This window comes from Cyclospora cayetanensis, unplaced genomic scaffold (assembly GCF_002999335.1).
Source record: "Cyclospora cayetanensis isolate NF1_C8 unplaced genomic scaffold, CcayRef3 CcayRef3_contig_113, whole genome shotgun sequence".
Classification (NCBI taxonomy): Eukaryota; Apicomplexa; class Conoidasida; order Eucoccidiorida; family Eimeriidae; genus Cyclospora; species Cyclospora cayetanensis.
The window spans coordinates 1-66,430 of record NW_020312052.1 but is presented as its reverse complement, the minus strand read 5'-3'; the positions used below and the strand labels follow the sequence as shown (position 1 = coordinate 66,430).

The window sequence follows — 66,430 nt, the reverse complement described above, 5'->3', positions numbered from 1 at the left end:
ACGAGTCACCAAAAGACTTACCGGGGATGCCGTTTGCGAGCCTTGCGCTCCGCTTCTTGAAGTAGCAGGAGCTCTTTACGACGTCTTTCCGCCTCCAAGAGAGACAAAGCCTCTTCAATGTCTTCCTCAGAATATTCAGGAAATAGCCGGCCCACCCACCCCTTGGGGGGGGTTCGTGGTTTTTCCCTAGGCCCCGAAATGGTGACTGCGCCTGCGCAATAACACCACAACATGTGCACATCGCAGTCAACAGCCGCTGTATAGGCAAATAGTTCTACTTTAGACAATGTGTGTGCGACATGTGAGGTGTCCAAAGGTACGAGGCCCCATACCGCTCATCGCGCTCTGCTTCTTCCGCTGACGCTCCAGCAACTTTAGGGCCGTGCGGATCTTCGCATACTTTTCCTCCTCAGACTCTTCATGCGCTTCCTCCTGCAATCCCAAGTGCTTTCTTTTCCACTGCTGGAGTCGGCGCAGCTCTTCTTCGCAGCGAGTAGTCAGCTGGATCCTGCAGTTGAGTGAAGCGGCATTACGCAAAGGATCACACCACGCTGTTGGAAGGCGCTGCTTACCGGCCCCCATAGGCCTGCCCCAAAGCGCGCATGCCGCTGATGTGCTGCCCTACTCGCTAGATCTATACCAGAGACGCTGTACAGCGCTACCCGAGAGGCAAACTTTTACGGGGAGATGCGGAGTTGCGTTAGGGAGTTTAGATGGGCTGTCATTCGACGCACCTGCCCCGGACAGAATCGATATCCAGCACCCGTAAACCCGTTAGTTTGTCGCCTGCGCGACAATCCAATGCCTCTGCGGCCCCTCCAGTGGCAGAGGGGGAGGGATGAGGAGGAGCAGCTGGGGAAGCAGATCTCCTTGAGCTTGAGCGAGTACTTCTGAAGCGCTGGAAGAGCTGCTGAACGTCTTCGGTGCAATGCGCCCTGTTGAGTTCGTTCTGTATCTCACACATAAAAGATGCAAAAGCGTCCATCTCTGCTCTGTTTGACAGCCTAGTCGCGTTTCAGCACTCTAGATCAAGTGCCAGAAGACACTACGCAGAGGCCTTTATCTAAGACATATGTGCCCTCACCGCGTGCAGAAAGGCGTCCTCTTCGGCTCCAATATCCAGAAAAATGCCAAAGTCCATCCGCCGCAGCACAATTCCCTCCACCTCTTGCCCCACCTATACAACACAAGCCCGCCAGAGTACCTTTTTGGACAAAAGCTCTCTTAGAGTGCATGCATGTGCTTCACCTGGCAAACCTCGCCTAAACCCGAACCAAACGCATGCACGAAGAGAGGGCGGCCACACTGGCAGACGATGGAAGGCGAACTTTTTCAGAGCGCCATCATGCGGCTCCCTTACCCAGTAGGACTCGACCAATTTCCGTGGAGGCGTATCCTTGCCCCCAGTGTCTGCGGGGACTGTGGTTAGTCTCATGCGACGGTTTTCTCTGTCGATGGACTTTATCCGCAAAGACAGAAGATCGCCTACTTTGACGACATCTTCTGCATGCTCAATCCAGCCCTCAGTAGCGTCAGATGAGGTCAAAGGCCGCCTGGAAGTCTGGGAACTAGCCGCTGCAGTTTCGGACGCCGCCAACTCATCGGAGACAATGTTGCCTGCGCTCTGAAGATAGGCGGCACCCGCCTTAAGGGCCCCCGGCACGAAGTGCATATCCCTCACGTGCAGCAGCCCCAGGGTGTCCAGACACCCCACGTCAACGCGACAGCCAAAAGGGAAAACGGATATGACCTGAGTCGCAGCGCAGTGCATTCAAGCGGTACCTCGAGGGAGTGCTCTGCTTGGGATACGCCCCCCGCAGCAAAAAGGCCGGCAATTAAGAGTGAGAAAAACGGTTGAGCGGATCGCAGCTCTGCCTACCTTGCCTATCACGGTTGATCCCTCGTGGAAGTTCTGCAGGGGAAGTCGCTTCCTCCGCGGCAGCAGATAAGCTTCCTGCAGCGGCGCACCCGTGGAGAGACACCGAAAGACCAAGGCAAGATAAATACATCATTGGCAAGGCGGATAGAGGCGAAGTTATCCTGTAAAAGCCTTGTTTCTCATGGAGGAAATGCAGGAGGCACCCCTAGGGAACGCCAAAAAAGTGCCCGTGGGGCGCTACGACCACAAGATGCTGCCAGCCAGCTCTCAGGGAATGTAAACAGTGCCCCGCAAGAGAGGAAAATGTTTGCGTGTAACTGAGGCAGATGGAGGCCAAAATGAGATAAGAGGAGGCCACGCACAGATCGTGGATATTCCAGCAGGCAGAGATGGAGACTCTCCTTTTGCAGAGGACGTGGAGAGTGCCGCAGCAGTCTTTTTTTGTGTGTAGCAGCATGCGCCTTGGAGGCAGAAAGTTACGGAAGGGTCACGGGGGGCTGAGGGGAATATGCAGAATCTGGCACCCTATTTTGACAATGCCTTTGAAGGTCTCTTACCCGCCGTTTCTCCGCCTCCTTGCCCTGGACATATTCGTGCAGCTGCCTTGCTAGCCATTTGTTCGAGTCCAAATCGACCAAGTTGAGCTCCTTATCCGAAGGGAGTCCTTTGTTTAGGGGGCCCTCCTCTCCCGCAGCTCCGGATGCGTAGACAGCTGTCTGCGCCCCTACCCTGGCGGTGCTCGGGGTCACACTCGAGAGAGACAGTCCATGCGCGAGTGAGCGATCAGCCACAAAGCACCAACGGACGGCACAGACGAGTGTTGAGCAGAGGCCAAAGCAAATCACGACAGCATGGATGCGTAGGAGGCTCCTGACCCCACAGACGCTTAGAGTCACTCCACCCCGCCAAGGGGCGAAGTATGCCATATTGGTCCATCAGCGGGGAGGAACTACTGCCCTCAAAGGCTACCTCAGAGCGTGTTGTACCTCGGATGGCATGAAAACCCACACAGGACGTAGTGTAAGTACTCGCCAGGCCTCAGCTCGAGCAGAGATTTTGCAGCCGGCTGGTCCTACTTCCCACACAATGCACGCCGCTCGAGTTGGCCTTTCAGACGCGCTACATGCCTCTTCTCTTTTTAAAAAACTTCTCCAGTGACACTTGCTGAGACCCCTCCGCGCGCGAAGGCTTTGAGTGCCTCGTCGCCGGGGAAACTGAGGCCTTGATGCTGACGTGACGCGTTCGGAGGCCCCTAGTAGAAATCCGTGAAAAGAAGTTTCGTGCAGCTCCTTCAGACTGGTGCTACCACTTAGAGCAGTTAGGATTTGACACTTTTTTCGGTAATACGGCCCATAGCTGCTTAGCACAGGAAGCAGCTCACCTCCATTCCTGGGGGGCGGACCCCGGAGCCGTTCGGACAGAGAGAGCGAGAGAGGCTCGCACAGACACAAAGGGGGCAATGTGCAGGAAATCCTCGCTCTTAAACCTGGGAACCCCTCGAACCCAAAGCGCAGTTGTTTCCGATAGCGAAAAAATGCATGGCAAATAGCAAAGTGAGCGCTGGTATTATCGTTTCCGCAATCGACCAGATCAGGCCTCCCGATTCCCTCGGGCATCTCGCCACTATTAACTCTTTCCCTGTAGGGTATGCCAAATCGTTCATTAAATTTCCGCTTCGCACCTCAGGAGTTGCAGCTGCTTTTCTTTAGGGCGCGTGGTGCTAAAGTTTGCACGTTTTGCTACCCACCCCGTTCGCCTTGCGACCTGTAGCGGTCGTCCAGCTGGCACCAAATCTGAAGGCAACGCTACGATTTGAAAAGCCAAGTTTAGTGATTTACCCGGAAATCTGGTGCTGCCTTCTCGGTCCTTTGGAAGCAGGGGATGCCTTTGTTAGTTTTTTGTCTCAGGTAGCTTGAGCCCCTCAGCACAGGCAGCACCATGTGAAGGCAACACCTGTTTACTATGTCCGAGTTAACAAGGCCGTGGGCAGAATTCGGCCTCTTTGCAGACGGTCATATGTAACCGGCAGAAAACAGATGTGAAACCTCCTGATACTACTAAGCACTCCCCACGCTGACACTGTGTGCATCTCTCTTCAAAGTGGCGGGCGAAGAGCTACGCTTTGGCACTTTCTAGAATGCTAGCTAAACATAATAAGAGTTGTGAAAGGAAGGACTTTTGGACTTGCATGTTCGGATGTGTTCTTTGCTGCAGAGTGAAGGTAGCTCACTTTTACATGGATGCCATGTGGAATTAGCTGTGGATGCTCCACGTGCCTAGAGAGTGCAGCAAGCGTATGGCACCCCAGTTGCCCTTATCTTTTCATGCCGGAACCACCTGAGAGGCGACGGCACTATAGCGTGAGAACTCTTGTGGGAAGACCACTTAAGACCCCTAGAATCTAGCAGTTTCCGACCCCGTTTGGATCCTCCGCCTCCCCACGGCTCACTAGCCTGGGCAGCGAAATCTGCGAATAATTTGGCCCGCTGTATAACCTTTTATGGGACGAATATTGAAAGTGTCGTGGCATCTTCTAGTTGTAAGAACATCGATAAACTTAGAAAGAGCACTGACTAGTAAAAGCATCGCAAATGGCTTCAGCCGTTTGGCCACAAAATTCTTCACCTGGTCAGCTTCTTGTGCACTTCTCGAAGCCGACACATTAAATTCAAATCTCCAGCTTCAACAAGCCACCGCCGACACTGAGAAGTCCTACTTGCGTACTGGTATTTGCGAATTGCGCATACATCTGCGTGCATGGACCAGCTGTTCTCTTAGTTCCTCCGCTACAGTGGGTGAATGCTAAGGCCGGGAACCAGATCAAGTCCAGGACCAAAGAGGAGCTGCTCTATGTGAACAGGGCATGTGGATAGCTACAAGCAATATACGAGTGTAGCACTGTTCTAAAACTCGCTCAGCTCAAGGAAGAGACTGAAACCAAACAATTCGAATCCTGCGCCTAATCTTGCCAATTCTGCAGAAGAGCTATGTTGATGTGTTTTGTCTATCCACATGCCTCAAGTTGGTTAGCACTGGTCATCTTCTGGCCAGTATGTAGAAGGGTAATAAAGATGCGACAGAACACACCAACAAACTTCCCATTACTATTGGCAATGATACTGTTAACAGTTTCTTCAAGATTGCGGGAACAGACTGCCCCAGCCGTTACAGGCCTGGAATAAGGGAGCAAATGGGCATATTTGCCAAGTCTGCTGGCAACGTAGATGCTGCCTGACATTCGCCATTCGGCATTCCAGCATTAAATTCCAGTCAGAGTAGTCAAGCTCTTTCAGGATCCGAAAGCCGTTGCAAAAGGCCGGAACTAGGAAAGGTGTGTCGCTCCAGCTGCCGACAAAGGGGGCATCCCAGTGCCCATTCCACTTGCAAGAAACACATCGCACGCCAGCCGAAGGACAATGAGAGCTCCAATGTGGTGTGAATCCTACAACAGCCACAAAGCATATGATTATGTGCTGTGCTCAAACCGGCACTGCGGAACGATTGCAGGATGTAAGAACGGCAAAAGCGCCCCTATTCCAAATCGCAGCAGGTCAGAATCAACTCGGTAGTGCATCAAGTTTCTGCCATGCTGGATCGTAGAAATAACAGCGGATGAACGGGTGTCGAAAGGCCTTGAACGAAGAAATGTGAATGAAAAGGTGAATCATTACAGACACAAAATGTTGCGACGCACAATACTAAACCGCTGGAGCCTCCTGAGGGCACGTCAGCGACTACGTCGGTAATTCCTTTGAATATACTTCACTGTGAGGTTGTTCTCTAGAGGGCCATAGAAGCAGGGAAAAACTCAAGTATTATCAAAATCCTGTAATTCTTTTGTAGAATCGCATGTTCTGTCTGGACATCAAAGAATCGTCTACATAAAAACTACTGTCATTTTTACACGCCCCGTCTCACCTCATGGAGTTGCAGTTCCTTTACTCGACCGCTGCTCGGCCTCAGTAAAACGATGAGAATATACGGCAATAATTCGGTGTTTTAGAGGGCCCGTAGCTTGCTGAGAAAGAATCGCATACACCACATCATCATCATCGATTCTTTTGAAGTAATGACGCTCATAACTGCGCAGCTAAAGTGCTGGAGGAGCTGTGTGGCGTCAGATAAGCATCATTCCTGCGGCGTCAGCCTCCTCTGTCCAGGTCATAGAGTGACCATTCATCAAGTGAACCAGCAAATGCAGCAGTGTTCCAAAAACACTCAGGAATGAAAATTTGGGACTAAGATGCAAGCCTATACAACTTCGGGATATCCTTCTGGGAGCGTGCATGGTAAAGCCAGCCCTCGCTTGCTTCAATTTGCCAGATATGGCTCACTTCATGCAGTCGAAACACTAGATCTAGATAAAAGCCAAACAATTCCGTGCCTTTGCACACCTCTCTTTGTCTCGCAGCAGCGGAAGCGCAGTCTGTAAATGCCGTACGTGCTCTTTTATCTTTAGCTGAATACGAAGATGCTCTCCACGTAGGTAGCCACCCACCTCTCCTTAATAGGCTCAATGAATTTAACTTAATTTGAAGTTGCACTTGAGCGGAGGCACTTAGAAGTTTTAACGGCATAGAGGCATACTCAGGTTTGAGAATATGAGTAGAGGGTGGCGTTTTGTGTTGGTCATCAGGGCGAATGGGAAAATAGCATATGAAAAGTCAAAAGTCGAGTAGACTGCTTGTCCGTGAAGTGTTGCATGCAATTCGCAAATAGTAAAGCACCGCAAGCCTCTGCTCCACAACGAAGCTGTTCAGCGATGTGCAGTTAAAGCACATTCGAAAACCAGCGTTCTTTTTGGCAGCACCATCGAGTTCTTTCGAAAGACGCTGGTTTATTCTTACCCTTCGCCTTCTTCAACAAACCCTCCGCCTGTTGCTCAATCTTATACCAGTGCTCTGAAGCTTTCGATAGCGCAGAACATAAGTTGGTGCTGAGCCAAGGATTGGCCTTAGCAAGTTGCGCTGAATAACCAACAGCTTGTCAAGCTGGTGGCAGCTCGTCATTATTTAACACATCCGCGAACCTCCCCCCCAGCAATCAGCCATACCTAATATCACTCAGATAGATGCCAAATCAAATGTCCTGGTAAAGAGCCCCTTGGAACGCCAGTGAGACGGATGCACACCCGCAATTGTCTTCTGCAGCTGCAGTGTTGAGCCGGTAGCATGACGACTCTGCCTTAGCTTGTTAACGCACCGACCCTCACCTCCTCAGCAAAGATAAGAATTCGTTCTTGAGGAGAGCAAGCGGTGCTTCTTCCGGGTGCAGCCTGGCGCATTAACCCCCACAATGCACAGTTTTGTGCCGCATGTGCTCCTTCTATTGGATCACCATGACATATCCGGGATTAGGCCAGGGAGCACAATTTCCGAATCTACGTTAAGAACCACGCTACTAGGACTCACATACAAATCGAAGTGGCATTCAGCAGCCGTAGCCTTGCCAATCTTTGCATCCTACTAGTCAGCGAACCTGATTCCTATGGATTGTGTTAAATGGTGAACAGGCAGATTCCACTCCTGCACAGTCGCCTTGGATTACAGATCTCCTTCATCGGCAGTGTGAGGTCACGCTAGCATTTCTCAATGTTTGGCGTGAGGGGTATCAGCGCAGAATTGACCCAGTCCCGAAATGCGGCTCTATTCTGTACAGCATGCTTTAATGCGCGCAATGTAAGTGGAGGCATTTCCGTTTTCCCGATTGGCATTCTTTACTCGCCAAGCAACGTCTCTTTACCAGGCTCGGTCCTGTTCTTCGAGTTCTTTGACTTTTGTGTAGGCTGGCAACTCTGGATTATATGACCTGTCTCCCTAATGTTAGCAAGCGCATTACTGAGGAGCTGTCGGGGACTGCTCAGGGGCGCGAGTTCGCTTTCAAGTTTTTCTTGTTCAGTCAGACTGCATGGAACGGCCAGACATCCATATGTTGTAACTTTAGACTTAGCGCTACTCTACGCTGTAGCTTTTGTGAAGCAAATTTTCGTATCTCTCTAAATACCGACCTGATGATAGAATTTCACGACCCAACTCTTTGAATTTTTCCAAAACTTGCTGCTAAGCTGATCTAGGCAAAAACCGATCAGTCGGGGATAATCTTTAACGGGTTGAAGTGCAGTAATTCCTGCAGGCAAGGGGCTTCCTCTACGTACATAGAGCCACCATTAGAGTGCTTTGACCTTTAATAAACGTATTACTGCAGCATTTGTTTGTCGTCACCTGGGAGACAGCAATGTGTTACGTTCACCGGCTGATCAGAACTTTGAGTCGTGGGCAGCCTTCCGCCAGACATGTGCTCTTCTGGTTACCAAAAACCCATCCCCAAACATTTATTGCCTAAACATAATGTCTTTTGATCAGTTGTGGAGCTACTGCATCCACATTAGCTTGCGGGGCGAGCTGTGCCACCCCATCCGGCGTTGTGCCCTCAGCTTCCCTCGCCATACAGGGTTTTACCACACTGTTGCCAAAGAAGACCAGATTGATACACACCAAAGAATCGGCTTTTCCAGAGAAAGCATGCATCATACTGCACCCAGAGCCAGTAGATGAGGCTCCATGTTTCCAGCGAACCGTGCTACGCTGTCAATTAGAAGGCTCCATCTCAGCTCTCTGCAGGGAGATTTGTAACCCCCAAAACTGTACTAACATGATGCAAAATTATTGTGGTTCCCAAAAGAATTGCCGCCTCACCCTGACCCGCCCATGTATGCTACCGGAATAAGGAGCGGGACAGCTAGTGTGAACATGGCTGCACCGTCCAGGCACGCCGAGTAAGTACAGCTAGTAGCATGTAGCATCTATTATGCATGTACACAACGATGCATGTTTTTGTATGTAGACAACAGCGATTTGCAACAAACAACGCATACGGACAAACAATCAGCCAGTTCTTTACTATGTCTCAGTGTAATTCAAGTAGTGCAATGAAACTAGTTGACTGCTAGCTTCGCCCACTGCACCGACCAACATGGAAACACGTTCAGTCTCCCTGACCCCTCAGGTTGAAGTGCTCCGATTCCTCTTGTTTTTTATGAGGTAATGCAACGATGAGCTCTAGAGAAAGAGAGTCAGCAGGAGCGGAGCGATATAGTGGTAGAGCAAGTTAACCAGCACCACACACAGTTTACTACTCCGCAAAAAGCAGGCAAGCACTGTGGCTCGTTGCTCCAGCGATCCGACTAGCTCGCACAGCGGATCCAGCAGACAATACAAGCCAGGAAAGTCGTTTGAAGGAGAAGTTCGCGCTAATGTCGTCACATGGGAGCACCCTGCATTCAAGCTGACTGAGGACCAAATGAAAAAGTAGCTCGCCCAGCTCTCCTTTGAGCCAAAAGTAAGAATTGCAATAGCTACGCACCGTGTTGAGCCAGACGGATCTGCATGCTGGATTGTGCTTTCTGCTTTCTGGCGTACAGAGTGATTAAGATTGCACGATGGGATAACAGGGGGGAGGAAGCCTACACAACTCAATAAAGAGACCTGAGGGCATCCAAAGAACTGACACTAACTACAGAATGCATCTTTAGAAGTACCAGCACTAAACATTGCCTCATGAAATCCCCTGTAGCCCTTTTTAGCGGTATAAAGCGACAACGGCAACCACAGCAACAAACAAGTACCTGCTTTTCCAGAGCCATACAAGGCGAGCACGGAGTTTTTTTGAATGCCAATTTAATCACATAAGGTAGCGAATCTCAACTGCGGCAGCAACGGCCAGGGCCCTCCGTCCCCGGCGATTCCTCAGCACTCACTTGTGCATGCCCTCTGCATGGCTGCCGCGCTTCAGCTGCTGCTGGAATTGTTGCAGATTGCTGACTAGGATATCCCTTTTAGCGCCTTTTGTGCTTTTGTTAATTGTGTCTCGTCCCTGATAGGGGATCTGTAGCCTTGCTGGGGTTCTTGCTGCAGCGGGCTCCAGGTAGTGCCCCCCCGTTCAGGGTGCATTGCGGGCAGCGGCAAAAGCAGCAGCTGCTAAGTTGACAGCCCGTCTAGAGTTTTTTGTCGTTGCTACCAGGCTTGCTCTTCACGCCTTTGCCTGCTGTGTCCGGGGAGGACCTGTCAGGCCCCGTGGCTTTGGTTTCTGGGGTGTATGGGCAGCTGAGGCCCATCAGCTGCATCGGAGGCAGCAGTAGTTGCAGCAACATCATCGGCCTGAGCAGAACATCAGGAGCATCAGGCACAATGGGCCGAAAGAAGAAGAGAGGCTCCAGGGTGAAGCCCTTCTGCTACTACTGCGACCGTGGCTTTGATGACGAGAAGGTGTTGATCCAGCATCAGAAGGCCAAGCATTTCAAGTGCAGCATCTGCTGCAGAAAGTTGGACACAGCTACTGGGCTTGCCGTGCATCTCTTGCAGGTGCGTTTAGCGAGCCGCGTGGAAGTGGCCATTTTTTCTGCCAAAGCCTTTTGGCCTCGGTGCCCTCCTCCTAGGGTCCCCGCAACACTGATGTTGTAACTCTACTGGGGTGATCGCTGAAGAACGTCGTAGACTTTCAGAGCTGTCTGTTCGGGGCGTAGTGTCTTACTCCTGAATTCTGGTTGGCGGATTTTCATGATGGTGGCAGCGCTTCGTGTATGGCGAACCGCGGATGTATCCTGAGCCGCCACTTTCCAGGGGTAGTGCAGTGCCCTCTTGGGCTTTGTTGGCTAGCGACGCAGCGTTTGCGGTGCATAGCTGGTGAATGTCTTCAGGTTCACAAGGAGCAGCTCGCCAACGTCCCTAACGCCCTGTCTGGAAGAGATTCTGTCGATGTCATCGTGCATGGAATGGACGGCATCCCCAACGAGATTATTCAGGAAAAGTTGGCCAAATATCAGCAGCGAGCAGATGGAAAGGCGAACAGGAAGCGGGAGCGTGCAAACTGGGCACAGGTAGGAAAGAATAGCGTAATGTCAGGCCGCCCGTCGGCAGAAAGCATGCCCCGAGATGCTGCCCACCACACCAGCAGCAGCGTGCGTGTCTTTCTTTCTTTCTCTGACTCTGTGTGTGCGTGTGTCTGAGTCACTTCTGGGGTTTGAGGGGGGCCTTCTGTGCATTTTCAATGGATGGAAAGTCTGCGTCTGCTGATGCTGCGCCTTTGCCAGGTTACCATGGCACCGGCGACTCTCGAGCATTTCATTTTGCTAGCGCAACAAGGGCAGCTCCCCCAGTTTGAAGGTGTTCCTCCTACGCCAGTTATTCCAGGGCTCGCTGCTTCTCGTGAGCCGCTGCAGGGGCAGACTTTCAGTGACGCGGAGCCCACGATGACGGAGCTCGAGGCAGCTGGGGGTTCTCTGTAGAGGCAGAAAAGGCCCCATTGGGTTCCGGATGTAGACTTTGATGGGGTGTGACAGAGCAGCTCGACGGTTTTTCTGGGGAAAAGGGGTTGCAAAGTTCGAACTGCGGAGCGCGTGCTGTGTGTGCCTTCATGGTGTGCTCTCACAGTGCCCTCCTTTGGGGTCGCCAATCAAGCAGCGCAGCCTCCGGCGTTGCCTGTTCCGCCAAACTTGCAAGGCCTCCTCAGCCAGGTGAGCGAGTCTCCGTCAACGACTGCATGCAGACAGCGCGAGGCCTCAAAATGCCAAGATAGGGCCTCAAAATGCCAAGATAGGGCCTCAAAATGCCAAGATAGGGCCTCAAAATGCCAAGATAGGGCCTCAAAATGCCAAGATAGGGCCTCAAAATGCCAAGATAGGGCCTCAAAATGTCAAGATAGGGCCTCAAAATGCGCTGGCTGGATTGTCGCTTGTGTTTGACGCAGGCCACGGGTATGCCAGTGCCTGGCATGCCGGCTGCCCCGGGGGGTCAGCAGCAGCAACCTTTTGGGTATTCCATGGGGGGGGGCCCCCCTCCTGGGCCCCAGGGGATGGTGCTGCCGCCTCAGCAGCAGCCAGGGGGGCCCCCTGGGATGGGCCAGGGGACCCTTCCCCCCGGACTCAGCTCGGGCGCTCCCACTGGTGTGAAGCCAGGGCCTCCTATGGCAACTCCCCCCGCATCCACAGGCAGGGCAGGCGGCAACTCGATGGTGCCTCCGGGGCCCCCCCCCGTCTTCAGCACGCCTCCGCTGCCTGGCAACATGCGCCTCATGTACACCGACGACGCTGTGCGTTCATCGTTCCAGGCTCTTCCTCGCGCAGTGCTGGTCCCCGCATCGTAGCGCCTCTGTAGCTCCTCGTCCTTACGCAGGGCACATGTGTGGTGCTGTGTGCGACTTGCAGGTGTCTGTGGAGGAGAAGCGGGCAGCCGAGATGCGCCGGTACTAAGCTCTCTAGGGGAGGAGGGGCAGCAATCGTCATGGGGGCCTCTGGGTGAAGTTGGCGAGGCTTGCCCTCAGAAAGGCGGTTCTTGCAGCTTCAGGGGTTGGGGGTTCATCTGCTGGTTGCTGGGGATGCCTGCCTCAGTGGGGGCCCTCTGCCTTTCTGAAGCCGCTTGTCTTTCAGTGGGCCACGTTTCGAGCTGTCTCGACCCTGCAAGAGAGGGCGGAATCTACGTGCGGAGCCACAGCAGGAGCTGCTTCGGGTGCGGGCGAGGGGAGATTCCTGCGTATCGCTCCGCTGCTACGCCGATCGCTGCCTCAGAAGCAGCAGCACACACCCACCCCCCCAAGCCCAGATTATTGTTGGGGGATGGTTTTACACCGAACGACAGCAATCATGCTCGGCCCCCGAGAGCGCCTCTAGATGGCGTCGTTACGCACACGCCTCTCTCCAGTCCCCGCGCCCCCTGGCTTCCCTGCAGCCTAGACGCACTCCCTCTATGACTGCTGCATAGGACTGTTAGTATCTCCCGTCTGCTCGATGTAGCCTTTTCCCCACTTGTTGCTGCAAGCAAGCACTCTCCTGCTGCAGGGCTGCCAACGTGATGCAGTGCCACACTCCAGGAACGAGCCACCGAAAGGGACTTGTAGCAAATGGGGGAGGGAAACTTTCCCTATCTTCTCGTATCATTAGAACTAGTGCACGTGGGGGAAGCCCTGGGGACAGAGGGGCCCTCCAAATCTGCTCTCTATCTAGGGGCCCCTGCTCTATCTCGGTGTGTAGGTAGGGCCTGTGGGTGGTCTTGCAGCCATCCCCACTGCCTTGGTGTGCTCTCCGCTGGAGGAGCTTTCAGTACCTGACCACTAAAGCCTGTGAACCGTTTTACCCCAGAATATACAGCAGGGGCCCCCGCATGTAGCAGGGGCCCCCGCAGATTTAGACAGCCCGTTGGGCCTACCTACTACGCCTGCTGGCGCCTACGCTACGCAGTTCTTCCAGACGCGGGGTTGCGAGGGGAAAGCAAGGGGCCCTCGATGTTGCTGCTGGCATTTTGGCCTGCTGCTGCTGCTGCTCTCACCGGCTTGGTACTCTGTTCAACTTTTTTGGGGGGAGGTGCAGGCCTTATTGCTATTACGGTGCTGCTAGTCGTGCCGCTTCTGGTGGCTGGCAGAAGGCGGGGCCGACGAGAAGCCACTACTTGGGAATCTCCAAGACCAGTGCCACTGGCCCCTCTGCCCCTTGAGGGATCGCTGCCGTTCCTCAGGCTGCTGCTGCTGCCGACGTTGCTGCTCCTGCTGCTGCCGACGTTGCTGCTCCTGCTGCTGCCGACGTTGCTGCTGCTGCTGCTGCCGACGTTGCTGCTGCTGCTGCTTGGGGAGCCGCGCATTGCCAATTTAGCCGCTGCGGGAGCCTTCTGGCGTGGGGGGAGTGCTGCAGCCTTTGGAGCGCTCCTCTGCTGCGAATCCTGGGCCTGACGGCGCGTCGATATCCCTTGACTTACGCCGCTCGTGCTCCTGTTGTTGCTGCTGCTGCTGGTTGTTGTGGCGCTGCTGTTAATTCTGCAAGGTGGGCGGGGCAGCTTGGAGGTGCTGCCAGCAGTGTGGATGGCGCGAGGGGCCGACTGGAGGCGAAACAGGCGGGCTTTTGCTGTAGGCGCAGCGCTGCTGCTGCTGCTGCTTTGCTTCCGCTTACGGTCCAGGATAGACGTGCTGGCAGCACTGAGGTTACTGCGGCTCCAGACAATCGTCCCCTTAGCGGCGCTCGGCAAGCTTGCACTGCTGCTGCTGCTGCTCGGGAGGGTGCTGGTTGGAGCCCGTCGCTGGCGTTGCGATGACAACCGACTGGCAGCTGTAGCATTCCTCACTAGACTGCCCCTGCTCACAGCCTGCATACTGCTATTACTGCTGAGATCGCTGCTGTTGCTGCTGCTGGTGCTCCCAGTAAGCGATGCGGCTGTTCGAGGGACTGCCGCCCTCTCCGGCCTGGATGCTGCTGCCGCTGCTCCAACGTCGCCTGCGGGAGGTTGCTTCGGTCGTCTCCCACTTGCTGCTTTTTCGGCAGACGCAGGAGCAGCTGGACGCTTGCCCTCCCTGCTTGCTCTCCTTCTTTCTGCTGTTGCGACTGCCGAAGCGGCAGCCGCGCCAGCAGCACAGACTGCCGGAGGGAGGCGCTGGTGATCGGTAAGCCAAGGGCGACGGTAGGGGGCTTCTCGTCTGTCTGCTGCGCGGCTGGTATTATGACCCCTTATTGGGCCCCTAACAAGAGCTGTGCTGCTGCTGCTGCTGCTGCTGCTGCTGCTGCTGCTGCTGGCTCCTGTGACCATCGCAGGCGGCTTGGAAGATCGCGAGGCTGATGGAGGAAGCTCTGGGAGACGCTTCAAGGTGCACAGCTGAGCCTTGGCTTGCGGGCTTCGCAGGCGACTGCTGCTGCTCCCAGCGTAGGTACCTTTGCCAGCGGATGCCGCAAGGAGGTCAGCACTCTGCTCTTGTTGCTTTTCTTGTTGCTGCTCTTTTTGCCCGTCCTCATCGCTCTCCGTGTCTGATGGCTCAGCGAGACTCATACGCCCCAGAATAGGGGTGAGCTCGGAAGGCCTGGGCTGCAAGACACCGTTGTTGCTGCCGCTGCTGCTGTTTTTGCTGACCTCTTTGGCATGAGTTGATCTCGACCGCATGGGTGACGCGATTCTGGAGGCTGCCTTGCTGCTTGCTGCGTTGCAGCTCGCAGCGGCAGCAGCGAGCCGAGGCGAGGTCCTTGAAAATGCGGAAGAGGGCCTCATTCGCCTCGTTGTAGCGGCGCAGGAGGAGAGGAACGCAAAGGGAGATTCTTTCACCTGGTAATGCTGCTGTCTAGGGAGATTTGTTTCCGTTGCGATATCTTGTTGGCGCCGTTGTTCAACAAGCAAGCTCGGAAACAAAGGGGCAGCCGCCTTTGGGGGGGATGCTGTCGCACTTTTTGACTGCTCCTGCGGCTGCCTGCGCAGATGCTCTAAAGTGGCAAAAGGGCTGGCTCTCTGTCGGCATTCCTCCTGCAGCGCGCGTTGCTGTTGCAGCTCGTAATTTCTCAATTGACGCATGCGCCTGTCCTGCTGCGAAGGCGTCGGGGAGCTGCTGCGGCTGCTGTTGTCGCTGCTGCTGCAGCAACTAAAGTTTTGGATGCTCAGACGGCCTAGCAGAGGGGAAAGGCCACTCTCTTCTACCCGCGGCGTGCGAATGCCGTCCTCTTCTGCTGAGTCGTTGGAGTCTTCCACGCTTGGCATCCCTGGTTCTGCCGTGTCTGCTGCTGCTGCTGCTGCTGCTGCTTCATCGCCCCTCACAGCGCGCGTTGCAGCTTCTGCCAGAGATGCAGAATCGGGTGTACCCTCTGCTCGTGTACTAGAGAGAGGGCCAGGCAGCGCTGCTGGTGTGAGAGCTCCTCCTGCTGGTGGTTCTGCGGATAGTGTCGTGCTGCATGCAGAAGGAGCAGCAGCAGCAGCAGCCAACAAGGCGTCACTTTCTCGACTCGCCGAATGCTGCAGAACCTCCTGATGCTGGTGGGGGGGGTCGACTCCACGCTCCGAAGGCCGTCCAGCAACAGCTGCTGCTGTATCGGGAGTGTGCAGCAGCTGCAGAGACGCAGCTGCACCAGGCATGTAAGGGGGCACTGCGGCAGCAGCTGCCTCCATCGCTGCATCTGCGTCCTTCGCTTCTAGCTCTAGCAGCTGCCGTCTTCCCAATGCAGCTGACAGAGTTTCGGCAGAGGCAGAGCTCCTTGCCAGTGGAGGGTGTGATGCCTGCTGCAGTCCTGCAAGCCCGCTGTCGTGGAATGCAGTACGATGGTGTAGCTGCTGCTGCTGCTGTTGCTCTTGCTGCTGCACCTGCTGCTGTTGCTGACGTGTTAGCATTAGGGTGGGAGTGGTCAGCAGCAGGAAGCTCGTGCTGCTGCTGTTGTTGCTGTTGTTGTTGCTGCTGTTGTTGCTGCTGTTGTTGCTGCTGCTGTTGTTATTGGGGCCGCTGTTTCCACGACGTCCAACGCAAGTGCTGCTGCGCCTGAAGAGGGGAGGGTAAACTGTGAAGGCTCTGTGAGAATTGCGACGTTCCCTACTGCTAACACTGTTTGTGCTGCTAAGCCGAGGCTGGCACTGCTGCTGCTGCTGCTGCTGCTGCTGCTGCTGCCGCTGCTGCTGCTCGCGCAGCAGCGCTTCTGACGGGGTCCTCCACAGCGAAAGAAACGCTTCGTGCGACAGCCCTAGTACCCCCCCGGTGTTGCCCAAGCTGTCGCATGGCTGCTGCTGCTGCTGCTGCTGCTGCTGTTGTTGCTGCTGCTGCTGCTGCTGCTCTTCTTCCGCAGTGGGAACGAGGGACTGCCGGACAGTGAGGGAGGCGCGACTTGCAGGTGAAAGCCGGAAGTCTTTTTTTGCTGCGGATGCAGCAGCAGCAGCAGCAGCAGCTGCTGCTGCAGTTGCTACGGCAGCAGCAGCAGTGGCTTTTTCGCCCCACTTCGGAAGGCCTTGCTGCTGCAGGAGAGAGCGGACGGCCTTGCTATTTACAATGCTTATTTGAAGCTGCAGCAACAAACGGTCCTTCTCCTGGTAGGGAGACGGAGGGGGCAGCGCTTGCATGCACGATTCGAGGTCCTCCGAGAGGCTCCTGGAAAGTGCGCTGCTGCTGCTTCTGCTGCTGTCTGTGCTGCTGTTGCTGTTGCTGCGCTGCGCTGCGGCGCGGGCTGCTGACGCACGAGGACGACGCCCTCCTAGGGAGTCAGAGTCTGTGGGGATGCCGAGGCTGCGTTGGTCTTGTTGCTGCTCCCGCTGCAAGTGTGGGGTGCTTGAAAGTGCGCCCCGATGCAGGCGATGCAGCCGTGTGCTGTCTCGCAGAAGAAGAGGAAAAACGCCGCCTCTGAAACAGCAGATGTCTCTGCTGCCAAGCGCGCGCAAGCGAGGTCTCCAAAACCAGAGAGGCGAGGAGGCTGGCGTGGCAGCAGTAGCTGCTGCTGCTGCTGCTGCTGCTGCCCCCTCAGCGTCGACTGCGTCCACGAAGCCGTCTATCTCCTGCTGGAGTGTACGTACACCGCGCCAGCGCGTTTGAGCGGGGAAGGCCTGAAGATAGCCGTCCCATGAGGCTGCTAGGGGAAGACTATCGAACAGCGACAAGAAGGAACGCGCAGCAGCCTCCCCCCAGCAGAGGCACAGAAACAGCAACTCCCACGTCCGTGCATGCGTCAGCGCCTCCAGCCACTGGCGCTCGCTCAGGTGTATGCACAGGTGCCCTCCGCCTACGGGGTGTCGCGGAGGCCTCGCGAAGGCGGTCCTTGCTCGGGGGATCGACCCCCTCGCCATCGCTGCTCCTGCGCAGACAGATCCTTCTTCCAGAAGGCGCGACGCCACCACGTCATACACCACGCACTGGCTGCAGTCCGACAAAAGGGCGGCTAAAGACTGCCGCCGATGCAGATGCTCGGAGTCGCGTTGCTGCTGCTCGCAAGCCTGCAGGAAGGCTGCAGCGGCAGCAGCGTCCGCATGTGCCGCCTCCTTCCCCCTCGATGCACCTCGAGTGTCGCGAGGCAGAAGCATCGATTTCTGCTGCTGCCACGGGGGCAGCAGCCGCTGCAGGGTGCTCTGCGCTTGCTGGCAGTAGCGGCGGAGAGAGATCTGGATGCGCTGCTGCAGATCCTGCATCAGAGGCCTTTCCGTGCATGCGTCTGAACGCGTCGTCGCACTGCAAGTGCCCCTCTCGGAGCAGCAGCAGCTACTGCTGCCGCAGGGGGGCAGCATCACGGTTGCTTCACAGTACTCTACCCACTCCCCACCGACTTCTGCAACACTGACGCAGCCTGAGAGAACCACAGCCCTCCTCTGTGTCGCTAGCAGCGCAGCAACAGCGGGAGAAATTCGTGTATACCTCGGTGCTAGTGTCTCTTCACCCGCTGCTCTTGATGATGCCGCGAGGCCTCTTGTCGTACTGCCGCTGCCGCTGCCGCTTTCTGCCCATGCAAGCCACTCGCCACAGCCACTTTCAACCTCCAGCTGTTTCTCGTGCAGCTGTTTTTGCTGCAGCCTCCTGTTGAAGGACTGCTGCCAGCCGCAGACTGCGGCATCAAGGAGCCATGGTCTGAGGCTTTCGGGGAGGGGGGGCCCTCCCCTGCGGCTCGGCAGTTCTTGTGCATGCGACAGGAGCTCTAGCGCCTTCAGGATGCGTCGGATGGCTTCGTTCGCAAACCGCCAGCCCTCAGTATCAACAGAACGAAGACTCGGAAGGTCTCTGGGATCGAACGCGAGCATCCAGATGTACGACTCCAGAGCCTCAACGCGCTCCGCTGAGCGTTGTTGCTGCTGCTGGGCCTGACGAGAGAGACGCGAAGGGCAAGTGCATGCAGGGAGTGAGGCTGCTGCGGATCGACGCCTGTTGCTCGGTTCTGAGTGCCTCCCCCGCACTCGGCAGGCAGCGCCACGCGGGGGGGGGGGGACTGCTACGGCTGCTCCTGCCGCTGCTCTTGCTGTTGCTGCTGCTGTCAGCTGCTGCTGCTCTTGCTGCTGAGGCTTCAGCCGCTGTCTCCGCGCTTGAGAGCTTTGGGGTGACGTGGTGCGGTGTACGTGCAGCCGCTGCAGGCCGGGTGTGAGGCCGCTCGAGGGCGAGAGTCCGTTCTTTGTTCCCTGAAGTCGTACAAAGAGATGCGCACAGACGGCAGCACTCGAGAAAACACCGCAGCGGCAGCAGCCTGCACGTGTATGTGCGTGAATTTGAGACCCTTATGCGAGGAGCAGGTACAGCACCTCTCCCTGGGAAAGCGTTCGGGGAACGTACAGCTGTTGCAGCGGCAGAAAAGTCGGCAGGAGGGCGCGAAAGGGGCCTCTGATCAGCGCTGTCTCCATCGGCGACGCGAGCTGAAGCGAAGATGCATGCGCAGCCTGCATGCGCTGCTTCCTCTGATGCAGGGGTCCTGCTCCGCAGCTCGCGCCGTGCAGAACCTGCGCAAGGTGGGGTAGGGGAGCTTTGCAGCCCCCCCTCCCCCCTGCAGCAAGCGGCTGTGTAGCGCCTCTGGCGCTGTTGCTGCTGCTCTTGCTGATCTTGCTGCTGTTGCTGTTGCTGTTGCTGTTGCTGCTGTTGCGGAGGAGGAGGCGTCGTCGCTGGCGGGGAGCTGCACACCGGGCAGCTGAGGACGTCACTGACACACTGGCGCTGCAGCAGCTGCCGACGAATCCAAGACGGCAGCCATTTGGAGCTGAAGAGGTCTGCAGGGAGTCGGTCGATGGGGGCAGTCGAGGCTCCCCCTTCTTGAATGCTGCGGTGTCTCGTCGCGTCTTCAAGGGGCCCCCCTGGGGGCCCCGGTGAAGGCGGCCCCAGAGAGGCGGCCATACGCTGCACGAAACGGCAACTGCACCGTGCGAGAACGGAGATCCAGAAATATAGTCAATAAAAAAGCGCGTAAAAAGCGGCTGCGCTACCTGGAGGAGGACCGCCAGCGAAGTGCGCTGACCTCAACCATCCCCTGGACGGGCTATTTATGCTGCTCCGCGTAGGCGTTCGAAGCCTCTGTGTCGGAGAGAGGAAGGGGTCCAACGGAGGTGTTGTTTCAGATATTGCGTCGCAATTTCATCCACGCTACCTCCCTCCCTGTGTTCTTGCGGCCTGTGTTTTTTAAACGGGAGGACGGGGCCCCGCGCGTCTTGAGATGGGGGCCCGGGGCCCCTATTGTGGCTGTGTGTCGGGGGTGGGCCAGCGGGGTGGTTGTACCACCATCCCACCATGACCACCGCCCCACTAATAAAGAGGCGCACACTGCCTTTCGGGGGTGCTCTGCATGCGTCGTGCTTGGCATTCAGTGCTCCTGATTCACGCAGAGCACGGTCAAGCAGAGGCAGACGGGGGGGCCTCCCACGCGCTGCGGCACGGGAGAGGCCTTTCTCCTCATGCGAAGTGTTATGGCGAGCGTGTAACAGGGCCTGCCGTCGAATAGCACGGGGTCTGGGCTTGAATGGCTCCAGAGAAACGCGCAATCCTTGTGGAATAGTCGCTGGGCGAAGAAGCGCAAGGGACGGGGGGAAGGACGGCCTGATGCAGGGTGCTCAGTCAGAGCAATTAGAGCACAAACAGAGCAGCAGTAAGAACAACTAGGCAAATAGGAGCGAAAGGAGTAGTACCGGCTGCTCCGCCTGGGTCTCGTGCTCTCGTCTGTGCTTCTCACGGGAAGAACACAGCGGTCTTTTGTTTTTCTTCTGCCACGCTGCTAAGAGGGAAAAAAGCCGAGAGTCACCTCCATTTCATGGAGAGCTTCACGTAGTGCCGGCACCTGCAAAGGACAAATGCCCCTCTTTTGTTGGCCTTTTCGAGGGTAGGAAGCACGCGGCTGCTCCGCGTATACAGCGCCAAGGATCGTTCTCTCTTGCGCATATCAGGAGGATAGAGGGGCCTCCGCGAACAGGCCGTCGCATGGCATGGGCCCCTGAGGGCTGGTCGTGTTTTGACTGGAGCTTTGGAGTTCAAGGCTTCCAGTTTATACGCGAGGCCTCCCTATGCGTATACGCATCTGGCTGTCGTGCTACACGTCAGAATAATAGCTTGAAAAGGTGCTTAAACGCGCTACTACACTGTGTAGCGAGGGGGGAGATTACGATACCGCATTCCGTCGAGGCTTATTTAGACATCCTTGAACTTTCACTGCGCTATCACTCCGGCCCGCCCAGTAGAGTTGCCCAAACAGCACCCTGGAAAAACGCGAGCGGCAAGAATGTATGGGGAGCCTCTCTGCGGAAGGCTCTGGCAGTAGGAGAACAAAAAGATACACCTATTCGGCGACAGTGTCTCTCAGAGGCCCACCATCGCTCCCTCTTTGGCATCCCGCACTTGTCAAGGCGTGCAGCTGTATTTCCCTCTGCATGTGCCGTTTGCACATTCTCGCCAGTTCTGCACTTCGCTTTCCCGTGCTCAATACTCTGGTGCGCCGCCTTCGAGAACTTGCTCTTCGGGGCTAGCACAAAAGGCGTCTGGTAATACCACGTTGCAGCCTGTAGGCAAAGAGCTATTCAGTTTGTTCTAACTTTGTGTGTGTCGATGCACTCCCATGCCAGCCTCACCTGGGGACTGCATAGGGGTGTGCACGGTCGCAGTAGGCAGAAACGCTGCAAGGAGAAGCCGACCTGTCTAAAGTGCCCTCCTCCGTGGGCCCTTTAGGAGGAAACCTAAAATTCTTGAGACTTCCCCGAAGCAAGCCCTTTAGAGATGATCCGGCGCTTTTGCTATGTCCACACTTACGCCAAAAAGAGGCAACTAGGTGACCCTTCGTGGCCAGACGGTGCAACTGTAGTGGGGGTGAGGCGGCATTGCCGCCTCACCCCCACTACGAAGTCTTTGAGGCTCGCTCGGGTGGCGAAATACCGGCACCCAGGCAGCCTTCTCGCACGACGCACTCCCCAAAAGCGTACAGCAGCACCTCTAGAGGCGGGGGTGCAGCAATCACTGACTTTCCACCCGCAAAAGACCCCATCTCCTTGAGGAGCCTGAAGGCCTCCTCCTTTCCCCCCTTCCCCCCTCCCCGGCTGAAGAGCGAATCTGTCGAACGCCTCACGAATCTTTGAATAGAGGGGGCGGAGAAAGAACCCCTCAAAGTTCTAGCTGAACCTCTATGTGACTCCCTGCTTGCAGAGACGTTGACAGGGGCGGGAGCTGCCTCTATGGACACGGCGCTCGAGGAACGGGGGTGCAGCTGGGATCTGCAGGAGCTGCTCCTGCATTGCGAATGCCTACGTGTCTCTAGCTTGTTTGCGTTACTCCTACGCCTCTATCTGGTCTATTTTGTTCTGCGAAGCGCCCTGCTGCCTTTGGAGCCGCCGGAGGCCCTTAACCTTCCTGGCATTGAGGCTGACGGCATGGGCCGTCTTATTCTCCAGGAGCCGCACGAGGCTGCACGCGCGGCAGAGCGAATTGGTTGTGCGTGCTCCGCATTCTTCGCAGTGCACAAGCTCCGGAGAGGCGCTCGAGGCGCCCGGAGACAGCGCCGCAGCAGCAGACAGCAAGCTCCACGATGCCGCATCGTTGCTCTTGCTGCCGTGGGTTTGTGCAGGCAGAGTCAACCAAGCAGAAGCAGCACGCACAATGTCTTGCACGCGCTGGGGTTGCAAGGCAGCTTGCAAAGAGGCCAGGAGCTCGCGAGGCTTCCCACGAGTGGCTCCAAAGCTGTACGTACACTCCGTTGCGAAGTGTTTCAGCCGCCGGAAGTGCGCATACAGCACGATCTCCTTCTGGAAAGACCGCAGCAACGGCTTGCAGCGGCGAACGCTGGGGCTGCCTTCGTGGGGGGGGCCCCTGCGCTCGCTGCCTTCGATGCCGCCGCTTTTGCTCCCCTCAGCTCCGCTAGCGAGAACGCCGCTGCCCCCAAAGTTCGCGGAGGAGCGAAGTCTGTGCGCGTCCCCCCTCACGAGGTTCAGCAAGGCTGTCTCCGCGCAGTCGTCGAGGTTGTGCCCTGTAACAAGGCAGTCAGCTCCCAGAGAAAGGGCCCCCCGTTCGAAGGCTTGTCTTCGGAAAACGCCACAGTAGGTGCAATAACTGCTGAACTCCTTTTTGCCGCTGCTGCTGCTACCGCTGCCCACGTCGGGGCCTCCCCTGCTGCTGCGCGCGCCGCTCGTCGTACTCCTGCAGGAGCTCCCGCAAGTGGCGCTGCAGCTGGACGCCTTGCGTTGTTGTTGCCGCTGCTGTTGCTGCCTCGTGGGCTCAGTTACGGCCTTGTGGATTTCGTCCATCGTCCAACCTTTGTAGAGATCCGCGTAAGAGAGGACTGTGAGCGGCAGTGCGTAATCGGCGCTGTTTGCAGCAACTGTCTCCAGTGCCCTGTCTCTGTATCCTTGGATCCCCTCATCAATGGCCAGTAGGAGCAGCTGCCACTGCTGCTCCCGCTGCGCATTCAACAGGTGAAGCACGTGCAGCAGCACCGCGCTATCCTTGCCTCCGGATACGCATACGCACACTCTCGAGCCAGCAGGCAGAAGGCTTTCTTCGCTGATAAAATCCCAGACCTCCTTCTCAAACTCCGCACAAAAACATTCCTTGCAGCGCAGGCCGGCACCGTTGAGTCGCGTCATGCAGACACGCGGGCTTCTGCATATTCCGCAGCGACGCGAAGCTCCTTCGTTGGGGGCCCCTCTGTAGGCGACTTTGGCAGGTGAGATCTGCGCATCAGGTTGGCAAGTTCGGAGAGAAGGCTGCCGGGGAGAACCTGCCTTAGAAGGCGAGGGCGGGGGGCCCCCACCAGGCGGGGCCTGGGGGGCCCCACCAGGAGGCGCAGCCTCAGGGGCCCCCCCTGAGTTGGGGTCCTTGGGATTGAGGGCCTCCAGCATCGTGAAAGACTGGCAGGAGGAGGGGGCCCCTGAACGGAGCGATACTTGGCTTCCGCAGAGGCCCCTGGCACTACGAAAAACACATTCCCACAGAAAGCACGACTGCTAAAGTCAAAAAAATGCGGACATGTACATTGCAGTTGCGCGGAAGAGATCCCTGATTCATTGACCGCTTGGAAAGAGGGGGGCTGGGGCCCCCCTGGGGGCCCCCAGAGGGGGCCCTGTACCCCGCTCCCGCCAACCGAGGAGGCCCCTTCGGCTATAAAGGAACCCACGAGGCATAGTCCTTCTGAAGCTCCGAAAAGGGCTGTTTAGTGGAGTGCCGACCGCTAGGAGGGTGCGCTCCAGGCGGTGTGGCATGCGCAATCACCTTCAGAAAAAAGCAGACGGCATCCCTTTCCTCCGCATCCCCCTTTCGGCCCGACGGGAAAGCGGCTTCTTCTGCGCGCGCAGTGCGCAGGGGTTTTTTCTCTTTGAGCGCTGTACCTTTTCAAGCTTGACGGCTGAAGTGCGGCTGGCTGAGACTGGCTGCTGCCTGGGCTGTCTCGACACCCCGCCAGCGTGCAGCTTCATGTTTGCATGCAAAACGTTGCCCACGTGCAGGCAGCTCAGGTTAGGACTGGAGCGACAGGATGATCGGATCCTTGTGTAGCAGGGTGCCTTTCGTCGCTTCGGCACTGAAGCCACGGCTTCCGACGGTGATGAGCTCATGGGCTGCGTCTGCTGCACGAGGAGCAGAAGCAGCGGCGGGAATGTGGCGTGGATTCGCCAGCATTACAGCTAGCGAAGCACGCCAGGGGAACATACTGCTTGTGGACGGTGAGGATTTTAGAAAGGGTTAGGCAGCCGAGGCCTCTCTCTCTCTGTCTCTCTCTCTCTGTCTCTCTCTCTCTGTCTCTCTCTCTGTCTCTCTGTCTCTCTCTCTCTCTCTCTCTATATATATATATATATATATATATATATATATATAAAAGGGGCACTATACAGCTGCAGCAGCAGGCACGCCATCTCCCGTAGATTCGAGCTGCAAAGAACGCCCCTCTTCATTCCGAATATTTCTTGGGGGTACCTGACTGCTTACTCCTGTGGTGTATTGCTAGCGGTGAAATGTCTGCACATGAACTCAGGACGGCGAGTGGAAGTGATGGAATTTCGGCTAGTCAAGTCTGGCCGTGGTGCAGCATCCGTCTCGGTAAGGCCTTAACCCTAAGAGCAGCTGCACACTTTCCCTTTGGCTGTCTCACCTTATCTCATCCCCGATGCCAACGTGGAAGCGTCTGTGTCTCAGCTTAGCTACGTCGACCTCGAAAGCCTTAAAAGTGGCACTCAGACTTTTTCCGTGCAGAAAAAGCTCGAGAGTAAGTCCGCTTCTCGTAAGGGCCCTTTCAAATTTCTGTTCTCTTTGGCTGCCTACTTGCTCAGCCCCTTCTACCACCCATACGCCTGCCTTTGATTCCGCTTCTCTCTCTCTCCCTCTGTGTGTGTCCGTCTCTGGCTCTCTGTCTCTCTCTCTCTCTATCTACCTATCCATATGTCTACCTCTCTCTCTCTCTGCTTGCCTCCGTAATTGCGTAATCTGCGATCTCCGTCCTCTATCTGGGCACCTGCCGCCGCACTGTGTGTTTTTACGTTCGCTGTCTGTACGTCTCCATGTCTCTCTCTCTCTGTCTCTCTGTGCGTGTGTGTCTGTCCGTCTCTCAATCCGGCTGTCTTTTTGTCCCTGCCTCCATCTACGCTTCTGCATGCACCCCCTTCAACGCTTCGTTTTCAAAGCTGCTTCGTGCTTTCTTCACGAGCCTTTTCTTGTCATCGCTTTGTCTGTGCTTTTTCTTTTACGTTCTTGTTTCGCCCGAGAAAAGCCACTTGCAAGGCGCTACGTCTTGAGGGAAAGCTATAAGAAGCGGCGGGGGGAGAGGCCTCTTCGTGGAGTTTCCCTGTTTTCGCTGATCTACCCCTGTGCTTCTTCCTTTGTGCCTCTCCCTTTGTGCTTCGTTGTCTGACTCTGTGGTCGATTCGGCTTAGCCTGCCTGCATATCCTTCCCTCGCGCGCAGCTGCTTAATATGTGGCTTGCTGAAGCACCTCCCCCCTAGTCGTGCTAGGGGCCTCTGAGTTGCGCTTGCCAGGGGTAGTGTCGGAGTGAGCTTTTGCACTCTCTCTCTTTCTCTCCGCTGCAGAAATCCATCCCGAAAAGCAGCTCCTTCACCTCATGTACGTTGACACTTCCAATGGGGCGGTTGTGATGGCCGACGAGAAGTTCGATGAGGCAAGGCTTTTTTTCCCTCTCCTTTCGCTAAAGGCTTCTAGACAATTTGCTGCGCGCCTCGTAACTCCATGCGCTTTCGCGTCTCCTTCTTCACGCTGTGCTTTTTCTAGCCTTCCATTCGTGTCTGTTCTGCTGTCTTCCCGCCTTATTCTCATTTTCGAGGGGCCCCCTTCGTTCGCTAGCCAGTCTGTCTCCACACCCGTCCCTTTGCTGCTCGGAGGGCAGGCGCTCTCCCCACGCTGTTGACGCGATTGCCTTCCTCACTGCTGCATGCACTTGCTCTTGCAGGTTACTATCCCTCTGCGCCTCTTTGGGGGCCCCGCTGTTGCGGAGCATTTGACGCGTAAGCCTTGTGGACTGCTCTGAGGTTGTTCTACACCCCAAGGAAGGGGGCTCAGGCATCCGTTTGACGCCGCACCTCTAGCGCTTCCGCCTCCCATGCAAGGCACTGCTGCTTCTGAAGAGAGACTCACCTACGCCTGGCTGCTGCGATGCGCTTTTGCTGCAGCGGAGATGCAACTGGCGGTGTGGATGCACGAAGGGGAGCCCATCAAAGTGCAGCTGCCTCCTTCAGTCCTCACCGTTTTGCGGTGAGCGCAGATCTCTACTTGTAGACGGTTTTATACACACACACACACGCAGATAGATATGCTTGCTGGCTGACCAAGGCGCCTGGGGCCTAGTAATATCAAGGGGGAGGGCGGCATAATCCGAATCGGGGACGTGTTTGTAGAAGGGAGCGGAAAACACTCGGTGCATCCCTACGAACGCGTCTTTTCTCCTTTTCCCCCCTCCCCTCTCCTCCCCCTATAGCGTGGAGGCAGGCGTTTTCTTTTTGACGAGGAAGGCGAAGGAAGCTATACAAGTACGTGAGGGGCCTAACTACGTGTTTCTTGCAGAGGCCGCGTGTGTTGTGTGTCTTCTACTTAGGGGCAAGAAGTAGGTGCGCGCACTTCGGCTCCCTTGAAGGCTGTTCTTCGTTGCAGCCAGTTTTTTCGCTGGGGAGGCGGGGAGGGGCCAAGAAGGAATGCCCTTGAAGCCGCGGGTTTGCCGCAGCCAGCGAAATCAGCAGAATTCATGCTACCGCGGCAGCACTAATGCTGCCCCCGATCAGTGTGAAGGCGGGCGAGAAGAGCAGCATGCCGCCAGGGAAAAGGCGGAAAAAGAGGGCTACGCGGGCATATATATATACACGCGCGAAGAAGAGCATTGCTGAGTGGGAGCCTCTGGAGGCGTGTGTTTTTGCATGCGCGCCAGGAAAAGGCCAGAAACAGCCGACGAGCTGCGGGGTGCACTCTCTCGAGGTGCTTGTGCATGCACACCCTGCGGCTGCCTGGAGGGTCCAGGCAAGAGACACGACGCCTCTCTATGGAGCGTGCTTTACAGCCTATTGTTAGGCCTCCCCAAAGCTAGTTTACTGCCCATCGTCGCTGTGCAGTGAGGTCGGCTCGCCAAAAAACTTTGAATTCTACAAACCACCCCCGAAAAGCCCTTTAAGCGAACCTCCCACCCCGCGGTACGCGCGTGTGCTGTAACGACTCCTGGGGGACGCCAGGGGTCGTTCTGCTGCCGAGGCGGATAAGCCGCTCAGCCAGCACTCTTTGAGGTAGTTGCAACGCATCTACGAAACAAGGAGAAAGATCTAGCTGCTGCTGACAGCTGCATCGACGTCCATGAAGCAGTCTGAATCGCGCACGAGGAGCGATCCTGAGAGGCGGCGAAGTTCTTCTGGCGGCTGCTGCACATGCAAGGGCCGTAATCGGGCTTCCTTTTCCGGAGCTGCTACCCACTTCTCTAAGCTCCCACAGTCCTTTCCTGCTGGCGTCTCAAGGGACGAAGAGTCTGCAAAAGGGGCCGCACAGTAACACACGCGGGTGGAGGGAGACGTTTGAGCCTCACAGAGGCCTCGTCTAGTTGCCTACGCTTTTCTCCGCTGCATACTTATTCTGGAGATCGGAGTGGTCACCCCACAAGATCGCGGCAGGCACCTCGCACGCAGTTTGCATGGAAATCAAGAGACCCCTAGGGGGGCATATACATATATATATGTATACTTTTACGCATACACGTCGATACATACATACGTATAAGACACTCGTACATGTGCATGTATACACCCAGACACAGGAGGCGACTCCCCGTTGCTTTCTGTACAACTCGCAAAATGCAAGCAGCAAGGCTTTTTTCGGCTGAGCTGCTGCCTCGGAAGGCCAGTTGCCTCCCACAGCACGACACAGGAGTCCGTCCGTGGCTGAACTTGCACGAGATTATTAAGAGTGCCGCCGAGGGGCAGCCTTCGAAACTTTTCTCTACCAAATTCAGTGGCAGCTACGCAGTGGGATGATGTCCAACCCCACCAGCCGCTTACTCATTGCGAAAAAAACCTTAAAATCCCCCCTCATCGCCCAGCGGCACTCCCCGCAGGCTTGGCGGCTGTAGTACAGAGGAAGGCCCCACCCACCCCGTGATATTTACAGACTTGGGTGTATCTACACCTGATGGGGGGGGCCTCTTGCCCCTCACACTCGACGCAGGAGAGGTGTCCTCTTCGGAGGCCCCTCCTGGGGGGCCCCCGCACTCTGAGAGGGCCCCCTCTAGCGGTGCAGCCGGCGTGCCAGGGATCGCCCATGCAGACACACTGGATCGCGGAGACAAACTGGCGAGCCAGCGGGGTGTATGGACCCCCGAGGCGGCGTGCGCTAGCCATGCTGCAAGTCTAGTTTCGCTCGAGTTGAGTCGCGTGCATGCAGGGGGCACAGCAGCTTCTGTATGTGCTCCTGCACCCGCCACGTCGGTCCCTACGGTGTGCAAGTTTGGCGTACTGGAGCTTGGCGCAGCCTCGTTCAGCTGCTGAAGACGGTAGCCATCCGAGAATTTCGCATCATCTTGACTCCCCACGCGGCTCCTGTCTGTGGCTGCTTCTCTTCTGCAACGCAGCAGCAGCAGCAGCAGCAGCAGCCGCTCCAGCACGTGCAAAGACCACTCAGCGGCAGCACCAGCAGCAGCTGTAGCAGCAGCAAGTGCAAGGACCACTCAGCAGCAGCAGCACCAGCTGCAACGCAGCAGCCGCTCCAGCACGTGCAAGAACCACTCAGCAGCTGCAGCAGCATCAGCTGCAGGCGGAAGGCCTATGAGCTACGCGTCGCCAGTCTGTAAATGTGACGGACACTCACTTCTTCAGAACCCTTGCCCCCAAATGACGGTGCACAAGGCGCAGCTCCTCAGCTTGCAGCCAGCAATGTCTGCGAGAGCAGCATCACAAAGAGGGTAGCCATGGCATTCAAGAAAGAGGGCGTCGACACTCCTTGCTCGCTGCTTTCAAACCAGCCGTACCGCATGCGCAGGAGACGCTTGAACTCAAGCTCCATCTTCTGACGAGCATACTCCGCAAACTCGGGACTGCACGGATTCTTCTCGTGCAGTCGGCAAACCAACTCATCCTGCAGCAGCGTAAAGACAACCCCACCCCGCACAGGCCCCGCACGGAAAAAAGATACGCAGCGGCTGCTGGAGCAGACACGCAGCAGCACGCGAACCAGCTCCTCTCGCAGCAGACACGCAGCAGCACTCGAACCAGCTCCTCTCGCAGCAGACACGCAGCAGCACTCGAAGCAGCTCCTCTCGCAGCAGACACGCAGCAGCACTCGAACCAGCTCCTCTCGCAGCAGACACGCAGCAGCACTCGAAGCAGCTCCTCTCGCAGCAGACACCCCCGGCAGAGATCCCCCCACCCCACAACACAAAACACACAAAGACGACGCACTTGCTGCCTCTCGTGGTGCCCCTGCGCTCCGCTGCCTTCCGCGGCTCGTCCTCGCAGAAGCTCCAAGAGTCTCTTCATGTAGTGTTGCCGCCTTCCTGCAGCGGCGACACGGCAGCAGAGCGGCACAAAGGCGTCTTGCAGAGACCGCATACACGCCGAGAGAGAGAGAGAGAGACAGAAGACGGCTGTCTCGACACCCCAACAGCAACAGCACCTCGCGCGGCGACAGAAGGGAGAGAGTGGCATCACACCGCTAACTTGAGCCTGGAGGCTCTCGAGCTCAGCAGCACTCAAGGCGCTCAATTCGGCCCCTTGCAAAGTCTGCTGCAACAGCCGCGTCAGGTTGAAGGGCGTGGATGTCGCAGCTCGCGGGCTGGTACACTCGGCATCTCCGCCGAGCTCCTGGTGCTGCTGCTGCTGCTCTGGAGAGGGCAGCAGCTGCTCCAAAAGAGAGTGATGCGTAGGATCGCTGGCGTCCATCGTGCTGCTGCCGATGGCAGCACCCGCCTTGTACCGCAACCTGCTGCTGCTGCTGATGTTGGTGTTGCTGCTGCTGATGTTGGTGTTGCTGCTGCTGATGTTGGTGTTGCTGCTGCTCGGAGGTTCGCCACTGCAGTGTATCGAGGAAGAAGGGGAGCCGCTAAGCCGCCGTACGTGGAGCTCGTTGAGAAGCGGCGAGAGCTGCGCGGCCGCTTCGGCAGTCGAAGAATCGTCTTGCATCTGCTGTTTCTCGTCTTGGATGCTTCTCTCGCCTACATCCGCATCCAAAGTCATCTTGCGTGCGTCAGTCGGAGGGGACATATCCTTAGCTCCTTCTGCCCCTCCAGCCACTGCCATGGGCTCCTTCAGGAAGATAAGCGTCTCCCCATCGTCTCCCAAGAGACCACGCTTGCTTCGCTGTTGCTGCTGCTGCTTCTGCAGCCACGATCTCCGCAGTGCTGAGGTGTTGGCGGGCGCAGCAGTGGTCGCTCGCTTTTCCACGGGGGCCCTCTTCTGCTGCTGCTGCGGCTCGTGCTGCTGCTGCTCTTGCTGCAGCTTGCTGCGAAAACCCGGCCGGATGCTCGAAGCCTCGACGGATGTAGCGTGTTTGACGACTGCCCCCTTGTAGGCGGTGCTTGGTCTGCGCACTAGGCCTTGCTGCGCTAGACGCTGCAGCTGCTGCGACCTTTCCCTGGGAGACATCATGGGCTCCTTCTCGAGCGCTGCCGCCTCAGCAGCAGCCGCCGCGGCACTGCCTGCAGCTCCCGCTGTGGAGTGCGAGGCTTTCAGGTTGCGGGGAGAGAGAGGAAACTCCCTTGGAATGCGTCTGACAGGACGGGGGGGTCCTTGGAGTTGTTGCCGCGCAGTATTCAGGGGTGAAGGGAGGAGCGGCACGCCCTTTGCCTCGACCTGCTGCAGACAAGACGCATCTCGCTCGCACACACGTGGGCGACCGTGCTCTCGACGGCTACTTGCTGACCTCTGCACGGCGGAGACTTTGTGCAGCAGCAGCAGAGGCGGGGGGAAGCCTGACGGCGCCTCGGAGAGCCCTTGCTGCGAGCAAGCTCTTACCGCAGAAGAGGCGTCTTGGACGGGACGGGGGCTAATGGATCCGAGAGCGCCTCTGGTGGTAGCATCTCCTACGGTTCTTCTGGAGGCAAGTAGCACGTTGCCGAGGGAGGTTTTTCGCGCGGTTCCAGCACTCCTGATGGGTCTTCCGCTGCTGCTGCTGCTGCCAAGAGGTGCCTGGATAGAAGACGAGCTCGAAGCGAGCAAAGGCGAGCCGTAGCTGGAGGCGCGGGGGGCCCTGTTGGCGTAAGCGACGGCATAAGCACCGCCTAGGGGTGTGGGTGGAGGCAGCCTTGGGGAAGTCTCTGACGAACTCTGCCCTCCGCAGCTCCTGAACTCGGAGGCCTCGTCCGTAAGGGAAGACACTCCTACAGGGCTTCTGGGGGGGCTTTGTAGGGGGTGCTCTGTGGCGCCTGGTTGTTGTTGTTGTAGGTGGGGTTGTTGTTGCAGGTGGGGTTGTTGTTGTAGGTGGGGTTGTTGTTGTAGTTGCTGCTGGCTGCTGTCGGCCTGCATGCTCGGCTGTTGTTGCTTGAAGTTTTTGACTCTGGATGCGTACCGCAGGGTGTTCAGCGTCTGCTCACAGCACGAGGACGCCGGAGATATCGTGGCTATCATGACACTTCGGCTGCTGCGCCCGACAAACACCTCCCTCAAGACCTTTGTCAGTTCCGAATCTCTAAAGGGGATATGCAGCTGATCTCGATCCATCGCTCGAATGCACTCCTTCAGAGCCAGCAAGGAACGGTTGATTCCCGCACCATCCTGCTGTGTCTGGCGAGACTGCTGCAGCGTATCAGCCCCTCGCTCGCTGCCTGCAAGGTCAATAAACACGAGGCGTCCTAGAAAAGCAACGCCACAAGGAAACGCATAGATATATATGTATATGTACGCGCAAATCCACACACCTGTCGCTACAGTGCATGCATTCGGCTGTACTATTTTCTTCTTCGCAACGTCCTCTTGAACCCCCAATCGCCTAACAAAGCGTCCAACTGCCCCACAAACCAACGGTCTGTCTGTGGACAGGGCATGCAGCTCGACATGCAGCTCAACATGCACAGATCCCGCCGCTTCCCCCACCCCCTCCTAATTATAGCCCCTCTTCCTCTCCTCCACACGCGTCCAAGTACGTGCGCCTCTAAAAGTAACGGGCACATATTGCTTCCGACACAGCTCCCTAAGCGCCTACTCCAACGCGCAGAGCAGCACGCAGAACAGCTTACCGGCCACCTTTCCTGAGGGCTTCCGCAAATGTATTTGTAAGACTGCGTGAGATCGCGAGGATTCGTCATTAACCGAGTTGGCACCTAGGGGCAATCCAGGAAAAGCAAATCAGGTAGAACACACACACCTTCTGGCAGCTCTGCATCAACGGCTTTCGGATTTGTGTCAGGTCTGCTCCATCTGTCCACTGCGCCTTTCGATTTGCTCCTCCCTTCCAAAGCCCACAGCGCTCGCCTCCAGAAAAACTTCTAGCAGGAGGGTCACAGCCAGCGCGCTTGGAAAACTCACCGATCCGCCTCAACTCCATGCCTCCCAGGATTCTTTTCAGGAGGTCCTCCTTAGTGGCCACATCGTCCTCTCGCAAATCTGCAGGAGCAGACGATGCAGCACAAACACACACACACACACACATCGGTAATAAAAGCTTGTCGGGCAAGCGAGCAGTGCCGTGGCACTTGCCCTTCCATAGAATCACATACATACACATGCATACATACACTCACGTACATATACGTACATACATACATACACGCACACACATACACATACACGCACGTACATACATGTACATACATACATACACATACACACAGACATACACATACGCACACATATACATACATACACTCACATACATACACTCACATATATACATACACATACATACATACACCGCCGACCACACCGCAAGCATACGCACCTTTGACGATCACTTCCTTCTTTCCATTCTCCAGAGCAGCAACCAGCTTCCTGGACTCAAAAAACGCAAAGGCAGCGGGCACAGCGGCAGCTCTTTGAACTGCCAGCACCAAGAGCAACAACAGCCACGCGCGAAGCGAACAGAAACCATCACCCCGAGGCAGATGAACGCCAAGCGCCTTTAGCAGCACTAACGGCAGCTGCTGTCGAAGCAAAGGGCACCTGTCCTGGAGAAGGTCGAAGAGTCTTCCATTGTAAATCTCGAAGAACGAGACGCTAACGGTCTTCGTGCTGTTATCCGCCTTGAGATAATCGAAGATATCGTGAGCAGCCATCGCGAATATACCCTCTGCACAAAAACGCATCACCCCGAAGAATGCATGCGGCCCCTGTCGCACGGCCGTGCACTTGAGTTGCTGTACTGTACTGTAGGAGCGCTCGCAGGAAGCCTCAGTCAAAAATTTATTGAAAAAAGCCTTACGATCATCTCCTGGCTGCTCTGCACTGCCTTGCGGTCCTAGCATCGTAAACGTCTTGCCACTGCCCGTCTGTCCATACGCGAAGAAGGAACAACTGGCTTCCTTGGTGCAGCAGCTCTCCACGAGGGAAGAGACCACCTGTCTATACACCTCAGAGTTGGAGGCCGTTTCGTCAAAGGCTCTGTCCACCCGAAATTCGTGCCGTAGCACATACGGCGTCAAGTCAACCTTTTCTCTGTAAAAATCCCCAGAAAGAAACAGTAATGAGCGGCGAGTCTCGAGAGAGAGAAAGAGAGACACTGTCGCACCTCCCCATGTACTTGAAAGCTTGCCAATATACTGTGCTTTAGAAGGGACTCGGTGGTATTGTACCGCGGGAGAGGTGGCGCACGCTGTCTGTCTATAAATTCATATACAGTTGCGCATATATGTACAGATAAATATGCATAGCCATCAGGCCCCTGTTTCACAGCCTTGCTCAACCTACAGACACGTATTGAGCCAGACGTTCATAGAGGGCAGCTGCTGCTGCACGGCTAAGTCTTATCCAGCCATTATATAAGGCCCCCAGGGTGTCGACCTCCCCATGTGTGCAACAAAAACGGCAGAACTTGTGCCTCGAAAGCAGGTACACTCCCACACACCTCGGCTCTTCTAAAACAACCGTATGACCGCTCTTCACTCGAACAAGGTCTATGTCTCTCCGCATGGCCTCGAGGGCGCTCAAAGGCCGCTTCCGAACAACAACGGCAATGCGGGGAAGCGGTCCAGCGGAGGGGGGGGAGCCTCCCGTGTCGCTCCCGCTGGCTACCATTGCGTTCGAGTCCTGAGAAGAAGGAACAAACAGGTGCCTCTGAGAAATGAGGCTGAATGCTAGCGAGACACATGTAGATGCCATTCAAGTTGAGGCGCTTAGAAGGGCTGTAAAGTGTTCCTGGCGCTGGCTACACAGAGAGCGAGACGCGACAGCGAACGGCAGTGCAAAGCACCTCGTCCGACTTCATGGTTTAGCAGGGTACTGAAAAGGAAGATCCAAGAAGGGAAGCCTCGAATGTGTGCCTGTGGCGCTGAGAGTCCCCTAGAGGCCTCGCGTCCCTCGAAACCTTAAACTTCTGTAGGGATAAACAGAGAGAGCGTTCATAAGTCCAGATCATGCCACCTTGGTGGAGGCGCCTTTGCTCAGCTCAGCAGCAGCCGAGGTGTATGTACGCAGCGTGCCCGTCCAGTATCTCTTGGAAGGACTCGTGGAATAGGGAGGCCTCGCCCATGAAGCAGCGCCCCTCTGCACATCCAGAAAAAATCTCCAGACCGGCTGCAGCAAAGAAGCCTCTAAAAAAGACCAATCTCAAAAGTGAGGTGAGGGTTCAAGGTGTAGCAGTCCGCAGGCAAGACAAAGGCGGCGCCCTTATCGAGCGTGCGCCTAAAGCCACATGGGAGTCTCCGGATGCTCCAAGAGTTATTTTTCCCCAGAGCTAAATATTAATTCGCTCTGGAGAGATACTTCTTGCAACGCCAGGCAAGTTTCGGCTTTCCACCGCGCAGAGGGCACGGCCCGGAAAGGGAAGCCTCTTCTCCTCTGCCTGCAGTGGCGATAGCGCACCGAGCGATGCTGTGCAGCATAAGCGAGCCTTAGCGGACTGCCGCCAGGCTCAAACATACAAACTCACTTATTTGAAAGCCGCTGAACTGCGCCCTTCAACAAGACTGCCACAGCATTACACCAACCCCACCGCTGGCCTGGCCCGTGTGGCGGGCACCCGAGTCCCCTTAGCATGCGGCACCAGGCGTGCGAAAGAGGCCACAAAAGCTCCTCAGGTGTCACGATCGCGCTGTAAAAACACTGGATGGGGGCTAGCACAGCGCCAACACAAAGAGGATGAAGAGGCCGCTCCGGCATCATCCACCCGCTACTGCCGCTCTCTGACACACTCTCCTCCTCCCTCTGAATATACACCGAACACTCCAACTGCTACTACCAGAGCCTGAAAATTTGCACTTCAGGCCTGTGGCGGCTTCGATAGGCCTCACAGGAACACCCGTATCTCTCCAGCTATCCTCACATTTTTCAAGAGCAAGGAACAGCCCAGGCATGAAAAGTGTAGCACGCCTATTTATGCTTTTACGCTTTAAATTACACTACTTTTGTCTAACCAAGATATCCTCACGAATCGACTCTCTAGTTCGTCCGTTCGTATACCCTTTCCAGGCCAGAGTCATGTAAGCCCTCTACAAGAGCACGCAGTTTTTAAGCCACATTTTATGTGCGACTAGCTGTGAATGTATTGAGCGCTTGGAGAGTGCAGCTCTGTGCATCCTGGCTGTCCCTATCCCCTCCCGTAAAAATCCGGGGAGCGGTCAGGGTCAGGAGGAAGCACCTCAGAAGCCACGATAACATTCTATCATGTTCTTATTGAGTCTAAAATTAGGTGCCTCCCTAAGAGGGTTTTAGATCGCGTTTTACAGCTCATATTAGTGGGGGGCTCGAGACACGGATGTTCAAACCATCCGCGAGCTGTGGATGAAGTGGGATATCAGGTTTCCCTACAATGCTTTTCATTTCTACATCAAGCTATGCGCTGTACAGTGTTCTTATTCTATGTTTCAACAGGCTAGCGAATTCTCCTTGTAGATCGAAGCCGACGGCGGCACAACGCGAGTTGTAACGACAGAGGCCGGGCCGCAAGCTGATGTGACTGAGCCAGCTCCGGAGCTAGTACAAAGCCAGCAGTTGTCAGGTGATACATCCCTATGGATCCGTCAATGAGCTAATCTTCAAAGGAAACGCCCTTAGGAAGGGCAAGTACTAGAAATGTTTGTTAAACGTTTGGAAGTATACCCGCTTTTGTGTATAACCAGATGATGCGAAACGATTGTTCCTTTAGCATATTTATGGAATGTGAAGCACTTTGGCGATGGCTCGATGTATGTGGAGGATGTTGTGTGCCTGCAAGGACTGATTTAGTTCAGCCTTTCAAACAAGCTTTGATTAGTTGGTTTTTATCGAGAGCAGCTCAAAGGCAAGCTCTGCAGAAATTGAGAAAGCTAAAGCAGCAGAATGTATCAGTAGTCCGGTATGCCGAGAAATGTGTAACTTTGGTTCCCATAATCCACATCGCGGAAGAGCAGCTCCTTTATCGGTGGCTTGTTACAATCTATTGAAGTGTCATGTCAGCTAGTTGTAAGAGCAGCATCGACTTTGCGAGTAGACGAACCGATTGGTTGGGCTTCTTCAAATGATGAGTTGTTTGTTTCCGGAGCAAATGAGTGCACCCTCTTCAATTAACAAGAAAAGCCAAATGGGGGTCAGAGTGTATGGGGTTCTCGATTGTGTCCCTTGGCCGTAGCCTACAGTCTGTACAGAGGAAACTCGTGCTCCCCGAAAGCCCCGGAAAGTCTCCAAACAGCGCACATGCTTTTAGTTTGATAGATTGGGGCATATATTCCAGAGACTCAAGAGCATGCAAAGAGCCAAAAACTTGAATTGCGGGAGTGGTTCCAGCGGAGGCACACCGCTCGGCAAACAAAGGAGCGTCAGAAAAACGGAAAGCCCTCCACGCAGGCTTCTGCACAGTAAAGGGGGCCGCAGTGGGAAGACTCGCAGTACATGACTGACCGCTGGTCCGTTCTGCGCTGATACATCCCGAAATTAAGGAAACAAGTTAGTTAGCCTTATTCGACGCTGGATATGAAGTGCACCTCTTAACGAAGGAAATTGTGCAGAAGTGCAGTGTGCCTGTTTACTCGCTAGCGCACTCCCTAAAATTCAGTTTTGGTTAGTGACGGCAAGATGCAAGGGATGGAAAGGCTAGTGCAGCGAAGCGTTACTTTGAATAGAAAATCCAATCCTAGCAGTATATTCCGTAACTTTCATGTTGCAGCCGTGTACTATGCCGTAATCGTAAATGTGCCGGGCATGACCCAATGGAGAGCGTGCATGCGGCCAAAGCTGTGAGCTATAAAGGTTAATATGTCAGGCAGCCATGGCAAGAAGGAGGTGCCAGCCTCTTCAATAACGATAGTTTCATCTATGATGTGCGGGGTAGAATCGGTTCCTCAACTTGTCGAGGCACTGACTTCATGCGGACGGCCAAGCAGCGAAGTACGAAAAACGGTTGTGAGCATGTATTCCTCCTACTGGATCTGCAACTTGTTTTCGTTAAAAAACTCAATCAACATTTTAGCCGGTGAACAGCAGGGATAAGCATATTCCTACGCTGCGAGCAACTTGGCCATGTACTCGTTATCCAGCTCCGCGTGTTAAACTACTCCCCGGTTAGCCCCAAGCTATGTTCCGCGAAATCCAAAGCCCTCAGAGTATGAAAAGGAGATTGAGGGGTAGTGGAAAGCGCAGAATCAAAGAATCAACCAGCGCTTTGAACATAGCGGATGTTGGTGCAGGAAATGAACGCAAGGTCGCACTTGCGCGTTAAGCTTTACCACCTGAAAAAGGTTACTGTGAAGCGACAATTTCTAATGCCTATTTTGGCGAATCACCTAGCACACGACACGAAACAAATGTATGGTGGATTATAGACTTTACAAACGATTTCTAATCAGTTTTCAGTATCCCTCACGAATGACTCAAACTTAGTTCCACACCCGGAGTCGCAAACTGTAGTGTACATGTATGTTGTTTGAATTTCTTAGGGCCCCAGCTGATCTACAGCGAGAAGTTTGATGGCAGTATTATGAGTCTATTAAGAAGGGATGAATGGCTGTCAACATAGGCAACTTGTTTGTATGCAGCCAAAATGTTCAAGAGCTGCTAAACCCCTGACGGCGCGTGCTTGAGCTGTTGGGGGACAAGCAGTGCAATGCGAAGGACTTCATGTATTTGTTATTAATTATAGCGATTGCGTCTCTCGCATCGCATGGTTTTACAGCAGAAAATTTAGCCTTGCTTGTTAACTTCTTGGCTCCACGAAAATCGAGCAGCGGTATCCAGGGTGAGAGAGAACTCTGTGCGGTGCACTGGGGAGTAATAGACAACCCGCACTATTTATGTGTGCATCGTTGCGGGGTTCCTACGGACTAGCATCCTCGTTTGCAGTACACGAAGTGCGACCTTGAACCTTGATGAGCCTAGAGAGCTGTTCGCTAGCTTGGGCGGCTCCTGCAGTAAGATACTGCACTAAGATATGCTACGGGCATGAAGCACGTGGTCGGCGACGCAGTCTCACGACACCCCACTGATTCACTATGGTACAACGCAAGCGCGCTTGCCTCTAATGATCCACTGTGTCTATCGCAACTGGATGACTCCCATACTTTGGACACCCAAGCACCCGCTGCCATTGCCAACGACCCAAACGGCGAAAGGGTGAAGCCCTACCGTGCTGAAGATTGCGTCATGTGATTACGCAGAAAGCGGGGACTCCGTTGTTTGTGCGAAGCCAGCAACAATGCAAAAAAGCAATTTTAAGCGAAGCATATGTCCATGTTTTTCGGGGTCACGTGGAGCGTCACGCTGTGGTACAAATGCCCTGACGGTCCTAATGACATGGGATGCATCCGGCGGTAGAGCTGTATGCACTGCCATGCCGAGATTGTTAGCTGCCGAAGCCGTACAATTATCCTAAACCCTCTCGTTTGCAAGGCCTTCCGATTTTTGGAAGGATTGGGACTGATCTAGTCAGGAATGGGCTGTCGTATTCCTGAAGGTCAAGTGTCAGGACCGCATCGGTCGTCGTCAGCAGAGCAGACCAAGTATGTCTATCTCATCCCTTGACCAAACTCTGTCGTGGCTCAGGAAATGGCTCACATACACGGAACATATATCTGCAATCTGCACAGGTTCCTCAGGAGTATTATTACGGGTAGTGACAGGAGGTGTGTTAGTGTATTTGGTATGTCATTATGACCTGCCTACGCATTAACCCTACAGTGACGACTGCGAATCACCGCGAGGCCGGTGGACAGACAGAGCACACCAACCGCACTCTTCTGCAGCGTATTTTACTCCGTACTTTAAATAATTTACTTGCGTGTCTTGAGATTATTCGTTGTGCTAAGTTGGTTTAGAGTACACAAGCACATTCGTCGTTCCCCTGAGTAGGCGTCTTCCTGGTCTGACCTGAGGAGCAACTCTCCAATCCTGATCTGGACCTAGTATACGGGGTAGCATCTACCCTTCGCAGCGGAGGGACAGAGAAATGCTAGATAACACACGTGTATGTATGCGCGAAGTTCAGGAGATACAAACACGGAACAATGGTACGCGGCGGTCGGCTTTCGTGTTTCTAGCCGGGAGGCTTTGTGCTGGTGGCTTACCAGGCTGTTTTAGGTGCACCAATAGGTGACGACGAAGATGTGTGCAGCCATGTGGCAAGGAAGAGAAGCGATGCTCTCACGAATCAGCCCTTTCTTACTACATCTATTTTCCTAAAAGCTGGAGTTGCCACAGAGCTATAGATATTGATATACTGAAGACGTTTTCAAGCTCCCCAAAACTATTTTTCCGGACTTTTTGCTGGCAGGTTTGCAACCTGCCAACAAAAAGGCCGAGGATCTACAAGGAGTCGTAGAGCTGTTGGATGGTAGGATTATCGAGCGATGAGGATACACTAGGCGGAAGTGTGTGGTGAAATGCAGTAAGGCACGCCACCCTCACTGATTGACGCAGGATCGATTGCTGGCTTTTCTGATTGTGGGGAAACGTCTGGCTCTGGTCGGTTCACAACGCTATTCGCCATGCATAGCATACCTTGCGCTCTTCGCTGATAGTGGTTTGCCAGTGACGGCTCTGTTCGAAACACCTACCTCCATCTGAAGTTCTGTCTTTAAAAGTGCCGGCAGTTAGTAAGGTGCTTCCAACATTTTTACTTATGCGCAATGACTCGTAGGTATGTTTTCCCAGTATTCTTTCTGAAGCCTTTGCTGGGTCGCTTGAAGGCGACCACGTTGCATGCAGTAGCTGTACTTGCAAGCAGATATTGCGCTGTCACCGGAGACTCTCTGCTGACCTAGTGAGCCTTTTGAGTCTCTTCAAATCTTAGACTTGTGTTCTGTTTTTTTTGTAGCACGAAGCTTACACATTTTGTCGCTTGGACTATAGTCAACCCCCGCACCGCCGCGGTTGTGACGATTTAGTCCCTTTTGCGTCCTTGGCCAGGGCATGTGCCTCTCTTCCCGTAAATTTCACATTAGCGATTGATGCATGCACTTGCATTTCTCATTTGCACTGTTTCACGTTTGTGAGTAGTGAGGGGCGTTAGGGTGAAGAAACTGCTGCTTTCCTGTAGGGAGTTGGTCTTCGCGTACAGGTACGGAGCACGAGAGTGTGTTTCTAAATAAGGCGAAGATTGCACAGGTGATTTTACACTTAAACACTTTCTACTACCACTGGAGACATTTAGCTAAGAAGTTGCGAAGAATCAACAGTTTGATTTGTCCGTTTCAGTATCATACTTGTTGCAGCTACTCTTGTTTAGATGCGGAAGCGCCCAACCTTGTGTGCGTGTGCGGCAGCAGGGGTTGATGAAACTCGCTGTGAATGCTTGTATGGCTTGGAGGATGGAGGTACATGCTCCCTGGCTGTCGCTTTGTCCTCCTTCAGAAGCTGAGTGGCGCAGGCAGAGAAAAAGGAAGCTCTTTTGGGCCTACTTGGCAGTTTCCTATTAAGTTTGTGATGTGTCGAAATGCACTGCCTTACGGAGACTTTGGCTACAGCGCCACAGAGGCTCTAGTTGAGGCGCTACACCAATGATGGTTCCTATCGCATCGGGCTGATGACGCTACTCTCTCAAAATGAGGGTATTCAGGCAGCCAAAACAGGTGGCCAGCTCTCTGTAGGGAGAACGTGAATATGAGTGAAATGGAAAGTGCCGAGTTGTACTACCTACAGTTCGCCCCAGCCTGAGTCGAGCTGAAGGGCATGCTGCACAACGGCATTTCAAGGAGAGGTCCTCCATGTCATTGCAGCCTTCGCAAGACTCATGGTACCCGAAGATCGCAGCAGCAATGGAAGATCACAACGAGCTGCACTGCAAGCCTTCTCTGGCCTGCTGACTGGAAGGGGGAGAGTGCGTCAGGCGAGCGAGTGCCGTGGCATCCCTCGCCTATTGCTCGGGGATCGCGGAGGGAGAAATCTTGTTTTTGTTGGTCATCACATCGAAATGAGGCTTCCCTGTTGTGCTGCCGGAAGAACACCCTGCTAAAGTGCGAGGCGTCGCCAGGGGCCCCCCGTGAGTCTGACTGATCTTCGTCCTCTCGCCTCGGGGGCCCCTAGCGGCCCTTCTGCTGCGCTGTAGACGTGACAGTATTCGAGGAAGAGGAATAGAGCGTTGTGGCCTGTAAAGGCCTCATGTTTCTCAAAAGAATAGATGCTACAGCGCAGATCCAGGAATGGCAGTGTAAAAACACAGCTGCAACGGCATGTGCTGCTGCAGTGGACTGCGTGGCTCTCGCCTGCAGCAGCGGTCGCAGTAGCGGCTGCGGCAGCAGTTATCTGCAAAGGGCTTTCTTTGCGCACACGGGAAGGAATTAGAACCTCAATGAGAACTTTACTGTGATTTTTGCTCCCTGATAATTTGCAGGTAGCAATTTTCCTCGAGTTTACCGGCACCTACCGCCGGCTGCTCGTGGCGCTGCGAGGCGCGAGCAGGGATCAAGGATCCCCTTTTCAAAGGAATCTCTGCCTTCTCTTTTGCATTTCGCCCTATTTTTGTCGGCCCTAGAGGCCACGATTGCAGCGCCGCGGCAGGAGCTCCCGTCTTTCCAAGCCGCGAACCCCGCTGCTTGGGTACATTCTGCACCAGCGGACGCGCAACAGGGGCCCAGTTCCTCATCTAAAATCTTCGCGCGAGCCTTCTTCTGCGTACTAAGAGGGTGATGCACATGCTTACTGCAGCACAGAGGGATTTTTAAGATCGTAGGAGCATCAGCGTCAGCAGCACCCGCCACCGTTCTTCATCGACTCCCATCAGAACCGCGTGCCGGGTGTACGTACACCTATTTCTACACACACATATCCATCTCCCAGACATACATGTACCTGCCGAGTGAGTAAGCGCATGCCGGTTGCCTTTCTTCCCTCCCTAGAGGTGTGTGTGTGTCTGCGTGTTCAAGTATTCATCTGTGCTTGCGGAGGTCCCTTTCGCTTGAAGGGTCTACTCCGTGAGGCGGCACCCGATGAGTGTCTGGTTCTTTGTAGTCCCCTTCGAGACGTTTGAGATGCTAGCGAGAAATTCCTAGCGCGTAACTATCTAAGAGGCCACAGGCCGGGGAACAGGCAATGCTGCTGCCGCTGCTTGCACATCGCCTTCCAGCTTTCTCTCTCCGGAGGAGTCTGTCATTAGCGCGTCCGTGCCTCGCGAGCGTCGGAAGGGGGGGGGGCGGAGGCTCTAGCCACGGCAGTCCGAGAATCCGGGGGCCTCTTTCACCAGACTCCTCCTCCAGGTGCCACGCTCTAGAGCGCTCTTTGGTCTTTGAGACGCTGCAATGGCAGCCGCCTTGATAGGGCTGCTGAATGAGGCAGCTGGCGAGTATGTGGAGGGTCTGGAGAGGAGTCAGCTGGATTTTTCGGGGATTTTGACGGGCAAGGTGCTGCTCCGGCATCTCCAGCTGAAGAAGAAGGCCTTCGAAGTGCTGCCTCTGCCAGTCCGGCCGGAGTTTAATTACATCGGCTTGGTGCAGTTGGATCTCCCCGTCTACTCTTTGGGGACGGCTCCCATACTAGGAGAGCTCAAGGACGTGCTGGTGCTGCTCTCGGTGGAGTCGAGCGGGAACTGGAATGCAGAGGATTTCCTTCGACACTACCACGAGCGCAAGGCGGCCGCTCTCGCCGCTGGGGAGTACAAGGCTTTGTTCTCGTCGCTAGAGCGAGGTCTCCTCTGGCAGCTGCTCCTCAAGCTGCTCTCCAGCTTCACTGCTCGGGTGCGGGATGTTCACATTCGCATAGAGGACCGCCACAGCATCAGCAGCCAGCCCTTCGCGCTGGGCATTTGCCTCAAGAGCGCCGTCCTCCACGCGGCTCCTCGCGGCTCAGACTTCTCCGAGCCGGGAGTCTGCAGAGTCGGAGGGAGCCTCGCGGAAGATACATTTCTGAAGGTTCTGTCGGTTGAAGGTCTTGGCTTGTATGTTGACTCGCTCTCCGTTCCGGCGTCAGTCAGCGCCTCGGCTTCGCACAGCCTCTCGCGGGAGACGTCTGAGAGCAGAAGCAGGAGCAGGAGCAGCAGAAGCGGCAATCGCAGCGGGAGCAACAGCAGCAACTATGCACGGACCCCGAGGCGAACGCGCAGATCGCGATTCGGCAGTATCGGCAGCTCGAGTCGGTGCGCGGGAGGCGCAGGCGCTCGCAGACCTTTCGCTCCGGGAAAGAGTTACAACGACGCATGCAGAGAGGCTTACGAGGCCATTACTGCGCAGCTTCTTCGAGACGCAGGAACGAGTGGGGGCGCAGACTACGGGCTCTATCGCCAGAGCGTTGCAGGCTTTGGCTTGCTTACAGGAGCAATGGCGTGGAAAAATTCGAGTGGCAGAGAGGGTGCAGAGGGCCCTTGCGCGAATGCATCGGCGTTTTGTTGCGACACGAGTCCTTCCCTCGGTGGCTCAAGAGTGGACAGTGGCATTCTGCCTTTTGAAGACATGCGGGAGAAAAGAAGAAGCCGTCGTCATCCTCGTCGCAGCAGCAGCAGCGGCGCTGCAGCCGCGTCTTCCGAGAGGCCTTTGTCTCCTCCCGAGACTCGACGAAACGCCAGCGGAAGTCGGGGAGGCGCTCCTTCCCGCGTTCTTTCTCCCCAGGCTGCTCTGCAGCCCAGCGTCTCTTCTCTCGAAGAGAGGGGGGGCCCCTCCTGCCTCATGACGCAAAAGCCAGAGATCTCGGAGAGCTGGATACCGCTGCTGAGACGCTACTGTGTAGAGCCGTCCAACGGGGTCGAAGCGACAATGTCTGGAAAGGGATCTGAGGCAAGGGGCCGTGCGAGCTCGACTGTCTCCGTGGGGGGATCCTCGAAGACTCCCGCTGACTCCACAGCGTCTCTCAACAATCTCCTGAGCTATGCGCGCGTCAGCGCAACCAAATCCGTTGCGAGCGGCGACGAGACGCAAGAACGCTTCCAACGAGGTCCTCCTGCCGATTCGGCAAAGGCAGATCTGCGAGAAGACTTCGCCACTCCGCCTCCTCAGAGGCCTTCCTTCCTGCCCTCTGTCAACAGCTCCTCCACGACAGAGCGGCGGCGCGCTGCTGCGATGGAGGCAGCGGAGGCTTCCGCTGCCTGCAGCGAGGCTGCTGAGCGCTGGCAGCCTGTCAACGGAGAAGCGAGCAGCGACGACTTCGCAGACGCCGCAGCTGAAGACGGCTTCTACGATGTCGTCGAGGGGCCTCCCTCCTCCTTCGAAGGAGCTGCCAACGAGGCAGATCACACTCCAGCCAGCACTGCCCCCTTGACTGCTGGATCCAGCGTAAACGCTGATTTCGGACTCATGGTGCCGCTAGACAAGAGCAAGCTCTCAGACTTCAGGCAGCTTCTCTCTCTGCTGTGGGATGTGCAACACGAATATGTCATCTCCCCAAACACGTTCAGGGTACGTCGTTGAGGCTTTGAATTTTCTCGCAATTCACCGATGCGGGACTGCTTCGTGGGGTGGTGTTGTAGTGTAGTTTTTTGTGGGGTGTATCGTATTGTATTTTGTATTGTCTTTTGTATTTTGTATTTTATTTTTTATTTTATTTCCTATTTTGTATTTTGTATTTAATTTTGTATCATATTTTCTATTTTGTATTGTATTTTGTATTTAATTTTGTACCGTATTGTATTTTGTACTGCATATTGTATTTTGTATTGTGAAGTGGCCTTTGGGCACTTTGTTTTGAGTGTGTATGGGCGTTCGTTCGCCGTGTTGCAGCCAGCCCCTCTGCGTGCTCTCTGCTGCTTCCGTCTGCTGTTGCTGCTTTTGTCTGCTGTTGCTGCTTCCGTCTGCTCTCTGCTGCTTCCGTCTGCTGTTGCTGCTTCCGTCTGCTGCTGCGTCTGACAGGAGGGCAAAGGGGCTTGGCGGGCTGCCGTGGCTGGAGGTGTGCGGGAAGTTGTTTGTGCAGAGCCTCGGGAAACTTTTTGTTTTTTCCTTTTTGCAAGAACGCGCCTTCTGGAGGCACCCGCATGGCTTCTTTCTGCGTTCAGGGGCAGGCGAAACTCTTTCTGACTCTCGTGCCAACGCTGCCTCCAGATGCTCCTCTTGAGCGCTGTTGGAGTCTTTGGGGGCAAATGCGAGAGGCGGAGAGGGTGAAGCAGGAGCAGGCGTTGGCGAGCAGTCTCCCGTCTTGCACGCTGTTTGTTACTCTGCCGGGGGTGAAGGCGACTTTGGACTGCATGCAGGCTCTTCAGCTGTGGAAGTGGTTGGAGTATTGCTTTGTTTTGCACGGTAAGAAGAGGCCTCGAAAGCACAGCGCCTTCCTGATCCTCCCCTTCCCCTCGAGCATCCCTTCGTTTGTTGCAAAAGGATGGTCGTGAATTCGCAAGCTTGCTGCTCCTCGCGCATGCGGAGACAGCAGCAGCAGCATCCCTGTATGGCTCTCCGCCAGTGGGCGCTGGTGTGGAGACGGCGCAACCAGCGACTTTCTCGTGCTGCGTCGCGTCTCTCGTCAAGTACATATTCGTGTGCATGATTTGCGGGAGTCGATGCAACGCTGCGCGAGAGCTTCCAGGCGTTCTACGCAGCGGGAGGGGGAAGGGAGATCGCTTGGAGGGGTCTCGCAGTGTCTAGCAGCACCTGCATGGATCCCGACGTCGTCAGATGGAGGCATGCGTGAGGCTTCTGTGTATTCAGGAGCTTGGGAAGCTGGCGTTCTCGGAACCTTGGAGCGAGCCAGAGCGTCGCCTCTGGATACGCAGCGGTACCTCTTGTGCTGGCCAGTGAAGCTGCTGAGATATCCGCAGCCAATGGCAGTGCTCAAGGATGCTGAGCTCCTGCTGCTTTCCAAGGATGACGCAGAGCTCGCCTCCAAGGCTGAGAAACACAGCGTCGCACTGCAGCCGCAAAAGCAGCCTCCAGCGCGCGCGCAGCACCAAACGCAGCAGCAGCAGCAGACGCATCTGCAGGCTGAGCCATCGGAGACGGAAGAAGAGAACGTTCTCAACGGTCTCGAGACTCTCGAAGCCGTCGACGCCTTCTGCGCAAACTTCGAAGAAAAACATTCCTTACAGGCTATCTGGTGAGCTCCCTGCGCAAGCGGCGAACGCCTGTAAAGTCTGCTTGTCTGCAAAAGTGCAGTGCGTCGTCGTGTCTCCGTGCACGCTGTCGAGGATCTACGCCGATGTCTAGAAACGAGAAAGGGGCTAAAGGGATGTACTCCTGCTTGCTAGTGCTGTGTGAAGCCTCGCGCCCGCTGCGCGAAACAACAAACCTTTTACACTGTCTAGGACTGCCCCTCAAGGAGTGTGCGGCTCCTACTTAACAGTTTTGGATTTTATCTCGAGGTGTCTCTCCCCATCTCTCTCCGCTTTTGTCTGTCTCTCTATACTTATCTCTCGCTCCGTCCTTCTCTCTCTCTACAGGTATCTCCATGTTTCTCTCTCTATAGGTATACCTCCATGTTTCTCTCTCTATATGTATCTCCATGTTTCTCTCTCTCTATATGTATCTCCATGTTTCTCTCTCTAAATATATACCTCCTTGTCTGTTTGTCTCTCTCTCTCTATATGTATCTCCATGTTTCTCTCTCTATATGTATCTCCATGTTTCTCTCTCTATATATACATACCTCCATGTCTGTTTGTCTCTCTCTCTCTATATGTATCTCCATGTTTCTCTCTATATATGTATCTCCATGTTTCTCTCTATATATATACCTCCATGTCTGTTTGTCTCTCTCTCTCTATATGTATCTCCATGTTTCTCTCTATATATGTATCTCCATGTTTCTCTCTATATATACATACCTCCATGTCTGTTTGTCTGTCTCTCTCTCTATATGTATCTCCATGTTTCTCTCTCTATATATATCTCCATGTTTCTCTCTATATATACATACCTCCATGTCTGTTTGTCTCTCTCTCTCTCTCTCTTCATGTCTCTCTCTTCATGTCTCTCTCTCTTTCTCTCGATATGTATCTCCATGTTTCTCTCTCTCTGCATACATACCTCCATGTCTGTTTGTCTCTCTCTCTCTCTCTCTCTCCATGTCTCTCTCTCCATGTCTATCTCTCTCTTCATGTCTCTCTCTTCATGTCTCTCTCTTCATGTCTCTCTCTCTTTCTCTATATATATCTCCATGTTTCTCTCTCTCTATATATACCTCCATGTCTGTTTGTCTCTCTCTCTCTATATGTATCTCCATGTTTCTCTCTCTATATATATCTCCATGTTTCTCTATATATATACCTCCATGTCTGTTTGTCTCTCTCTTCATGTCTCTCTCTTCATGTCTATCTCTCTCTTCATGTCTCTTGATCTAACTGCACCAATCCTGCCTGTCCTGTGGGTTCCTGTGCAGCGTCTTGCGCGCGAAGGCGTTGAAGCGTTTAGTGACTTTGCGGGAGTTGCTTGCCTCGCGGGAGGAGAGGCAGAGCACGTGGAGGCGTGCGTGGCAGTGGCTCTCTGGAGGTTTCTTTAACAAGGCGCAAAGCATCGACTTGGTAGCCGCTCAGGGAGATCCTCAGAAGTTGGCTTTTGCCAGCGTCAGCATTGTGCAGGGTCTTATGCAGTGAGTTTTAAGAAGTTAGATGTGGGGGTTGGGGTGACTGAAGAAGCAGGAGGATGCTCCCGCTGCGCTCGCCTGCGTGTGTTTGCATTTGCGTGTGAAGCCTATGGATGATGCATGACTGCGTGGAGGGCAGGGGCAGTCAGCAGGAGGGGGCCTGTGAGAGGCGGGAGGAGAGAGAGCTGTCGGCATCCTCCGCTTCACGCATGTTTTGCTGTGTGTATGTGTATGTGCATGTATGTGTGTGTGTATGTGTATTTGCGTTTATATGTGTGTATGTATGCGTATGTGTGTGTGTATATATGTATGTGTATGTTTGTGCATGTATATATATGCATGTGTATATGTAAGTGTATGTGTGTGTATGCATATATATATATATGTATATATATGTGTGTGTGTATGTTTGTGTATGTCTCTCTCTCTCTTCTTTGCGACCACCCCTTGTGGCGTGTGCCTCAGGCAGAACGGCGTAGGCTCCAACCGCTTGCGGCAGGTTAGAGAGCATTTTTTTTCGGTAGATTTCGCGCTGGACGTGGTGCTCTCCGAGCTGCAGATCGTCGCTTTTTGCGAGGGGCGTGGGGTAGCAGTCCCCCCCCCTCGCTACGGCCAGAGACTCTTTGCAATCGAATGCGCATGTCTTCACCACCACCTTCAAGTGGGCATGACGGGGGATCAGACGCTCAGCATGGATATTGAGGTCAGTTGCCTTTCGCCCGCGCAGGAAGAAAAGAAAAAAGAATCGCCTGCTTCGCTGCAGACAGTAGTCGGACTGCTCGGGGAGAGGGAGGAAAGGGGTCTCTCGGGTGCTCGCTCCAAGACACCGGAAAAGTTTTCAAAGAAGCTTTTCGCATGACGCCTCACGCTTTGTTAGAGGCTTGTGGTGGAGGCCAAGGGGAGGGGAAGAAAAGGCGGAAGGAGAAAGAGCAGGCTGAGAGGCGTCCATCAATGTGTCAACGTGCGAATGTGGTGTCGATAGTGATGGGTGTGGGCGTCCTCTCCAGGGGGTGTTTGCTTTTTCCCAAGAAATTTCTGAACTGCACTGCGTGTGGTCTATCTATCTATCTCTACCGCGCATGCTTTTCTGTCTGCGGGGGAGACTTGTTTTTACCACCGTGCTGGCAACGCGCCTTCGATAGGCCTTGAGGTTTCAAAATAGAGCTCATGCATGTTTCAAGGCAGCTGTATAATACACCTGGAAATGTGGAAAATCCTTGCTTGAGCCACGTGTCTTCGGGGACGGGGGTTGGGGATGGGGAGGCTGCTGCCGAACGAGGGGCATGTGTCTGTCTGTCTCTGTCTGTCTCTCTTTCTCTATCTATTTCTATCTCTTTCTATCTCTCTTTCTCTATCTCTCTATCTTTCTCTCTCTCTCTTTCTGAGGCGTGGAGCGTCTTTTTCTTGGGGAACCTGATTTGCCTTCTGGCTGTGCTTATATATATATGTCTCTCTCTCGCACTTGCCATACCTACCCTACCAGAGGAGTTGCTGTGTGCCTTGCCTTGTCACTCACTGCATGCGTGTGGACGTGACAAGGGAAGGGTCTTTCTCGTGACACGGGAACGTTGTCTCTCTTTCTCTCTCCCTCTCTGTCTCTCTCTCCTCCTGTGTGGTGAAAATGTCGCTTGCTGCCGCTGCATGCGCTAAAGGCCTTACTGGAGCCGTCCGCCGTGTGTGTCTTTCCTTCGCGTCTGCAGGTGTATCCCGCGACGGTTCTGACTGTTGCGAGAGATCTGGAGAGCACTCTCACGCCTCCCGAGGTGTCTGTGCTGCTGCTGCTCGAACCCTCCCGCCAGAAAACGAAGCGACGGCGGAAGGGCAATGCGTTTTTCAGCGTTCTCCAGAAAGTGCTTGGTCGAGGCGATGGCATTTCCACAGACTCGCAGGAGGAGGGGGAGACGAGGGGGGGATCGTCTCGGGGAGCGGATCCCGCTGAAGCCTCCTCTGCAGCAGCAGCGGCTGGTGCCTCGCCGCAAGAGTTGGAAGGGGATCCTTTTAAGGGCTCCTCAGGAGCAGCTCCGCTAGACGGAGCGGCGGAGAAGACGCAGGGAAGGCAGCAAGACTACAGGAAAAGGCTCGAAAGCATCAGGGCGTTCAGTCCCGGTGTCTACTTGCGTATGGATTCGCAGCTCTTCAGAACGCTCTATACACCAGACCTTCGCTTGTTGCTGCACTCCTGCGCAGGCATTGTTGTAGTTGTAAGCCCGCAACGCTGCCTTCTTGTTCTGGGGGAGAGTCTCAACCTGCTCGATGCAGCAAGGACCAAGGATCTCCTACTTTCGTCCAATGTACAGGTATGGAGCTGCCGCTACATTGTACGAGCGGGGGTGTGTGGTGTGGTGCGTGACAAACGTCGTGTTCTGCTGAAAGACGCCTACTTAGGGGGAGCCATGAAGCAGGCAGGCTAGCCAGAGAGAAAGAGAGAGGCAGACAGAGAGCAGAGTGAGAAAGAAAGACAACAGAGAGAGAGAGAAAAAGAGAGAAAAAGAGAGGAAAAAAAAACGGATGCAGCACCTTCGTGAAGGCAGCTTGCTGCTTGGAAGACATCCGAATGTAGCAAATCTTTTCCCCATAAACCCCCTCCAGTTTGCGCTGCTCGCCTAGCATGGGATTCTTCCCATGTCTGCCACATTGTCTGCTATTTGCTGGTCCTGTGCCAGTCGACGCCGTATCTTTGTGTAGGAAAAGCCACATTTTTTGAGGCATGCATGCTCCGGTTATGCATTGGGTGGCTGCTTGCACATACTGTGAAACGCACTGCTGCAGGGAGTCACGTTTTTCATCTCCCTGTGCATATATGTGGCGTATGTCTCTATATGTGTATATGTATGTATGTATGTGTATGTATGTGTATGTATGTGTATGTATGTCTTTTTATCGCTTTTTTTTTCTCTCTCTCTCTCTGTATGCAGCGGGCAGCGCTCCTGCGTCAAGGGGAAGCCTTCTGCTCGGCAGTTGCTGGAGGAGACATACAGCATCCAAATGTGCTGCTCGATGTAGAGCTGCAGAAGACAGTTTCGTTCGTCATTCCTAGGTTGGCTTCGCGATTGGAGTGCGAGGGGATTCAGGTGGATTTGGGAAGCATTCGTGCCAAATCCTTGTTACAGCCTCGAAGGCTGACTTACCCTCCAAATATGGCGATTGCTGCAATGGTGGACGCGTATTCGTGCGAGTAGGCATCCACCATTGGGATAAATTGCTGCTTCGTATCCACACTTGAAGGGGAGGCGGGCAGACTGTGGGGGCAGTCCTACGAGCTCGAGAGTTTATGGCAGCTCTCGAGTGTGAGAAGCGAAACGTGGCACCCTTACAAGCACGGCCAGGAGCTTCCCTCCTGCCGTGGGGTGACGTTTCTGTACTATTCAGCGGCTTCGGTGTGTATGTACATGCGTGGGTGTTTGTATGGGTGTGCATGAATGCATGTTTGTACATGCATAGAGGTGTATGTATGTTGTATGTATATATGCATGTGTATGTGTATGTGTATATGCATGTGTATGTGTATGTATACGTATGTATTTGTATGTCTATGTATACGTATGTATTTGTATGTCTATGTATGTATGTGTATATATATGTAAATGTTCATGTATGTGTATATATATGTAAATGTTCATGTATGTGTATATATATGTAAATGCTCACGTATGTGTATGTATGTAAACGTTCATGTATGTCTGTATTTGTAAACGTTCATGTATGTCTATGTATGTAAATGTTCATGTGTGTGTAGGTGTATATGCTCATGTATGTGTATATGTATATGTATACGTATGCATATCAATAAATGTACATGTAAATAAATGTACGTGTAAATAAATATACGTGTAAATAAATATACGTGTAAATAAATATACATGTAAATAAATATGTATAAATTTAGACATCTATATGTATAAATACATGCACATATTGTTTATGGATGCGTTGAGCGTGCTGTACATACAGGCTGGAGGGCCTAACAGTGGCGAGGACGCCTTCCTGCAGCCGAGACCTTTTGCGGCTGGAGATGTTTTGGGGGGGAAGGATCATGCCGTTTCCTCCGCAGTTGAGCAGCGTGATGCAGCTGTCTGCTGCAGCTGCAGCGGCAGCAACTGCTGCAGGGGGCCCCCCGCAGCACGCGGGAGTGGAAGCGGGGGTCAACTGGGGGCCCCCAAGAGACTACGCCCAAACGCCCCCCCCCCCCGCCAGCTGCTGCAGGCTCGACAGCAGCCTCAGCCTCGCGTGCAGTGCAACACTCCCAGAAAAACGCAAGGAAGCAAGAAGCCTCCGCGGCTGGCGCCGCTGAAGCTGCCCACCAGAAACATGAAGCCTACGCCAACCGAAAGAAAAGATCGTGCAGTGCTTACCTTGTGCCCCCTATAAAAAGCAGTGCTCTGTCTCTAAGAATTGCGCACGATAAACGCCGACAAGGCCTCCCAGCCTTCCATGTATGTTTGACTGTACAGACACCCCAGGCCTCCATGAACTTCCACCTCATCCTTGCTGTCTTTCTGCATGCCAGCGTCTCGATAGCGCTACACCTGCTTTCTTCTCTCCGTCGCCAAAACTCTCTCTTGCCTGTTGCGCCCATGCTCATGTATATGGACATGATGCACTATGTATCTATATGTATGAACATGATGTATATGTATAGCTATGTGTATGAACATGATGTACTATATTTCTATATGTATGAACATGATGTACTATATTTCTATATATGAACATGATGTATATGTATAGCTATATGTATGAACATGATGTACTATATCTCTATATGTATGAACATGATGTATATGTATGGCTACACATGAACATGATGTACTATATTTCTATATACGAACATGATGTACTATATTTCTATATGTATGAACATGATGTACTATATTTCTATATGTATGAACATGATGCACTATGTATCTATATGTATGAACATGATGTATATGTATATCTATATGTATGAACATGATGTACTATATTTCTATATGTATGAACATGATGTATATGTATAGCTATACATGAATTTGATGTATATGGCTTTTTACATGTATATGTATGTGTATAGACAGCGAGTGTGAGCATGCTTTGCACAGATGGGGGGCCCCAAGGGGACTCGCAGCCGTGCAGGATGCATAGCGCTGCATGCGCCGTTGAGTTGCATGAGGCTTCTTGAGGATTTTGCGGGGCATGCAGTTTTGGGATGCATGAATTGCTGCGTGGAGTGTGGCTCATTGTTTGGTGCAGGTTGACGTCATTCAAGAGGAGATTGCAGTCTCTATATCCCAACACGACATTGTGCTGCTTACGAACATAGCCGCGGAGGCGTTGGATATCTTTTACTCGTATTCGTCCCGCCTGGGTGCCATTCTGCGCGACGCAGCTCAACAGCAGGAGGCTCTGGATGCTTGCATCTTGCAGCAGATGGAAGCCAAGTGCGTAGAGCTCGAGCAGCAGCAGCAGCAGCTGCTGCGACAGCAGCAGCAGCAGCTGCTGCTGCTGCAGGAAGGGGAGTTGGAGGCGAGCAAGGGTGCTCCTCCCCAGGCAGACGAAGAGTCTTGGGTGTCTTCGGGAGCAGCTGCTCCCGGGGTGGATCACACAGCTGCCCTCATTGGCACGCAGCTTGCTCTCAGCAGAGTTCGTGCTCAGGAGGCTTTGGTGTCTGCCTCGCACACCCTAGTCAATAGCAGGCAAGGCAGTATGTCTGTAGAGGTTCACTGCGTCCTCGCAGGCATGCGGCTGTCTCTGCTTCGACGGGGTCCTACAGTGAGTCGCAAGGAGAGCTCCAGAGAAGACGCTTTCGCCGCAGGAGGCGATTCCAACGAAGACGCCGATTCGAGCCATCCTGCTGCTGCTGCTGCACCTGCAGCAGTTTCGGCTCGCAACGGCGGCCTGAAACAGCAGCAACAGCAGCAGCAGCAGCAGCAGCAGCAGCAGCAGCATCCGTCCTCCTCCCCACCCCGTTTCGTCTACCAGCAGCTGCGTCATCACAGGCGCATGCACATGGAGTCTCCTCGGACGGCGGCGGCAGCAGCGGGGGGCGGAGGAGCGCCTGCGGGGAGCCTCTTGAGAGCGTTCGCAGCAACAGCCGCCTCGGCAGTGGACGGGCTTGTGGCTCAGCAGGGAGCAGCGGCTTCTTTGATTGCGGGAGAGGGGCAGTTCGAGGGGGGAAGTGGCGCAGGAATGTCTACGCACTGGGCACCTCAGTCGCTACAAGGGGGGCAAGGATTGGCAGGGGGGGGCGGATGGCTTGCCGCGTGTCTCCCCCTGACTGAGCCTTGCGCAGGTGGCACGTACAGACCTTATCAGACAGTGGGTCCTCTGGTGTCTGTACTGCTGGGGCAGTGTTTCATCGAGGCGATTACGGCGACGGACGGGCGTGCGCAGCTGTACATGGCGTTGCAGGGTGTCGAGCTGCGCGACGACACGAACATTGCGCCTCTGTGTCTGTCTTCGCTCTACTTGGGATCGGGTGCCTTGCAGCCCCACGATCCCCAGTCCTCGGACGTGGGGTGTCTTGCTCCCGGAGAGCCTTGCGAGGGGAGCGGAGGAAAGAAGCCTCCCGTCTGCTCGCCAGCCGTCGGAGAGGCTTCCCAGCGAGGAAGGGGAGGCGCTCCGGCGCCGGCTGCGGCGGCGGCATCCCGCTCCCCCCTGCAGGGGGGGAGCGGGATGCCTACGCAGCGCAGAGGCAGTGCGGTTGAGCAGCACCTGGCAGACATTCAGCTCGTGCATGCGGAGCACAGGCGCTCCACTACGCGTCTCAACCGCGCGCGATCCTCGGTGGTGGTGCTCGAGGCGAAAGCCATGAGTCCGTCTGCGAAGCAGGATGGCAAGTCGAGGAAGGGGCACTCGCACGAACGGCGAGCAGGGGGGGAGCGGGGGGGAGAGGCGCAGGATTGCGGCGGCGGCGACTGCGCGAGCAGGTCTGCGCCGACGGCAGAGGCGCAGCAGACGATGAGGCTGGGCGAGCAGCAGGCTCTTGAGGAACCTCTCGCATGCAGTGGCAGCGACGCAGCAGCATGCCTTGTCTTACAGTGCCGCCCGCGAGTGCCGCATCTCGAGCTCCACCTTCGCGGCAACGCCGTCGAGGAGACAGTCGACAGCGCAGTCTCCATTTCCAAAGTTCGCCTGGTTCTCATCTGGGAGGTCCTCCACGAGTTGCTGCAAGTGGCTAGCCAGCTAGCTGAGGAGCTCCCCGCCTTCCAGCCGCCTCCCCCCCCCGCACCGCTGCCTTCATCGCCGCCTTCCCCGATAGACTTGGCAACGGGCACGCAGCAGCAGCAGCAGCGGCGGCAGTCTGTCTTGAAGCAGGAGGAGGACCAGCTCGACGCAATAGTCAGGCGACTGCTGCTGGCGCGGAGTCAGTATGTCTCGGAGATACAGCGAAGCAAAACTCCAAGCCTCCCAACAACAGACAGCCGCTTAGACAGCCAACGTCTGGATGTCGGTGAACAAAGAGTCTCCTCGACGTCTTCCGCTGGATTTCACTCCAGTTCGAGCTCTACGGCGAGGCTCGCAAGGTTAGAGACACAGCAGGATTCGCAGCAACAGCTGCAGCAACAGCTGCAGCAAAAGGTGCAGCACAAGCAGCAGCAGCAGCAGCAGCAAAATGTGCAGCTGGCGGCCTCTTCCTTTGCAGTTGAGGGTGTTGCGCGTAAAGCCTTGTCAGTGCAGCAGCAGCAGCAGCAGCAGCAGGAGCAGCAGCAACAGCAGCAGCAGCAGCAGCAGGAGCAGGAGGGGCTTGAGGGCATCGTTTTTCGCATGCAGCCTTCCGCAAGCGGCGGCACTTTGGAGGAGTGCAAGGAGCTCGTATCAGAGGATGGGAATAAGGAGGACGCACAGCAGCAGCAAACGCAGCAGCAGCAAACGCAGCACTTTGTGGAATCGCCTGGTGCAGTGCCGCAGTGGGCCCTTACGGAGGGCGGTGCTGCTGGAGTGTCTCGCATATTTGATGAGAAGCGGCTTCTTCGAGCCATAGAGGCTACCCGTTTCGGCAGTTCGGAGGAAGCTGCGCAAGCCTTGCTGGGAGTTCAGGGAGTGGCGCAGACGAATGCCTCGTGCGTGGAGTCTCCCGTCTGCATGCCAAGCGGTGCTTCTCCGTGGGAGCTTCCGAATAACGTCTTTTCTCGGGGAGAGAGCGTGAGGGCAGTGGGGTGTGGAGGCGGTCCAGAGGCCTTTAGCAGGAGCAACAAGCTGCCAAGACTGCATCTGCTGATTTGCATGCAGCAGGCAGAAGTGTGGCTCCCCGCGGAGCCAGTGCGGATGCCAGTAGCAGCCGAGTCGGGAGACGCGCAAGGCTCGACGACGAGCGCAGGCAAGCGAGGCTTTGTGGGGGCGAGCGCTTTGGTGGTGTCGCATGGGGGGGAGCGGAGAAGGCAGCAGCAGCAGCAGCAGCAGCCACACGGGGAGGCGTTTGAAGGCGAGGCTGCTCGGAGCGGTGTGGGGGGGAGCGATCCGGAAGGGGGGGGGGGCCTTATTTTCCCCCTCGCCCTTTCTCCCCCTCCTCCGTGCCTCCCTCTGCGGCTCAGGGAGCGGGCGTTCTGCCCGGAGGAGGAGCGGGAGCTCTCGGGAAGAAGGGCCGAAATCTCCTGAACCGTCTGCGGTTCGATCACGTAGGCTCGACGGAGAGCAAGGGGCCGTCTCCCCCGGATGCTGCCGCTGCCTCTGCCGCTGCTCTCTCTGTGGGCAGGCGGCGAAAGGGGGAGGTATCCGTGCTGCAGCAGCTGCAGTCGCAGCAGCAGCAGCAGCACCACCATCTCCAGCACTTGCTGCCGGAGAGCCTCGCGGCGGCGTCTGGTGGTGGGTTCGTGTCGGGATTAGCCTCTGCTGCGGCAGGCGTTTCGAGTGCAGCGTCTAAAAGCCGCACCAAAGCCTTCTCGGGGGGAGGGCGCAGCAACACGACGGCAACGCTGCAGTCGCAGCAGCAGTCGCAGCAGCCTTCGCACTACCAGAGCAGTGCGAGTCTGGGCAGACGAGGGGGGGCGAGCCGACTGCAAAGGCTCGCAGCGGCTGACTACTGGAGAGGACTTCGACGGCTGATCGTAAAACAGCACAGAGAAAGCTCAGAGGGAGCTGCAGCAATTGCCTTGTGCGCCTCCCGCGTGCCGAAGCTCATCGCGCTGCATGCGGGGCTGGAGATGAATTTCGCATACTTCTCGCTGAGGCGCCAGCGAAATCAGCCGCCAAACGAGCCGCCAAACGAGCCGCCAAACGAGCGGCAAAAGCTTCGGCAGCAGCTGGACTGTTTCAAGACACAGGAGGAGGAGGAAGCGGAAGAGGCGATCGCAGCTTTAGAGCCAGCACGTCTGTTGGAACGGAGCGGAGGGGGCCCCTTGCGAGCGGTTCTGCCGTACTGCCCGTTTCTCGTGCGCTGGGGGATGTGTGTCTCCAACTTGTGCGCAGTGACAGTGCAGCCCGAGCTGCTGTCTCCCCTGCTGCCTTGTGCGATAGCGTGGCAAACGCTGCGTCTCAGCAACCCCTTGCTGGCTCCCACGCGGCTGCAGCTGCGTTCTACGCTGTGCGTTCCTTCTCCCTCCACCTTGTGCGAGCGCATGCTGGGTGTCAGTCCAGAGGCGTCTGCATGCATTCGCATGCGGCACGGCTTTGTGAAGCCCCCTGAGCCAGAAGGCTTCGCGCTCTCTCTGCGGGCGGAGCCGATTCTGCTGACACTGGATACGCTTTCTGTGATCCTGGTGTATCAGCTGCTGGCGATCTCGGGAGCTCTCGCGGAGGCAGTGTCGACGCTGTTTCCCTCGCCAGGCAGAACGCAGCAAGACGACTCGAGAGGCGTTGGGGGGGGCGAGATGTCGGATACCATGACGAGCGCCACCAAGTCGCTCAACGCGGCAGCCGTGGCGAGCCATCGACAGCAGAGCGGATCGACGGCGATTCTTGCGGGGGGGGGGTTCGATCCTTACGGTGCCGCCGTCTTGGGACCGCCTTTGGGAGAGGAGAGCGCGGCGACTCACCGAGGCACCTCTCTGGCTGGGCTTCCCAATCTCGTGCTCGAGAGCTTCATTGCCGAGCAGCGCGAGCAGGAGGAGCAGCGGCAGCAGCTGCAGCAGCAGCGGGAGCAGCAGCTGCTGCCGCCGCAGCAGCAACAGAGGCGTCGGCGGAGCTCCCCGCCAGGCGACAGACGGTGGGGGGGGGGGCACACTGCCTGCCAGGCTGCGTCGCAGAAGAGGCCTCTTCTCGGCAACATTCGCGAAGAAGAGCTCGAGCGAAGCCTCCAGCTCGGAGGACGGGAGGCGCTGGAAGGGCTGCTGCATTCAGTGGCGTTCGCAGTCGAGGCTTCCACAGAGCTTATCAGGCTGTCGCTGTGGGATACCTTCAGCGTCAGCAGCAAGTGCTGTTTTTCGCTGACTCTGGAGGATGCCGAGCTGAAGGGGGCTTCGCAGCCGCGCTGCACGGAGGCGTTTTTTCCCGATGCGAACGCCACGACTTTGGCCGCATGCGGCGATCCTCTGGTGGTTGCTTGCTGCTCCACTCTGCAGCAGGAGGAACTCATGGCGAGACACCAGAGACTCAGACGCCGTTACAAGAGACTGCGCATGCCGGTTAAGGACCGCTTCCCGAGAAACGGCTCGCGCTCGCGAGAGGACGCGCAGCTGGAGCAGCAGCAGCTGCTGGAGCAGCAGCAGCTGCTGGAGCAGCAGCAGCGGCGGCGGCTGCTGCTGCAGCGAGCAGACACGGAGACGCTGGTTCGCACGAAGACACTCGCAATTCCTCCGTTTTTCAGCGAAGACTCATTAGACAATAGGGGCCCTCCCTATGCGGGAGCCTCGAGGATCTCGAGGAAGAACCTTTCCGAGGGCGTTGTTTCGCATGCCGAAAACCCGCTTTTCCACGCGGCTGCCAGTCGACGCGAGCGTCGCCAGAGGGAGAGGCGACAAGTGCAGCAGCAAGCACAGCAGCTGCAGGAGGGCGAGGAGGCCCTTATGTTTCCCTCCTTTGCCTCGCGGATCTTGAAGGATGGCTCGACGAGCCGTCGAGAGGCCACTGCGTCTTTTGCCAAGAGCCGCAGACGGAGGCATCCCCTGAGGAGAAGCGCGACGTCGGCGCTGGCGGCGTCGGGAGAAGAGGGGGGGGGCGGCGCGCAGAGCAGCTTGAGTCTTCAGGGATTGCCGTGGACGGAGGCTCGGAAGGAGGATACCTGCAGCGACTTGGCCTCCGTGTGGGCGAAGGGGGATGTTTGCTGGCACATTTGGCAGGATTTCGAGTCGCAAAAGCAGCAGCACGTCGCGCAAAAGCAGCTGCACGAGGGGCAGTCGCAGCAGCAGGGAGAGGCGGCTCGACAGGCTGCCGGCTGCTCTGGGATGGCTGCCGCCGCTGCCGCCTTTCCGTCCGAGGGGGCCCCCCTGTTGACGCTGCAGTCTACAGGAGGGCTGAAGCCGCAGCTGCCTCTGCCTTCTCCGCCCGCGTTGAAGAAGTGTCTGCATTTTCGGCTGAAGCACGCGCCGCAGCACCTTCGCAGGCAGATGCTGCAGCGGCACAGCTCGACTGTGGGAGCGCGTCTGCGTCTGCGCCTCCCCAAAGCCTTCCGTCGGTGGGTTGTGTCTCAGTATAGGGGCCCCGGAGGGGGCGGGGGCCCCCCGGCTCTGGGGGCCTCCGCGTCGTACGGGGGGGGGGGCCCCCAGGGGCCCCCCAAGACGCGGGAGTCGGCCGAGGAGGGCGTCGACGAGGAGCGTTTGCGGTGTCTCACGTTGACGTCGGAGCCGTGGGGTCGCGTGTTTGCGACTTTCGTGGTGTCTGCGGAGCATCTGAACCGCTTGGAAGGCGCAGCAGACGCGACTGTCGAGCCGTGGCACGTCGAAGTCGTCGGCAGGAAGGCGTGTCTCTCTGCGCCCACCTTGCTGGACGTGAGCGCCTCCTGGCTCAACCTGAACATCAACGTGGCTCTGGTAGACGCGCTGCTGGTGTACGTGTATGCGCTCATTGGAGTCGTCGTGAATCAGAGGGCGCTCCTGCTCCCGAACGAGCGCCGACTAAGACCTAAGCCCCCTCCGCCGCTCTGCGCTCATGCAGCCGCTTCCGCCCACAAGGAAGTCTTCGCAGCGCCTTCCTCGGCGGCAGCGGCTGCTGCAGCGGCGGCAGCAGCCGCTGCCGCCGTGGAAAGAGGCCTCCCGAAGCGCGTGGAGTCTCTGGAGACGCGCAGCGTGCGTCCAGGGGGGGGTGGAGGGGCCCCCCTGGCTCCTACGGAGGCAGGCGGCACCGCCGACGCGCGAGCCACGCAGCAGCAGCTGCTGCTGCTGCAGCAGCAAGGGGTCTGCGGCTCTGAATGCAGCGAGCTGTCGCAGCTGCTTGGCTTGATGGCTGCTGCCGCAGCAGCTGAACTCCCCGGATACTACGCAGTGCTACGACCTGACGGAACGGTGCTTGGCAGCAGCGGATTCGATTTGTTTTCTGCCCTTGAAGACGCACTCTCGCTCGAGTTTCTAGGGGACCATCTGCTGCAGCACTCCTCGCTGCACATGTCGCCTTCAGCTGAGTTCGCAGGGGATCAACTTAAGGACCAGCAGCAACAGCAGCAACAGCAACAGCAGCAGCAGCAGCAGCAGCAGCGCCAGCAAAACGCGCCGCAGTACGTACAGCCGCCGGCAACAGATGCACTCAGTGGAGTCGGAGACAGGGATGGCGTGAGGCCAGCACAACAGCAGCTGCAGCAGCTGCAGCAGCTGCAGCAGCTGCAGCAGCAACCTGTAGCTGCTGCTACTTCGTGGGCAGGGGATCAGGGAGGCTCACCCTCCTCAGCACCAGACGCTGCTCCCGAGAACGACTTAAACGGCTCCAATCCGCTTTTTTACAACCTTCTTGGGCAGCCGATTGCAATCATGACAGGTAGGCTTTTTGTTTTTCTGTTTGGCTGATGCTTGTCTATGTGTCTGAGATCTGTCTTTTGTCTGACGTCTGTCTGTTTGTCTGTTTGTCTGTCCGTCTGTCTGTCTGTCTGTCTGATATATGTCTGTTTGTTTGTCTGTCTGATATATGTCCGATAGATGTCTGTTTGTTTGTCTGTCTGATAGGTGTCTGTTTGTTTGTCTGTCTGTCAGATGTCTGTCTGTCTATGCGGCTGTACATGCAGATGCTTGTGCAGCAGCTCTGCACCGCTTGAGTGGGGAAAGGGAGGGAGGGAGAAAGGGGGGCTTATGCCGCTTACGAGGCAGTCTGGAGAATGGAGGATACTAAACTCATTACAGGCTGCATGCAGTCTCTGTACGAGTCTGTGTGTGAGATGATATGGCTTTGTATGATGGCAACCTCCGCTTTCCCCGACCGCTGTCTGCATGCGCTGAGCTCTCTCTCTCTGTCGCTCTCTCTATCTGTGTGTGTATGCATGTATGTGTGCAAGTGTATGCATGTATGTGTGCATGTATGTGTGCAAGTGTATGTGTGCAAGTGTATGCATGTATGTGTGCAAGTGTATGTGTGCAAGTGTATGCATGTATGTGTGCAAGTGTATGTGTGCAAGTGTATGCATGTATGTGTGCATGTATGTGTGCAAGTGTATGTGTGCAAGTGTATGCATGTATGTATGCAAGTGTATGTGTGCAAGTGTATGCATGTATGTGTGCAAGTGTATGTGTGCAAGTGTATGCATGCATGTGTGTGCATGTATTTGTGTGCAAGTGTATGCATGTATGTGTATGTGTATGTGTCTCTTTGGGTGCCTGTGTGTGTTAAGGTCTGCACTGCGAAGACGGTGCCGATGTTTTGAGTGGCAAGTGGCACATTGTGAAGGACGAGACGTCTTTTTCTTTGCCTTTGGACGAGAACGGGAGGGTGTTGCCCTTTCTGGTTCGTCTTCGGCTTTTGAATTACGTGTACGACTTGCCCTCGAGGATTTTCTGTTTTACGGCGGAGACGCGCGAGGTGCTCCGATTGTCAGTGCCTGAGCAGCCGCTCCCGCCTGCGATTCACTTGCAGCACGAGAACGGTGCGGAGGCGGGAGACGACGAAGCCTCGGATGTGTCGAGGCGGAAGCGACAGTTTCGTGCGGCTTCCGCGAGGCGCTCAGCTGCCAGCAGCAGTCCTCCCGGCGGAGGAAACTCTGGCTTCGACAAGCCTCGGGGGCGATTCGGCAGTGCGCGGAGAAAAGAGCCTCGGGAGGGGGCGGAGGGGGTTCTCGCTGCGAAGAGGGCTCGTCGGAGGGGCTGGTTCTTTCCCTCTGCGCTGCCTCGACCGCGTTCTTCGGTGTATCTGATGTGGAGAACCTCCGCCTTCGCCTCGACAAGCGGCAGCCCTAGACACGACATTTTTCTCTCTTCCTGCGTCTCGATTCGAAACAACACGGAGATGTCTCTGGCGATCCTCCCTACCGTGCCTGGACCGACCGACGAGCGAACCTCCGTGTTCGCTGCTTTTCGGAAAAAGTTTTTGATCCAGCCGTCGAAGCCGCCTACCAGCTCGATGCCGCCTTTCGCGCGCGTGCTGGAGGCGTTCAGACACCAGGACAGACGCAGCAAGAAGCGGCAGCAAATGCAGCAGCAGACGCAGCAAATGCAGCAAGTGCACCACCACCAGCAGCAGCTGCTGCTGCGGACCTTTCCGCCCGTGCTGAAGCTCCCCGCCATGGAGCACTACATTGTCGAAGATCTCACAAGCACGGATATTGGGCGAAAATTCTCGATGGTGGCAGAAAATCCTTCCTCCGACGAGGAGACAGCAGAGGCGACAGCACCAACGGGAAAGGCAGCCACAGGAGCAGGCGCAGCAAGCGGACTCGCGGCAGCTGTAGCTACGGCAGCGGCAGCCGTAGCTGCCGCTGCCGTAGCTACAACAGCTGCTGCCGGTGGCACTGGCATCGGAGGCGGAACTGGTGGCGCCTCCTCAGCTCAGGGGGGGGGGGGAGGGAGGGTGAAGTTCGCGACGATGGAAGGCGTGACTGAGGATGAAATGCAGCAAGACAGAAGGACGCCTTTTGGGGAGCACGCTCATCAGATGCTGCAGGAAGACGATGCCTCAAACAGCGAGCAGCCACTGCTGCTAGAAGAGGCTCCACTGCTGCGACTGGTCGGTGAAAGCACTACTACTACTGCGGCGGGAGCAGCGGCGGCGGCAGGAGGGGTGGGGAAACAGAATTTTCTCAAGAATGGCGACGCTCCGACGAAGGCGCCGCTTCTCAGCGACTCCTCCCGCGAAGGCTTGGAGGCAAGAGATGCAGACGAGGAGAGAATGCACAAGAAAGCGCTGCGAGGCGACCCCTCAACGTCTCTTCGAAACACGCCTGCTCTCACAGACCCCCCCCTTATCGCATTCTCCACGGAGCACCCGCGTCTGCTTTCTCCTCGAGAGCACCTGCCTCGTGCGGTGAAAGCTAGAAATCGAAAGCGTAGACACAGACGCAGATCCTATGCTCACCCCACACGCAGCACAAAAAAGCCTTCGCAGAATCGGCAGGAGCACCCCCAGGAGAAGCTGCCCTTGCTCCTTGGCGTGGATTACATGCTGCTGGATGCCAAGGAGAGACGACTGCTGCCAGTGCCTCTCTTTTGGCAACTCACCGAAAATACACCCCTCTGGTGTTGCCTTGCCGAACACCTCCCCAAGTATACGCATAAACTGAGACGCTTCGTGCTAAATCCGAAAAAAGCCGACTTTCTAGCCGATGTATGTACAGCGCAACTACCACCCCACACGGAGGGCAGCGCAGCAACGGCTGGTCGACGAAGCGACGCTGTGCAAGTTGCTGCGCTTCCTCTCTTCGTAGGGGGAAAAGGGGGGAAGCTATGAGCCACATATGTCAGCTTTCAAACGATGTGACTTGTGCTGCACGACTGCTGCACATGCAGGGAGAGACGCAGGGTGGGATGCAGAACCGCCATGCATGCATGCGATTTTTTTTCCTCACAGGAAAAATCTCAGAGAGCTATTACGGGGGGGCTTCTCGCGAAATACCGACTCAAAAGATCGTCTATCCCGCCTAAACAAATCCATCTCGACAATGGGATTGCCCTCTCCGCATCCATTGTCGGAGTTGCTCTCAGGAATACCGGGATAGGTTAGAGCGATGCTGCTGTTTCTGTGTATAGATGTGTGGATGCATACGTGTAATTTTTGTGTGTATGTATGTGTTTCTGTGTATTTTGTGTGTGTGTATGTGTTTCTGTGTATTTTGTGTGTGTGTATGTGTTTCTGTGTGAATATGTGTAGATGTATACCTGTGTATATATATGTAGATGTTTAACTGTGTATTTTGTGTGTTTATCTGTATGTTGTATAGGTGTACCTGTGTATTTTGTGTGTGTATCTGAGTATATATATGTATACATATATGTTTGTATGTGTGTATCTCTGAGTATCTGTAAATGTATGTATGCCTTTGGCTGTTCTTCTTGGTGAGCCTGACTTTTCTGTTTGTCGTGAATTGTGCTTCTTCTTTTCTCGTGGCTCCTCGTTGCCTGCTTCGTTTGCATCTGCCCGTGTCTTGTCGACTCCCTCAGTCAACTGCATGAGGCAGCCAGCGCCCTTCAGCTTTAGCTTCTGTCTCTGTGCCTCTCCCTCTGTCTGTCTCTGCCACAGCCCGTTCGAACGTTGATGGCCTCTTCTTTGAAGTTGTGCTGGAGCACTGCCTTTGCGTGTGTAATCGTTTGCCGCGCACAATCACCCTGCGATTCTCTCCAAGAGACTGCGGGGGACTGTCTCAGCAGCAACGGCAGCAGCACCAACAGCACCAGTTGCTGACATTCACCGACTCCTTCATTCCGCAGCCACCAACCGAGGTGCAGATTGAAGCTGGCGAGGAAGTGTTTCTTCCCGCCGATCCGTCTCGCGTCACATTCTGCTTTGGTCCCAGAGCATCCCGACCTGTGGAAATTGATTTCCTGCAGCCGGGTGTAAGTTGTTATCTCGGCTTATTCTCTGTCTCGCGAAAAAAAAATCCTTCTGCCAGCCTCTTCCGCATCCCTCATGTTGCGCGTCTCTCTAACTGTCTGTATGTGTTTCTGCCTGTATGTCTGCCTGTCTGTATGTATGTCTGTACGGCTCTTAGCTGGTCTTTGCTTTATGTATATACATGTATATATATATACGTATTATATATGTGTTTATGTATATCCCTGATACCCCTCTATTCCCCCCCCTGCACGCTGTCCGTACACCCCAGAGAAGCAGCATACACCACCGGCAACAGTGACAGCACGCAATGCCTTCCAAAAGCCTCTTTCTCCCCCCATCTCCCATTAAAGATCTCTCCTTTCCAGCCACTACAAAAATTGTCACTCTCGCGAAAGGGGGAGGAGGGAACCCTCTCTTGTTTCATTTTGGGTAGAGAAGACTCTCTGTAGGGGTCATACTGATAGCAGCCTTGCTCTCGTCGTCAAGCACACGCCTTCCTTCTGCATAGATCGCGGAAAGAGCAAAGGATTTGCTTGCTCGCTCGCTTCCGCCGCGCTGATTCTTTGGCGACGGATCTTGCGACTGCTGGATTTTAACACCTGTGTTGCACTTGTGCTTGCAGACTGCAGTGCAGCGGGTGACTATGGAGCCGTACAGTGGAGACGCCTCTTTTCTCAGTGGAGCTGCATATCGCAGCTCAGCTAGCCAAGTCGCCGAGTTGGCTGCGGGGGGGAAGCACCGGTCGGAGGTGTCTGACTCCCTTTCCCTGGAGGGAGACGCAGACGTCAGCCTGCAACGAAAAAGCATGATCTGGGAGGAAAGCAAAAGCCTCGAACAAGAGCCAATGCACGAGCCAGCAAGTCTTCTCCTCTGGGCAGAAGCTACAGATCACAAAGGTTCCTCCAAAATAGCAAACTCTGCAACTGCGCATAGGCTTTACCATGGGACCTTTGTAAGAACCTTGACTTTGTTTGCAGACTTTTGGGTAAGAGGCAGCTGTCTTTCTCCCTCCCTCCTCTTCTTCAATCCGCTTTTCCTTCTTCCCTCTCTGCCGCGCACTCTGTCCACGTAATCCTTCAAGCGCACAGTGTGCACTCAGCTTTCTTGCTCTCTTCTTTTCTCTCTCTTTCTCGCTAGCTCTCTCTTTCTCTCTCTTTCTTTCCCTCTCTTTCTCCCATTCTCTTTTTTTCCTCTTTTTCCCTCTCTCTTTCTCTCTCTTTCTTTTCTTTCTCTTTCTCGCTGTCTCTCTCTCTCTTTTCCGCTCTTTCTCTCTTTGTTTTCTCCCTCTTTCTCTTTCTCGCTAGCTCTCTCTCTCTTTCCCTTTGTCTCCCTCTTTCTCTCTTTCGCTCTTTCCCTCTCTCTCTCTCTGTTTCACTCTTTCTCCCTTTCTTTTCTGTCTCTCTCTCTCTCTCTTTCTCTCTCTCTTTCTCTTTATCTCTTTCTCTTTCTCGCTAGCTCTCTCTCTCCCTCTCTCTCTCTCTTTATCTCTTTCTTTCTCTTTCTCGTCAGCTCTCTCTCTCTCTCTCAAATGTCTATATGTTCTCGGGCATGGAAGGCAGGTGACATGGGGAAGCGATTAAAA

The 66,430-nt window shown here is 55.4% G+C and overlaps 8 protein-coding genes across 8 annotated transcripts in view; 5 read left to right on the top strand and 3 right to left on the bottom strand.

Annotated features, from left to right (window-relative positions):
* Positions 1 to 3,495, bottom strand: part of LOC34622181 — a 7,150-nt gene extending 3,655 nt beyond the window's left edge. Inside the window, exons 1-8 of the mRNA XM_026335492.1 lie at positions 2,849 to 3,495; positions 2,437 to 2,608; positions 1,880 to 1,954; positions 1,361 to 1,750; positions 1,085 to 1,177; positions 735 to 949; positions 300 to 508; positions 22 to 211 (exon numbers count right to left, since the gene is read on the bottom strand). Coding sequence (XP_026191277.1) covers positions 22 to 211; positions 300 to 508; positions 735 to 949; positions 1,085 to 1,177; positions 1,361 to 1,750; positions 1,880 to 1,954; positions 2,437 to 2,608; positions 2,849 to 3,495 — 1,991 coding nt within the window. The remainder of the gene's footprint in view (positions 1 to 21; positions 212 to 299; positions 509 to 734; positions 950 to 1,084; positions 1,178 to 1,360; positions 1,751 to 1,879; positions 1,955 to 2,436; positions 2,609 to 2,848) is intronic.
* Positions 3,496 to 10,065: 6,570 nt separating this feature from the next.
* On the top strand, positions 10,066 to 12,125 carry LOC34624513 (BUB3-interacting and GLEBS motif-containing protein ZNF207). Its single transcript, XM_026335482.1, has 6 exons — positions 10,066 to 10,239; positions 10,575 to 10,754; positions 10,968 to 11,082; positions 11,308 to 11,390; positions 11,624 to 11,965; positions 12,081 to 12,125. The coding sequence occupies exons 1-6, from the start codon at positions 10,066 to 10,068 to the stop codon at positions 12,123 to 12,125; spliced, it is 939 nt and encodes a 312-aa protein (XP_026191267.1).
* A 1,254-nt stretch (positions 12,126 to 13,379) lies between these two features.
* LOC113146862 (AF4/FMR2 family member 4-like) lies at positions 13,380 to 15,985 on the bottom strand (the record flags this gene model as incomplete). Its single annotated transcript, XM_026335471.1, has 3 exons — positions 13,380 to 13,439; positions 14,248 to 15,645; positions 15,809 to 15,985. Coding segments are annotated over 3 exons (1,635 nt in total), but the record flags the coding sequence as incomplete, so codon positions are not given.
* Positions 15,986 to 16,938: 953 nt separating this feature from the next.
* Positions 16,939 to 18,950, top strand: LOC113146859. The gene is made up of 4 exons (XM_026335462.1): positions 16,939 to 17,077; positions 17,320 to 17,561; positions 17,649 to 17,832; positions 18,853 to 18,950. The coding sequence occupies exons 1-4, from the start codon at positions 16,939 to 16,941 to the stop codon at positions 18,948 to 18,950; spliced, it is 663 nt and encodes a 220-aa protein (XP_026191247.1).
* Positions 18,951 to 22,186: 3,236 nt separating this feature from the next.
* Positions 22,187 to 26,282, top strand: LOC34623216. Its single transcript, XM_026335451.1, has 8 exons — positions 22,187 to 22,228; positions 22,348 to 22,714; positions 24,157 to 24,243; positions 24,552 to 24,616; positions 24,713 to 24,782; positions 25,600 to 25,688; positions 25,977 to 26,031; positions 26,197 to 26,282. The coding sequence occupies exons 1-8, from the start codon at positions 22,187 to 22,189 to the stop codon at positions 26,280 to 26,282; spliced, it is 861 nt and encodes a 286-aa protein (XP_026191236.1).
* A 1,048-nt stretch (positions 26,283 to 27,330) lies between these two features.
* Positions 27,331 to 34,215, bottom strand: LOC34623217. Its single transcript, XM_026335443.1, has 16 exons — positions 34,046 to 34,215; positions 33,404 to 33,636; positions 33,145 to 33,271; positions 32,924 to 32,973; positions 32,512 to 32,589; positions 32,223 to 32,306; positions 31,511 to 31,838; positions 30,684 to 31,378; positions 29,703 to 30,545; positions 29,452 to 29,546; positions 29,022 to 29,128; positions 28,873 to 28,930; positions 28,150 to 28,538; positions 27,861 to 27,944; positions 27,613 to 27,710; positions 27,331 to 27,530 (listed from the first exon to the last, which is right to left on the bottom strand). Exons 1-16 carry the CDS (start codon positions 34,213 to 34,215, stop codon positions 27,331 to 27,333), a joined length of 3,639 nt encoding a protein of 1,212 aa, XP_026191228.1.
* Positions 34,216 to 42,839: 8,624 nt separating this feature from the next.
* LOC113146851 lies at positions 42,840 to 46,658 on the top strand. Its single transcript, XM_026335433.1, has 3 exons — positions 42,840 to 43,224; positions 46,164 to 46,371; positions 46,541 to 46,658. The coding sequence occupies exons 1-3, from the start codon at positions 42,840 to 42,842 to the stop codon at positions 46,656 to 46,658; spliced, it is 711 nt and encodes a 236-aa protein (XP_026191218.1).
* Positions 46,659 to 48,149: 1,491 nt separating this feature from the next.
* LOC34621203 lies at positions 48,150 to 65,833 on the top strand (the record flags this gene model as incomplete). Its single annotated transcript, XM_026335426.1, is given in 17 exon segments — positions 48,150 to 48,266; positions 49,734 to 50,330; positions 50,949 to 51,208; positions 51,985 to 52,179; positions 52,181 to 52,427; positions 53,263 to 53,905; positions 54,098 to 54,836; positions 55,017 to 55,535; positions 55,794 to 56,361; positions 56,544 to 58,602; positions 58,768 to 59,248; positions 59,489 to 60,070; positions 60,170 to 60,852; positions 61,697 to 63,621; positions 63,865 to 64,012; positions 64,534 to 64,847; positions 65,471 to 65,833. Coding segments are annotated over 17 exon segments (10,440 nt in total), but the record flags the coding sequence as incomplete, so codon positions are not given.
* Between the last annotated feature and the right edge of the window lie 597 nt (positions 65,834 to 66,430).

Bases quoted from the DNA above. Each gene is read 5' to 3' on its own strand.
- LOC34624513 (XM_026335482.1), top strand. From the start codon at position 10,066: ATGGGCCGAAAGAAGAAGAGAGGCTCCAGGGTGAAGCCCTTCTGCTAC. The intron at 11,083-11,307 runs GTGAGCCGCTGC...GTGCTCTCACAG, and splicing joins TCCAGGGCTCGCTGCTTCTC to TGCCCTCCTTTGGGGTCGCC. The intron at 11,391-11,623 runs GTGAGCGAGTCT...TGTTTGACGCAG, and splicing joins TGCAAGGCCTCCTCAGCCAG to GCCACGGGTATGCCAGTGCC.
- LOC113146859 (XM_026335462.1), top strand. From the start codon at position 16,939: ATGCAGGCGATGCAGCCGTGTGCTGTCTCGCAGAAGAAGAGGAAAAAC. The intron at 17,078-17,319 runs GTAGCTGCTGCT...TGCATGCGTCAG, and splicing joins AGGAGGCTGGCGTGGCAGCA to CGCCTCCAGCCACTGGCGCT. The intron at 17,562-17,648 runs GTTGCTGCTGCT...ATGCACCTCGAG, and splicing joins ATGCAGATGCTCGGAGTCGC to TGTCGCGAGGCAGAAGCATC.
- LOC34623216 (XM_026335451.1), top strand. From the start codon at position 22,187: ATGTCTTGCACGCGCTGGGGTTGCAAGGCAGCTTGCAAAGAG. The intron at 24,244-24,551 runs GTGAGGATTTTA...ACATGAACTCAG, and splicing joins GAACATACTGCTTGTGGACG to GACGGCGAGTGGAAGTGATG. The intron at 24,617-24,712 runs GTAAGGCCTTAA...TCTGTGTCTCAG, and splicing joins GTGGTGCAGCATCCGTCTCG to CTTAGCTACGTCGACCTCGA.
- LOC34623217 (XM_026335443.1), bottom strand. From the start codon at position 34,215: ATGGTAGCCAGCGGGAGCGACACGGGAGGCTCCCCCCCCTCCGCTGGA. The intron at 32,590-32,923 runs GTGCGTATGCTT...CTGCTCCTGCAG, and splicing joins GAAGGAAGTGATCGTCAAAG to ATTTGCGAGAGGACGATGTG. The intron at 27,711-27,860 runs GCTTGCATTTTG...ATGCCCCCCTAG, and splicing joins CAGCCGAAAAAAGCCTTGCT to GGGTCTCTTGATTTCCATGC.
- LOC113146851 (XM_026335433.1), top strand. From the start codon at position 42,840: ATGGCAGCCGCCTTGATAGGGCTGCTGAATGAGGCAGCTGGCGAGTAT. The intron at 43,225-46,163 runs GTCTCCTCTGGC...CTGTGTATTCAG, and splicing joins GTTCTCGTCGCTAGAGCGAG to GAGCTTGGGAAGCTGGCGTT. The intron at 46,372-46,540 runs GCAAAAGCAGCC...CATTCCTTACAG, and splicing joins CACAGCGTCGCACTGCAGCC to GCTATCTGGTGAGCTCCCTG.